The sequence below is a fragment of the Rhinolophus sinicus genome, linkage group LG14 (assembly GCF_036562045.2).
Source record: "Rhinolophus sinicus isolate RSC01 linkage group LG14, ASM3656204v1, whole genome shotgun sequence".
Classification (NCBI taxonomy): domain Eukaryota; kingdom Metazoa; phylum Chordata; class Mammalia; order Chiroptera; family Rhinolophidae; genus Rhinolophus; species Rhinolophus sinicus.
In genome coordinates this window covers 18275606-18347694 of record NC_133763.1, presented here as the reverse complement: position 1 = coordinate 18347694, position 72089 = coordinate 18275606, and positions in this window count along the sequence as shown.

Below are 72089 nucleotides of genomic sequence, written 5' to 3'. Positions count from 1 at the left end.
AATCTGAAAACATTCATACATAAAGACACGTGTGCTCCAATGTTCATTGCAGCTTTGTTTACGGTGGCCAAGACATGGAAACAACCAAAATGTCCTTCGATAGATGCATGGATAAAGAAGTTGTGGTATATATATACACAATGGAATACTATTCGGCGGTAAGAAAAGATGATATAGGAACATTTGTGACAACACGGATGGATCTCGAGAGTGTAATGCTGAGCGAAATAAGTCAGACAGAAAAAGCAGAGAACCATGTGATTTCACTGATATGTGGTATATAAACCAAAAACAACAAAGAACAAGACAAACAAATGAGAAACAGAAACTCATAGACACAGACAATAGTTTAGTGGTTACCAGAGGATAAGGGGGGTGGGGGGTTGGAGATGAGGGTAAGGGGGATCAAATATATGGTAATGGAAGGAGAACTGACTCTGGGTGGTGAACACACAATGGGATTTATAGATGATGTAATACAGAATTATACAGCTGAAATCTATGTAATTTTACTAACAATTGTCACCCCAATAAATTAAAAAAAAAAATCCTAAAAAAAAAAAAAAAAGAAGTAAGTTTTTCAAAGTGATTTGTAAGCTAAATACTTATTACACACTAGAATCACCACAGGATGGGTGTTCATATCATGAGAAGCCCATGGCCACATAAAATTACTAAGGAAACCACAGTCAGTGACTTTTTCATTGTCACTACATGCATTGTATGACAGAATATTTAAACTGCTGTTTTTCTTATTTTATGCATATGTGTCTATTTTTATGCTAATATCATACTATTTTGATTACTATAGTTTTGTAATATAGTTTGAAATCAGGAAGCATGCTACCTCCAGCTTTGTTCTTCTTTCTCAAGTTTGCTTTGGCTCTTCAACTGCTCTTTAATTAATACCAATTACTGCACTTAATAATGCTGCTGTTAGAATTCATACCATGAAGTCACCTTACCTTCTTCCTTTACTCAGGGTCCTCAGTAGGACACAGTGTAGTGTTGAGAACCAAGTACCTAAATATCACATCAATGCCAAACAATTACAAGCAACACTCATTAAAAATACAGATTCCTAAAGCCCCACCCTAGAGATTCTGATTCAGTCTGTCTTTGGTTGGGCCAAAGAATCTAATTAATAAGTCCCTCGGTGATTTTTAGGCAATAATGTGTACTTTTTTTATGTTTTTGTATTTATATAGGTAGGTCAGTAAGTTCATTTGCATTTATATATTTTTGCCAAGCAAATAGATTTGAATATAAGAGCTAAATATTAATATACATATGTAGACTCAACCACATTTCCTGGTTATGAACTTGGACTTTAGTCTTATTCTAGTTCTTTAGAGTAGTCTTAGTTTAGGGTTAAATCCTGGCTTCCTACTTCCAAGCTATGTGACATTGAGCCTAATCTTCTCTGCCTAATTTTCCCCTACATCTCATCATTAGAATGGAGATGATAACAATAGTGTTATCATCGACGGTCTTAATAGCAATGTCTACTCCAGAGGACTTTTATGATGATTCTATGGCATTTATGGGATAATTAACCTCATTTGTGTAGGTACCTGGCACACGTTTAATACTCAACAAATAGTTGTTAATATTATCATATGCTTGTTTACATTAAAAAAACATATTTCTAAAAACCATGTGATATCACTTAACCAAAGAAATTCAGCCTGAGGCTGTGTCCTCTTGATTCTTCTCACACCTGAAATGTGATGGCAAAGACAGAGATCAGTATCTATTATGGCAGAGTACCTTAGGAGTCACCAAACTCCAGGGTTACATACTGCAAATGTACGTTTGACCAATTCTGTGGCTATGCATTATATTTTCAGGAAACTAACACTGGTATATAAACTAGGATACTGACTCATTCATTTATCAGAACATACACACTGTTAGACTATTGATGTTGACCAACACTACTGCTCCTTCAAATTATTGGGGCATTAAAATTGTAAAGCCCAAAGTTACTTTATAGCCATTGTTATTAATTATTGGCTCTGGAAAAAATCGATCAACTCTTTCTGCTTTATGAAAGTGAATTTCTCTAAGGACGTCACGATTCATCTCTTCCAAATAGAGCCTCACCTTGAACACTGCATGATAAACACCAGCAATATTTGCTCTCTGGGTCCCTACATTGTAGACCTGTGGAGAACAGCTTTTACGGAATACTCAAACACAATTATCACCCTCACTGTCCAGCGGTTAATATGACACTTTTTCAGACACATTTTGATATAATTATCTTATCTGGAACATATTTTTTAAGACTAAAGGTAAAGTTTCAGTTACCCTCAGCTAAGAGCTTTTTAATATTTTTTCATAATTTTGTGTTTGTGGATATATATACATATATATATATATATATATATATATATATATATATATATATATATATATCACAAAATTTGCCCTTCTCTGAAAACTATGATGTGGTGTATCTTTTCATGTGTTTATATTCTTTAGAGAAATGTCTATTCTGATTTTTCACCCATTTAAAAAAATTGAATAGCCCTTATTTTTAGAGCAATTTTAGGTTCACAGCAAAACTGAGAGGCAGTTACAGAGATTTCCCACGTATACCCTACCCCCACATATACACACCCTCCCCTCTAGCACCAGAGTAGTACATTTGTTACAACCAATGAACCTACATTGACACATCATTATCACTGAAAGTCAAGAGATTTCCCTGTTTTTAAATTAGGTTATTTGTCTTTTCATTATTGAGTTATAAGAGTTCTTTATACACTCTAAATACAAGTCCCTCAGCAAATATATGATTTGCTAATAATTTATCCCATTCTGTTAGTTGTATATTCATTTTCTTGATGATCTCTGAAGCGCAAAAGTTTTACATTTTGATGAAGTCTAGATTATCTATTTTTTTTCTTGCTTATGCTTTTTCTGTAATATCTAAGAATCAGTCCTGTGCTATATCCAAGTCATGACGAGTTACTCCTATGTTTTGTTCTAAGACTTTTATAGTTTTCAGCCTACAATTAGGTCTTTAATTCATTGTTTTGCATGTGGCTCCTCAGTTGTTCCATAACCATTTGTTGAACAGACTTATCTTCTCCATTGAATGGTCTTGACACCCTTGTCAAAAATCAGCTGACCAGAGACACCTAGTTTTATTATTAGATTCTCAATCTATTTTATTGATCTATATGTCTATTTTATTTTCAGGTTGTTCATTGAAAGTGTAGACAAATATATTTGATTTTTTATATTGATATTGTATCCTGCAACCTCACTGAACTGTTTATTAGTTCTCATAGATTTTTTTAATTATAATTTTCATCTTTTTTACTTTTGTTCTCATAGTTTTTAGAGGATTCTTTAGGATTTTTTTGTATATAAGATCATGTTATCTATGAATGCAGATAGCTTTACTTCTTTCTTTCCAATCTATAGCTTTTCTTGTTCTTTCTATTTGCCCTGACTAGAATCTCCAGCACAATGTTGAAATAAAAGCAATCATCCTCCTCTTGTTCATGATTTTAGGGGAAAATTATTCAATGTTTCAGCATTAAGTATGATATTAACTGTCAATTTTTCATAGGTGCTCTTTACCAGGTTGAGGAAGTTCTCTTCTATTTTTAGTTTATTTAGTGTTTTTATCATGGAAAGGGTTGAATTTTGTTGACTGCTCTTTCTTTGTCTATTAAAATAATCATATGATTTTAAAATTTTTGCTCTATTGATAACATTACATTAATTTTTAGATGTGAAACAAACCTTGCATGCTTGGGATAAATCCCACACTTGATTACGGTGTAAAATTTTTTTATATATGCTGCTGAATTCCATTTAATAGTATCTTGTTGAGGATTTTGGCATCCATTTTCATGAGATATTGTTATTTTCTTTCCTTGTGATGACTTTGGTTTTGGTATCAGAGTAATACTGGCATATAAAATAAGTTGGGAAGTGGTCTTTGCTATTTTTTGGAGTTCAATAAGAATTGTCATTTCTTTGTGGAAATGTCTGTTAGGTTCCTTGCCCATTGTTAGTGGGGTTATTTGTTTTTTTGTTATTGCATTGTATGAGTACTTCTTATATTTTGTAATTAACCTCTTATCAGATATATGGTGTGCAAATATTTTTTCCCATCCCAACTCTAGTTGCTGAGTGCTTGGGGGATGGAGTCAGGCAGGACCTAAGGTCTTCTTGGCTTGCCTTTTCTAGTAGGGAACCACTGGTTCACAAGCCAGTGCAAAGGCAGTCATGGTCCAGGTAGTCTCAGTAGCTCCCCAACCCCCCAAAATAGAGTCTCCATTTAATGAGTAATGACTGGGAAGAGAAAGGGAGTCCCTCACCTCTCAACAGCACCTATCCAGAACTCAGCCTCTGGGACACACAGTTCGTGGCAAGATGAGAAATGCAGTTTTCATGCTCCTCTTACTAGGAACCCCTCCTACTAAGAACTGAAGGGAGAGGGAGCCCTGTGATCTTGACTGCTGGGAGAGGGGAAGGAGGGACTGGTTATGGTTGAAATATCAGACTCTCGCTTTTCCTACGGATCCTGTATAGCTTTTCTTGAGTAGATATTTCTTTATTTGTATGCCCTGAAGACCATTTCCAGAGGCTTTAAATGGTTGGTTTTAAAAAAAATAATTTTCACCAGTTTCAGCGGGAATCAGGTCCAAAGCATCTCACATTGCCATGCTAGGAGTCAACTCTTCATTATATTATATTTAACATTTCAAATTATTGGTATGGTTTCTGTATCCCAATTAAAACTGGTGATTTTATAGAAATTAGATGACATTTAACTCAGATGCCTATGTATGTTCTTCAGACGGAAATAATCATGCATGTATTTTTAATAAAAGATTACAGAGAATGCTGATAGTGATTTTTAAAAGTAATATAGCGTATATATTGTGTTTCCTTGAAAATATTCAGATTGCTTCTTTTCTACTCTGTTGTACAGATCAACACTGCTTCAGGTGCCAACAAAAGTTAATAAGTGAGACTAAGTAACACTAGAGAAACACTGTAAAACATGCCCCTTAAGGAGATTGACCTTATATTAAATTATATACTTGCTATGGGATACAAAGACGCTAGCAAGCAAGCAAAAAGAAAGTATTAGAACAAGTCAAAATGTGTCAGAAGATAAAATTAATTCAGTTTGAAGTCTTTTCATGTAAATTGTACATCATGGTAACACAGACCTTATAAATTAAATTAAAGCTATAGACATGTTTTAATGAGAGATCAAATGTAAGAATCTTATAAAAACTTCACATTGAAATTTGGCAAATGAAATACTCTAAATATTAAGAATTTAGTCCAATGATAAATTGTCTTTTGTATTCCTGCTTTCTGTTGAGTAATTAGTACAATTTTTAGCTTGAAATACCTACATACAATTGCATCTTAAACATAGTATAAAGTCTTCCATTATAGTGCCAATGAGTGAGAAATAAGACAAAAGGAGGCTAAGCAATTTTCCTATTTTTCTCACAGTAAGTTATTTTAAGGCACTTTTAAGGAAACGAAATCACAAAGAGATGAGAATATCTCAGGGTCAAGGTTAAAGGTTCTCAGAAAATTTGAAGGGAACAAAGAATAAGAATGTGAGAGGTGGGTCAAAAACTTTAGATGACCCTATGAATATTTTAAGGTCATAAGTAATTTTCAGGAGATCAGAATTTTTGTCTGAAAGACATTTAATTTATAGCTAAAATAATAAGTGGGATCTCTACTTTTCAGTTTTGCTATGCCTTATTCATCATTTGTGAAGCACTAGTGAGTAATTTTGCTCAGATGTTTTGCTAAAACTTTTGGCTGTCACTCAACTCTAAAACTGCAAGAATTGACATTTTTATGAAATGATCCCCTGAAACTGCTGAGTTTTAAACTGAGGTTTTAATATGAGGAGATACAAGCTTTAGTTTCATAATGAAACTCAAGCAGCTCAGTTTAGTCCAAGTTTCACATGAACATAAAACCCAAAGACTAATGAAAACAATCACTAAACTTGATACATTAAATCCAAAGTCATAACCCTGCTTTACTATCATGGCTATATCAATAGCACGCTTTTAATCTTATCATTGAAATCCAAATATGTGGAATGATGTGTTAAAAAATCACAACAGGTCAGAGCCAAACTGTCCATTATCAGAATCATGTTTCTCTTCATGTCCAAACCATAATTAAATCCCAGATATGAACTTGTGCGTTTATCCACTCAGCAAACATTGAGTGTCTACTATGTGTCGGGCTCTGTGATGTGTTCTGGGCATACAAAGTTGAGTAGGGAGTTACTTCTCTTCAAAGAGCTAAAGTGGGAGAAATGATCACACTATGTGATTAAGTGTTAGGCTTTTAGAATGAAATGAGAATAAAAGGGGAGCATATCAACCACACAGATCAACATAGGGTTGAGGAGGAGAAAATGTTTCCTAAGGGGGGTGGCACTGAACACAGTTTGAGGAAATAACAGTAGGGAAGTAGGCAGAGGGAAGACAAGGGATTCAGGCAGATATTTCAGGCAGAAATAGCAGGAAAAATGTAGTTAGGTATATATTACAGAAGCCTATGGCACGATGGTAGAAGATGCAGCTAGAAAAGTGGAGATAGGCCAGTTGGTGGAAGGCCTTGTATACTAAACTCAAGATTTAAATCCTGCTTTGATGTCTCAGAGAAAAATAATAAAGAAATTGGAGTGGAGTAGTGACATGATTATATTGGATTTTCAAAAGATGCCTCTGACAGCAACGTGGGAGGTAGAGGGAGGAGGGTGAGAATGGAGGCAAGCGACAGTTAGGATGCTATTGTAGCAACACGAGTGGGAAGGCACTTAGATAGGAACCAATATAGCGACAAGGAGCAGATGAATATGAAAATATTAAGAAACAGAGATCAGGACTTGGCAGCTAATTGGGTGGGAGGAGAAATAATCCAGGATGCTAAGACAACCATTTTGGGTCCAGGGAGCAGGTGAAAGGGAACATAAAAGGAGGAACAAATTTAGAAAATGAGGACATTCATTGAATCATGAAGGGTATGATTTACCTATGAAACTTTAAGTGGAAATATCCACTTGGCAAGTAGTTGTGCAGTTCTAGAGCCCTAGAGAAGGTTTGCAGATTTGTATTCAGGTGTCACGAGACTACCTGATACGTGAAACCATGCAACCATCCTTCTGGTGAGTTCCCTACTTAGGGAGTATAGACCTAGAAGAGAAGCAAACTGAAGTGTAAAGAACAAAGATATTTGGTGGGCAAGTGAACAAGGAGGAAACACAGGTGTGTCTGGGTGCATGGACACAGCAGAGAGAGAGAGAGAGAGAGAGAGAGAGAGAGAGAGAGAACTGAGAAGGAGCAGCCAGAGAGTAAGATGGAGAACCAGGAGTCAATGAAGCAGAAGAAAGTTTTACAAAGGGAACGGAGAAAGTGTTTCATTCATTCATTCATTCATTCATTCATTCATTCATTCATTCACTCATTCAGCAATGCACTCATTGTGGACCTGGTGTGAGCCAGCACATTCCAGCAGCAGGAGCACCGCGTGTACAGGACAGAAACTCCTTGTCCTCATGGTGCTCTCAAATCACACTTGGCATGAGCCTCCTGGAGCACTGCTAGTTCAGGGTAAATAAGGGATACTGTGTTTACCTGGCTCCTTTGACTGAAAAAGAACCTCCACAGCCTAGCATCAGAAAAGAATGTAAAAAGTTGTTTAACACTCACTCAATATAAAACTCTAAATTCATGGATGATGAGTTAAGTTGTATCCCTGAGCCCATTCAAGTTTCACTCACCATCTTGATGGATGAATGGATAAAGAAGTTGTGAATAGATAGATAGATAGATAGATAGATAGATATGTATACACATTTTAAGAAAGGAAAAAAACTGTTATTAAAATTGTAATGCTCAATATATACCTAAAAAACAAAAGAAGAATCCATGTGCATACATTTTTTTGGCACCCCAGCATGCACACACATACACAAACACACACACACACACACACACACACACACACACACACACAATGGAATATTATTCAGCCATAAAAACCAAGGAAATTCTACCATTTGCAACAACATGGATGGACCCTGAAAGCATTATGCTAAGTGAAATAAGTCAGACAGGAAGGCAAATTCTGTATGATCTCACTTATATGTGGAATTTAAAAGAAAGCAAAACAAAACACTAAACTCATAGAAAAAGAGGTGGAGGGTGGGGAGAGAGGGAATTGGAGGAATGTGGTCAAAAGGTACAACCTTCCAGTTGTAAGATAAAAGGTCCTAGGGATAATGTACAACATGATGTTCTATGATATACAGGAAAGTTGTTAAGAGAGTAAATCCTAAGAGTTGTCATCACAAGGAGAATTTTTTTTCCTTTTTCCTTTTTTATTGTATCTACATGAGAAGAAGGATGTTAGCTGAAACTATTGCAATCATTTCACAGTAAATATAGATCAAATCATCACACTGTGTGCCTTAAACTTATACAGTGATGTATGTCAATTATTTCTCAATAAAACTGGAGAAAAAATAAAAGAATTTAAATTCTTATCCAAGGTTCATTAATGTACAAATACATCATAAGAAATTATTATTGCACATGAGTTTCTGGTACTTTTGCCTGAAAAGAGAATATTGTGTTATACTTTTTTTTTTACCATTACTTTTAGCTTTAATGAAAAGCAAAAAATTTAAAGGAAATTAAAAACTCAAAAATGAAAGAGAAATCTAGATTAGACATTATTACCCTGATTTTTGCTTAGATATTTAATTCTCTGGAATTCATTTAACTTTGATATTAAGATAAAAAACTTACAATGAATTTGATTCAAAATCATCTACTTCTTTTTTAAAGTATATGAAGTACCAGATGGTGTAAAGATTAGAACTAACTTAGCCATGTATATACTCTGCCTTATGGGCCAATAACAAGACCTTTATGATATGTACTTCTTCATGCAATTATTGGAGTTTAGCTCTATTTTGTGTGTAATGTTTTGTTAATATAACATTAACATTGTCTTAAAAATTATATTCCTTTTATTTTAATATTTTGCCTTCTTCTTCTCCCTTTCCCCCTCTCAACCTTCAACCCAGAACTTAGGAGCCAAGTTGCTTTTTCCTCCTGAGATATATTTGCCCTACACATGAAAGTGATTGAGCAGAAGAGGGTCTGCATGACACATTCTGAAATAGTAGCATTTCAGAGCACCTTTCCAGTTGTCACTGTCTGTACCCTCCAGAAGTATGGTTTCAATTTTGTTCTTGAAATATGAGTCAAGCTATGTTACCAACACATATTTTTCCTTGTCAAAACATTTCACTTATTCTGTACTCTGTAGACACTTTACAGGTTGCATCTTTTCCCTAGTCTTATTGAAACAGTATCTTCTTGCTCTTTGAGTTCATTTTTCATTAGGGGAGGCAGTATCAGATTCTGTGCCCAATAAACAGAAGCATCTGGTCTAAGGATGTGTCATCAATGTGGAGTGTCACCCCCTGGTAATGAACAGCAGTCAAATACCACTTAGGAAAGGTGAAAATGTCAGCTACTTTGCCTTCCTGCCTATGCTTTTGTAGTCATTAGTGATCTGTCCCTCACCCCCCACCCAGGAATTAATCAAGCATGTAATATGCAGAGTAGAAACAACTTGAAGCAATAATTCAGTGAACTGTAACTTAATCATTCTTTCCTGTTTCATCAAAGTTTCATGAATTCACAGATCTGGGATTCAAAGTCCCACTAGACATTTTTCATGTCTCAAGTGGGACATCAAGGAGGTACCTACAGTGCCCTTAGCTTTAGTGTTCTGGATTTCACAAAATTTTACCAAAAATTTAAGCAATTCTCTAAAGTTAAATATTTTTCTTTCAGTTTTATATTCCACATATGAGTGAAATCATACAGTTCTTGACTTTTTCCATCTGACTTATTTCGCTTAGCATGATATTCTCAAGATCCAACTATGTGGTCCCAAATGGCAGTATTTCAACAAACAAGACAAACAAATAAAACTCATAGACACAGACAACACTATGGTGGTTACCAGACAGAAAGGGGGGCAGGGGGAGGGGAAAAGGGTAAAGGCTGTCAAATGTATGGTGATGGAAGGAGATTTGACTTTGGGTGGTGAACACAAAATGCATTGTACACATGGTGTGTTACAGAATTATACACTTGAAACCTATATAATTTTATTAACCAATGTCACCCCAATAAATTTAATACAACTTTTAAAAGTTTAGAGGTAGTGATGTGTTTTTTTTTTAAATCAAGCAAAATGATTACAGCAAAATGTCAAGACACCATACTGGCTTTATTAGCAAAACTACTGTTTTCTAGTGTTACTCTCACCAAAGTAAACCTTTCCTTTAAGACTGATCCCTTTAAGCAGAAAAGGTGCTAGGTCTCATTGCTTTTAAAAATGCCTACTATTTCCAGTAAAATAAAATTGTTCATCATTTACAAAATGTAAATATAACCAAGAAGGACACAAAGACAGTGAATGAATTTTGATATCAAGTATAAACTAAACAATAAATCTGACATAGTTTATAAGGAAATTTAGCCAGAGTAATATCAGAGGAAGAAAATAAAGTGTAATAAATAATAAAAGCACCATCTTACTTTTACATTTACATCGAATTTTGTAGCATAAAGATGATTATATCAGAAGTAAATCACCAAGCGTTGACCTAAGAGTAACAGCCACAGAGTGACCACTATGCCATTTAAAACAGGTGCTGAAAACATGTGAGTCAAAACTGTGTTTGACACAAAGAGCATACATAAAGAACGTGGAATTTGACTCAAACAGCTTTCACTTTTGGTAAATACCATTGGATCTCGGAGGCCAGAAGGTTGTTACTAAAGGTTTCCTGAGGTTTGTTATGGACTTTCTCAGCTTAAAATGTTAGTTTCCTTGAAAAGGCACTGTGTCAACTACTGAACAAACCACACGTTTATCAACATTGATGATGTGTATTTATGTATAGGTGAGGGAGAGAACTGAGACAGGAAAGAGGAGGGAAGAATGTGGTATCCATAACAAATTCCTTCCAGCTTTAAGCCCAAAATAATGTAAGAGGAGATCATCAGCAAAATATGAAGAGCAATAATCTTTTTTAAAAATGAAAAAGAAACCAAGGGAAAAATAAACGGAAAGAAAATGAAAATATCTTGGTATAGAAGAAAGTAGACACATTAAAATCAAGAGTGAAAATAATCAAATTGATGTCCCAGGTGCAAGGTAGGTAGAAAAATATTTTAGAGCTCTGAGAAACATTTGTGATCTAAATTAAACAGGCTAAATTAATCTTTGAGCAATTTTCTTACTGGGGAAATACGGAATTCATTTTTTTTTCACCTTAGTGAATTTATTGATCTCCCCATGGGCAAAAATGTCATTTACATTTTTTAAGTACAGAAAGATCTGTGGGTTTTCAAAGCAGCTTTATAAGATATGAGTCACCATTACAAGTGTGTGAACAATTGGGTTTTTAATGTCCTTTAGGTTTATACTTGTGGGTGATTTTAGAAATCTTTGACACAGATCTCAATATTCATAGCATTGCTTTCCCTGGCAAAGTAAACAGAGCAGAAAAGGAAGGTCGGGTAAATATTTCAAAGGTTCTTTACTCGTCATTAAAGAAAATATGAATAAATAATGCTTTGTATCAAATGCAGATTAGTTCATTTTATATAGAAATAGAAAGTATACTATATTGTTTCAAAATTATTAGCTGATTCCCATTGTTTCTGTTTTACTAAAAACTAACTATTCATTCAATATCCTACATGCACACACACACACACACACACACACACACACGTACATTGAGTATTTAAAGTGCTTTTCTGTTTTGCCACATAAAGAAATAATTGCACCATTTCCCTATTTGACAAATTAGACTGTTAGTTGAGCCATCAAATAAGGGACATCAAATATGCTTCAAAATTAGAAATTTTGACTCCATATAACTTCTGAAGTTAGCGGAAGATAATTTCCAAGTTCTCAACAGACATTAATCTTCACAATTTGGAAACAAGAAATCAGAATTCCTGGGAAGCATCAGGAATTCCTGAACTCTTAGGTCAGTAATAAAATACTTCCAGTGTCCTTCATTCTCTTTCCTCATTATTATAGATATCTTTCAACAATTGTTTAGTAAATAAAAAACTTGTTGTTTAATGGCATTAAGATCTGTCACCTATAACAAATCGTCAAATAATGGAAAATTCCTATGGATGTCATTAGGTAGTACACGAATAACGTAATATTTAGATTTCCTATCGAGGGCAGATATTAACATTGCAAATTGAAGGACACATTTTGGCTCCAAAACTTGTTATTTCTTGGGATACCATCAACAGGATTGGTGTACAGTATGTGCAGAACTTATTAACATTTAATTTGCCATAGTGACTCACCGGTAGCCAGATACGGCCATGCACATACTGATGTAAGATAGCACCAGTTTCAAGTAGGCTGATGTATGGACACCACCTCTCTCCTATCTGCCCCTGTGCTGCTTCCTGGAAATGTCAATTTTAACCTTCTACTCCACAGTGTCAGCATTCCCTGCTCTTGCTTTTGACTTGATAATGGTGGATTCCTTCCCACCAGAAACATCTCTCTGTAGGTGGATAAGCTTTAAGTCTCACATGAAAACTATAATACTTTTCACCATTTTCCTAGGTTCCTGACTAATTTTCCTCAAGATTCAAAATTCAAAAAACGTAAATTTCCAGAAACATGCTGAGAAATAATTCTTACATGGAAACACTAGTTGGAGGTGTGTGTATGTACTTGTATGTATGTATACGTGGTCTGACAATTAAGTTTGTGAACTCATCTTAGAAAAAGTGCTACATAACTCATTGCTGAATATCACCACAGTCACCTTGGAAGTACTCCCCTTGGGAAGCTATGCACTGACACCAGGGTCTAGTCCACCCTTCGAAGCAATTTTGGAACTCTTTTCTGGAATGGCCATCAGAGTTGTCATCGTATTACTCTTGATGTCCTGAATGTCATCGAAATGTCTTCCTATAAATATTTCCTTCATCTTCAGGTAAAGAAAGAAGTCGTTGGGGGCCAGATCACGTGAGTAGAGAGGATGTTCCAATAGTTATTTTTTTACTGGCTAAAAACTCCCTCACAGTCAGTATCATGTGAGCTGGTGCATTGTCGTGATGCAACAGCTCCTTCGAGACCATTTTTTGCACACACCTTTTTTTCACAGCAAGCTTTTCAGTTAAGATTTTCCTAACTGCTTCTCTATCAATGTTTGCTTGGTCTGCTATGCTTCTAACCATCAGCCAATGATTTTGACGCACAATTCAATGAATTTTTGCAATGTTTTCATGTTTTCATCAGTTCTGCTCGTTACTAGCCACCCTGACTGCTCTTCATCAGTGACGCGTTCTCTCCCCTCAGAAAAATGTTGAATCCATTTGTACACTACCGTTTTCTTCATTGTATTATCCCCATAAACTTGGACTAACATGTCTCTGATTTCACTTCCACTCTTGCCAAGTGTAACAAGAAATTTAATGTTTTTTTCGTTTTTCTAATTCAAGCTCAGGCATGCTCGTGATGGCACACAACAATAATAATGAAGGCTGCTCAGCAAGACGCCATCACAGGTTGACACAAGCACAGCTGTGAGACATTAATATACCAAAGTTATGACACCTTACTGAGCTGTTTGTACAGTGCTGCCGGTGTAAGGGCACGGTGGAAAGTTCGCAAACTTAATTGTCAGACCACGTATGTTTATTGAATGTGTCTAACACATGTGGTATTCCTTCAAAATAGCATTTTTTCTACTAATCATAGTTACATACATGACACCTCCATACATTCCACAACTATCCAAAGTCATTTCACACACACACACACACACACACACACACACAAAAGTTTGGATGCTCTTTCTCACTTAAAATAGAATCATTTCTTACTTATTGATTAGAGAAAAAGATTGAGTGAATGAATAAAAGGAAGGAAGGAAGGAAGGAAGGAAGGAAGGAAGGAAGGAAGGAAGGAAGGAAGGAAGGAAGGAAAGAAGGAAGGCTTCCAGAAATTTATGAAGTTATATCGTTAAATTTTTGAATTACCAAAGCTTTCAAAAACACATTGATAAAGCTAGTTGAACTTTAAGTGTTTCTTATACATTTTAGATAGTAGAACATAGCATTTCGTTTTTATTTTCAGTGATTTTATCCTTTACTACAAAATTCATCATCTTCCTACAGTAGTAATGTCACTGCCAACTTTATACAATTTTACTAAAGAACTTTAAGTGGATAGGTGTTTTATATACATATGTATGTTTTTAAAACAGGGCTCAATTTCCTGAAAATTTCCTGTAATTTAGAAAAACGGACACACATTTCTACGTTTTATGTGAAGTCTTCTGATTTTTATACAAGGTAAATTAAAGGATTAAGACTGCATGAGATAAACAAAACCCACCTATAGGCCAAGTTTGGCATATAAAATAGGAGTTTGAGATCTCTGGGAATGTGGTCACTAGTTCACACATCACACGAGATCTATAGTGCTGCAACAAAGAGTTAGAAGGAAAGTTCAGGAAAAGGTCGAGGGCAGTGCATTCCAAGCAAGGGGCTTGCCATTCACTTCCGCTATATGAGAAATGGTGCAGAACCATTTCCTTGGTGATTGTGGAATACTGTGTAAACTACCTTAGAAGATTTATGCCTATTTAATGTTTTGACATGACAAGGCTGCAATTACAGTGATAATGACAATTTCTTCTCAACTTCAACTTATGGTGATTAAATCAGTTACATCTAGAAATATTTTTCCCTTTTGATGGCGACATATAGTTTACAATGTAGGATTATGGAAGGACAAAAAAAGCACAATTTTGGTTTCTATTTTCATAAGTACCAGTTGATATTCTGTTCATTTTTGAAACAAGGACTCATCTGCTGATGAAAATGCAACCCTTCTCTTGCCTTTTGGTTGTCACTGTTTCCAGATAATAATACTTTTCCAGTGTGAACTCAGGAAATGCTCAATAAAATGTATCCATTCTTGTGGGCAGATGGATGAGAAAACCAACTCAAATGTAAACCACATGCTCGCAAAAATTTACACTGCAGAAGGTGAATTTTTTTTTTTTAAATATTTGGCATGTATTCTGGAGGCAGTTACAACAGAGATGGAATTCCCTTTGAAAGTTCAAGATGTGATGACTTTGACCAGACTATATTACAATATATGCTTAAATAAAATTGTGTTCAAGCTCTGTAATGAGTTTATGTAAAGTGATAATGATTTCCTCTCAGATGTTAGTCATACAGTTAGCAAAGTGCATCGAAGTTTGTATAACAAGATTTGCTCCTAAACTGTCAAAGTGAATAATCTCTGGCATCAATGTACACTTTGCATTCAAGCAAAAATTGACGAGGAGGAAGATGATTCACTCAGAGCACTGTCCACAGAGGGTCTACCAGAATATTCTGCCAAGTCAGTTTTTACTGTTGGGGTCTATCAATGTCTTATGGGGCTAGAGAACCATATGGAAGGGAATGATGTTGTTATGGGTTGAACTGGATAGCCCCCAAAATCCATATGTTGAAGCACTAACTCCCACTACCTCAGAATGTGACTGCATTTGGGAAAAGGACCTTTAAAGAAATAATTAAGCTAAAATGAGATCCACAGTGTGTGCCCTAATCCAATCTAACTGGTGTCATAAGGAGAGGAAATTTTGACACACCGGGAGGCACCAGGGATGTAAGCACACAGAGGAAAGAACAATGGTGTGAGGACACAGTGAGAAGGGGGATATCAGCAAACCAAGAGAAAGGAGAAATCAACCCTGTAAACTCCTTGATCTTGGACTTCGAGCCTCCAGAACTGCGGGAAAACAAATTCCTCTTGTTTAAACTATGAAGTTCATGGTATTGTGTTACGGTAGCCCTAACAAATTAGTATATATGTATTTGACAGATTACAAGGAAACAACCATGTGTATGCATCTATCTATTTTCACAGCTCTGACTCTGCAGAGGTGTGGATACAGACTCAGGACTACTGAACAAGGAGCATGAATCCTGTGAAAGAAACAGTCATTGAATATATCAACTGAAATTTGTTTTTCTTAAGATCTCCTCTGGTCAGATTTTAGAAGTTGGAAGCAGATGGTACAGTTGATGATGTTTTAAAACAAATCATTATTAAAATGGAATGATTTATACTTCCCCAAAAAAGTAAAATACAATAGGTCTGCAAAAATTCTGGAGTGAAGGAATTATTTAAAAATGAAATTTCATGACACTCTAATAGGTGAAACGTTTTTTGACATTTCAATTTTCTGACGTAGAAGACAGATGTCTGCCAACAGTTAGAAAAGCATAAAAAAGAAATAAAAGGAAGCATAGTCTAAAATAGGCACATTGTGACTAATACCTCAGTAACACATGCATGAAAATAATCATTGTAACAACACAAAGTAGATTTACAAAATGATCAGAGGAAATTGCCCTTGCACTATGGCTCATTTCCAAGGAACAAGTAGTCTTTATTTGATAAAATATTTAGGAAAGATAGATGATAAATATATGCATATAGATGATAGATAGGTAGATAGATAGATAGATAGATAGATAGATAGATAGATAGATATAAATTATTTTAATATTAAAGATAACAGGCTATTTCTGAACTTTATTTGTAGTAACAGTTTTAAAATACATTTTGCAAGGGGGTCTCACTAATTGAAAACATTATAATAGTATAATAGTCAATTTCCCATTCTTCAAAAGAATAAATAACAGAAAGACATGATTGAAAGATATATTTCCAACATTTTCATAATTTGTTATCAACTCCATTGTAGCATAACTAACATTTAAAAGATGAATTCATTTAAAGTGAACCGTGAGATGAGTTTGACAAATGTAAATATCACCAAAGTAACATACAGAATAATTGCATTATTCTAGAAAGTTCCTTTGTGCCCCTTCCCAGTCAATGCAGCCCACCTCTGGCCCTAGTCAATCATTGATATACTTTCCATCGCTATACATTATATTTGTCATTTCTAGATTTTCACATAAAGGAAATCATTCAATAAGTACTTTTGTGTCTGGCTCTTTCTCTTCTCTCTTTGCATAATGTTTTTGTGATCCACCCATGTTGTTGCATATATCAGTAATTTGTTCCTTTTTTATTATTGAGTAATATTCCAGTTTGTGGATACTACCACAGTTTGTTTATCCATTCACCAGCTTATGAGCATGGGTTGTTTACAATTTTTGACTTAGATTATTGATTTGAGACTTTTCCTTTTCTATGTAGGCATTTATTGCTATAAATCTCCATCTCAGCACTGTTTTGGCAGTGTCTCAGAATCTCTAAGTTTTGTTTTAATTTTCACTAAGTTCAATGTATTTGTTATTTGTCTCAAGACTTCCTCCTTGACCAATAGATTATTTAGAAATGTACTTTTTTAGTTTCCAAGTATTTGGAGATTTTCTTGATCTCTGTTCTGGATTTCTAGTTTTATTCCACTGTGGTTAGAGAACACTTTCTATAAGATTTCAACTCTTATAAATTTATTGAAGTTTGTTTTATGGCCCAGAATAATATTTATCTTAGTATATGTTCCATGGATGCATGAAAATAATGTATTTTTTGCTGCTGTTGAGTAAAGTGTTTTATAAATATTGATTTAGAACATGTTGGCTAATTATCTTGTTAAGTTCTTCCATCCTTGATGATTTTGTCTAGTTGTTTTATCAGTTATTAAGATAAGAGTATTAAAGTCTAAAATTATAATTATAGATTTGTCTTTCTCCTTTCTGTTCTACCAGTTTTTGCTTCACATGTTTTGTAACTCAGCTTTTTGGTGCATACTTGTACATATTTGTGATTCCTTTATCTTCTTAAGGAATGACTCTCTGTCTCTAGTAACTCTCTTTGCCCTGAAGTCTACTCAGTCTGATTTCAATATAGGCACTCACACTTTTTTTTTATTAGTGTTTGTATGATATATCTCATTTCATCCTTTCACTTTCAACCTACCCATATTATTATATTTGAAGCAAGTTTCCTGTGGACAGCCTACAGTTAAGTCATGATTTCTTTTTGTTTTGTTTTTGACTCCACTCTGTCAATTTCTGTCTTTTAACGGGTGCATTCAAACTATTTACATTTTATGTAAATGTTGAGATATATTATGTCATTTTATTTTTTTGTTTTCTGTTTGTTCTCTCAGTTTTTCATTTCTATTTCCTTTTTTCTGTTTTCTAACAGTTACTTGAACTTTTCTAGAATTCCATTTTGATTTATCTATATTTTAAGTGTATCTATATTTCCATAACTATATTAGTAGTCACTCTAAATATTATATGGTATATGCATAATTTAACAGTCTACTAGTGTCAACATTTTATCAGTTTGAGTTAAGTATAGAAACTTTACCTCCCTTTCTGTCCATTTACCCTTCCCTATACATAATGTAACTGTCTTTAATTTTTCTTGTACATAAACAGACAACCACATTAGACAGTGTTATAATTTTTACTTCAAACATTAAGTATAATTATAAAAATGCAAGAAAAATTTATTTTGTTTACTCATGTTTTTGCTAACTCTCTTCTTCTTTCTTCCCTCCTGGTGTTGCCAGATTCCTTCTTTTATTTTATTTACCTATTTTTTTAATTAAAGTTTATTGAGATGACAATGGTTAGTAACATTATATAGGTTTCAAGTGTACAATTCTGTAATACATCATGTGTATATCACATTGTGTGTTCACTACCCAGAGTCAGTTCTCTTTCCATCACCATATATTTGATCCCCTTTACCTTCATCTACCACCCTCCTCCCCCCTTACCTTCTGGTAACCACTAAACTATTGTCTATGTCTATGAGTTTTTTCTTTGTTTGTCTTGTTCCTTTGTTGCTTTCAGTTTTATATACCACGTATCAGTGAAATCATATGGTTCTCAACTTTTTCTATCTGACTTATTTCACTTAGCATAACAATCTCAAAATCCATCCATATTGTCACAAATGGCACTATTTCATCTTTTCTTATGGCAGAATAGTATTCCACTGTGTATGTATACCACATCTTCTTTTACTATTTCTTTTCTGTTTATAGGACTTCTTTTAGTCATTCTTTTGCAGTAGGTCTGCAAGCAGCAAAATTCTCTTAGTTTTCCTTTCCATCTGAGAATATCTTAATTTCCTCTTCATTCCTGAAAATGTTCCTCTGGATATAGGATTCTGTGTTGACAGTTCTTTCAGCACTTGCACAATGTTATGCTACTTCTTTCTGGCCTTCATGGTTTCTCTTTGGCTGCCTTCAAGAATTTTTTCTTTGTCTTTAATTTTCAGAAGTTTAGCTATGACATGTCTTTGCTTTTACCCTGTTTGGGGTTCACTCAGCTTCTTGAATCTGTAAGTTTATGTCCTCTGCCAGATTTGAAGAAATTTCACCCATTATTTCTTGCAATTCTTTTGTTTTTTTTAACCTCTGTCCTCTTTCTCCTCTCCCAAGACACTGATGACATGAATTGTTAAATCTTATGTTAAAGTCCCATAGGTCCCTGAGTCTCTGTTTACTTTTATTTTCAATCTGTTTTCTCTCTTTTGTCCAGATTGGGTAATTTCTATTGTTCTATCATCAAATACATTTATTTTTCTATTGAGACTATCCATTAGGTTTATTTTTTGACTATTGTATTTTTCAGTTCTAAAATTTCCATCTGGTACTTTATTATATTTTCTATGTGCAGAGAATGTCTACTTTTTCCCCATTTGTTTCTGGTGTGATCATAATTGCTGTTGATGTGTTTTAATGAAGGCAGCTTGAAAATCCTTGCTAGAGAATTCTAACATCTATGTTATCTCAGTACTGGCATCTAATGATGTCTTTCTTCACTCAAATTAAGATTTTCCAAGTTTTTATTTTTCATTTATTTATTTACTTAAAATTTTTTTATCATCACAAAGAAATTTAATAAATTCTTTAGTGAATACAATAAGATTTCATTTTGGTTAAAAGCCACCAAACAGGTAAAATGTATCTGTTCTTGGCTCCGAGGCACCAGTAATCACCAAATACACCTTTGTCTTTTTTTGTTTGTTTGTTTGTTTCAGGTGTACAAAACAATGTAATAGACATTTATCATTTATGTCCCTCACACAGTGGTAACCCCCCTCCTCCCATCTACTACGCCTCTGATATCGCATACAGCCATTACATTTCCACTGTCTCTATTCCTAATGCTGTACTCCACTTCTTGTAACTATATATACATATATAAAATTGTAGTTGACATTCATTGTTGTTCAGCTTTAGCTTCAGGTGTACAGTGCAGTGGTCAGGCATCTACATCATCTCTGAGGTGGTCTCCCTAATGGGACAAGTGTCCATCGGATACCCTACAAAATCTTTACAACATTATTGATTACATTCCCCAAGTTGACTTTCATATCCCTGTGGCAATCTTGTGGTTACCAATTGTGCTTTCTAATCCTCTCACCTTCCCCTTGTCCTCCACCCCCCATCTGGCAACCCTCAGTTTTTCCTCTATGTCTGTGAGACTGTTTCTGATTCCAGATTTTCAGTATAATAAATTATTTTTCTATTGAAATCTGGACATTTGGGGTAATATATTATGAGACTCTTATGAGGGTCTTACACAAATCTTGTGTTTTAGCAGGCTATCTCTGACACGACTCTAGTGAAGGAAGGAAAATACCACCTTATTTCTTCAAAGTGGTTTTAGAGGCCTCTGTTGACAACTGGAAGGTTGGGGCTCCTTACTACTGCTGAGAAGAGGTGGAAATTCAGGCTCTCGAAATGGCCTTCACTGACACCAGGAGTAGGGTTGGCCTGAGTGGTGGGGAAAGACCTGATTCTCCACTAGACCTTCTCTGACATCCTCTACCAGCTGTGGGTGAATTCCTGGCTCCCAATGTAATTTCCACCAAAACCATGGTTCCTCATTACCACCCAGCAGGGATAAAAATCTTATTTCCCCATTCAGCCTGTGACACAACCATGGCAAGCACTTAAGGGATACTTTTTATGTATCCAGACGCTCCACTCCAGCTTTGATGGTGGGGTGAGGGTCGGCCACAGCTTTTTCTGTGGTGTTTGGCTGAAGTAGACCAGTTATGACCTAAAGCTTCCTGTCTTTCTAGGTAAATCTTTTCCGGGCCATTTGGCTAGAGAAAGCAGGCTTTTCTTGGGTGGGATTTTTGTCTGTTCCTGTTGGCATTATTGGATTTCTGGATACTTCAGTCCCCACTATTGGATAGGTGAGTCAGAAAAAAAAAAGTCAGGGCCTTCAGCATTGTCATTCCCTGGATCCTGATCTCCCTATCCAGTCTGCCTCTTCTCTATATTTTTCAGAGTTCTCTTATGTCTTTGAATGTATAATATCCAGGAGTTTTAGCTCTACTCAGCAGGAGAAATATGGAAAGTATTTTACTCCATCTGTCGCTCTCAATGTCCTTAGCTCTTCAAGCAACTGTTCTCACTAAAAGGCTAATAGTCTTAATCAAGTTTATTTTCTCTAGACACATTTCTTCATCTGCTGCAATCAAACACAATTAAATTAACTCAACATTGGTAAATGGTTTTTCTTGCTTGGTTAACAAATGAGCTTCTCAGAAATCTACTCTGATTTCAGGCTAATTTCAATATTTTAAAATACTTTTGAAGAAATTTTTCTTTGATGAGATATTCCATCTTTACATTTCTAATTTGTCTGAAAGATGCTTTTCTGCAAGTGGGACCATTGTAATAAATGTTTAGTCTAATAATGTTGATGAATATAATATTATTTTATCACAGCTACATTTTCACTTCGTAGTAAACACAATGCTTTGACATCTAATTTAATAACAAAATAAATCACCCTCCACTCTTCCTTAAAAGTGTAACATTCAAAACCAACTTTTCTCTACTTTTCTTGTTTTGACTTGGTGAGTAGGCACTGATAAACAAACAAACAAACAAACAAACAAATAAATAAAGCATGTATGTTATGGCACAGTAATAGGCATGACATTCAAAATGCTGTTAAGTTATAACTGAGTTACAGTAATTTGTAGTACACCAAGCTGCAATGGAAAGCAGTGAGATCGTGACATACATCCTTGTCACAACTACTCAGTGCTGTTGTTATAGTGTGAAAGCAGCCATAGACAGTAAAGTCAAATGAACATGGCTATGGGCCAATAAAATTTTATTCACAAGCACTGGACTACAGGATCATAGAAAAAGAAACTAAACACAAAAGATTACACCCTGTACTCATATGATTACATGTATGTGACCTTCATGAACAAGCCAATGTAATCTATAGGGATTAGAATAGTGGTTTCCTCTAGAGAGTATAAAGGAAAGACGATTGACTAGATGTGAGTATGAAGGAAGTTTCTTGGGTTACAGAAACCCATATATCTTGATCATGGTGTTGGTTATGTGGGTGTATACATTTACCAAAACATTAAACTGTATACTTAAACTGTGCATTTTACTATATGTAATTATACTTTGATGAAACATTAAAAATACAACAATACAGCATATTATTAACACAAATGGGACAACTTGAATAGGCTGTTTATTAAATAATAGTATTGCATCAATGTTAAATTTCTTGAATTTCATAGTTGTATTGCAGTCATATAAGACAATATTCTTGTTCTGAGATCATACATCTGAAATACTGAGGAGTGTAATGTTATGATGCTTACAACTACCTCTCAAATAGCTCAGCTAAAAAAGTCATTGTGTGTGTGTGTGTGTGTGCGTGCGCGCGCGTGTGTGTGTGTGTGTGTGTGTGTGTGTGTGTGTGTGTGTAGGGGGGAGAGAGAGAGAGAGAGGAAACAAGCACGTTTCAAAAAGTTAATAACCACTGAACTGATAAATCTATATTTTTCAAATTAAATTTTGGAAAAAAAATACAAATGCCAAACAAAAATTCCTGGGTAGGAATATATTTAAGGCAATAATGAGTTGGGTAACTCTCTTGCAAACCAGTATTTGCTGGGCTTGGTGGGAGATGTGCACTAAACTCTTGAGAAATGGGATGAACTTACCTACAGTTTTATCATAAAAAGAAATTTAAAAGTAATACGAAGTTTACCACCAACGCTGGCCAAAATAAAAGCTCCTATAAATGTAGTAGCTGTATCAATAGTTGCTTAGATGTAGTTGTTATTTGTTTGGACTGAAAACATTTTTTTTTATTAAAATGTATTGGGGTGACAATGGTTAGTAAAATTACATAGGTTTCAAGTGTACAGTTCTATAGTACATCATCTATATATCACTATGGTCTGTATTGTGTGTTCACCACCCAGAGTCAGTTCTCCTTCCATCACCACATATTTGACCCCCTTTACCTTCTTCTACTATCAAACTACTATCACATTTTCTAAAACACTAGAGTCATACAGTCGACACAGAGATAGTTTCAATGAATATAGTATTATTTTATCACAGCTACATTTTCACTTCATAGTAAACACAATGCTTTGACATCTAATTTAATAATAAAATAAATCACCCTCCACTCTTCCTTAAAAGTGTAACATTCAAAACCAACTTTGCTCTACTTGTTTTGTCTCGGTGAGTAGGCACTGATAAATAAATAAATAAATAAATAAATAAATAAATAAATAAATAAATAAAGCATGTATGTTATGGCACAGTAATAGGCATGACATTCAAAATGCTATTAAGTTATAACTAAGTTGTGGTAATTTGTAGTACACCAAGCTGGTCATTTAGTAAAGATTTGGTGTTGAAAGGAAGACCACAGTTTAAAGCCTTTCTGTTACTAAATCTTAAAGAAAAATATCACAGCCTCTAAAACCAGATTTGTGTTACATCTCAACTCAGTAATGGCTTATATTCTTACTTTGAATTTTAGTAGTAACTTCTTTGGGATAGGTCAAATACTCAACAAGCAAATATACTCTTCTTGTTTTCATTTCCAAGAAATGATCATATTAGTTATGCAGCTCACTTTGAAATTAATCATGTCAATGCATTTCTTTATTGTTACTTTAAACTGTCATGGATTTCTTGGACCATGACAACATTTTTATTTTGTGTTGGTCCTTTATGTCTCTAGTATGCTCCTTAAGATCATGGACAACACGTCCTATATTTTTGTATCTCCGTTATTTCCATATGACAGGACTTTACAGACATTCTTGTTGATTGATCAGAAATTATAACTGCACATTTATGACTTTGTGGAATATTTGTCAAAGAAGTGTCACAGAACCTCTCCATTTTCATAAGGCTATCATGCTATATTTTAATAACAGGTTGTTATTAAAATATTTCATTACCAGGGTATGAGGCTCTAAAAATGAAACTTGAGAATTTGTGTTATATTTACTCTTATTGAAAAAATCATGCTGCAGGAGTGTAAGATGTCAAAATGATAACAATTAGGAAATAAAATATCCCAAGGTAGATAGTATATCATATTTTCTTTAAAACAAAAACAAGAAAGTTAATGAAAGAAGAAAATCCCTAGAGCAAAACTCTACAATACATTGTGATGAAACTTACCCTTTCTGTTTGAGATAAAAGTGACGGCAATGAAAAAAAAATTATTGCTAAAGTTAGGGAACAAAAACTCATGCCAACATTAGAGAAACATACCCTGTAAGGGAGGGAAGCCCTATGCAGACCATTTAAGCAAGTCACATAAAAATGACATGTGCTTCAGAGAAGGCTTTCATTCCACTGTCAGATATCCAGCCTTACGCTGACACTGTCCTACATTATTGGATAGTACTCAGTAGCTGGTTTTACAAGCTAGTAGTGATTATCTTTATTAGCCGTAGGGATATAAGCACCATGAGTGAAAACCGCCACGAAAATTAAAAGATCAGAAGCTGTTATACCAATTAGAGAAAACAACAACCCATTTATCAAGATTTTAAAAAATTTAGCTATCCTCCATTCCCCTCTTTTCCTAGTTTCATTTGACCAAATTAACAAATATTCAAAAGTATACTAAAATACAATGTTGGAAATTATATGTAAAGTTGAAATCTTTCATCAGTAGTACATAACTTCCTAATATAGTCTTCAGAAATATTTTCCTAGAGAACTCGAATTTAAAAAGAATTCCAACACCACAAATTTTTTGGGGCCTACACTTGGGGAAATAACCAACAGGTAGTGACATGTTATTTCTGCTGCCCTCACAACTTCCTGTTTCTTCCAGATTAGACCTTCACTGATGATGTACTGACTTCTGGCCTAATGTCCCCCAATAAGATTTCAAGGCCTCCCTCGGGGTCAAGCTAATCACGTACCTTTCTTTAATTCCATCCAGCCTCGACAACAGGCTCCTCCTGCCTTTATGTCATCACTTCTCAGTCAGGATGCTGGGGTATTTGGTTCCCAGTAAAGATTTATTTAGGGTGGTGTACCAGGGTCTAATTGCATGGAGAAGAGAGGGCATTTGCCTTAGGCAAACCAAAAAGTCTGGTCTGAATATCAGTAAAGAGAAAAAGTGTGCAAGATGATGCACAAAGTTTGCACCTCCTTCATCCAGAGCACTCAGATATCATGCTTGGGACCTTAAGAGGTGAGGGAACTCTCAATTGCTTGTGGGTGATGTCTGGACAGAAGTAATTCCTTATATACCAGTATAGCCCCACTATGAGATTGGTAGTTGGTTGTGACTCAGGAAATGATCCTGTGAAGAACAGCATCGTAAGACAGTCTGATGTAAATTGTATACCTGAACACCTCCATACATCAACCATCACTTTCCTAACAACTTAGCAAGCTCCTTGTACATGTCAGGCTAAAGTGAAATAGCACTTTAGTGAGCAGCCATGCTTTCCCTAACCCCACTGTCTCTCACCCAGGCCCAGGAGAGTGGGATAAGAGTGCCTCCCAGAGTAGTAGGGAGGAGAGAAGCTGGAGACTTCCCGGGTGGAAGTCAGGCAACTTCAGATGAAACGACATTACCCAACAGGGTGACAGGACTCAGTGCCTGGATGGCGCAGATTGTGGTGGTGAGAGTGGAGTCTGGACTCGGACTGAACACAGGCTCTACCACTTGTTAAGACCTTGGGCAAGTTTCTTAATCTCTCAGAGCCCCGGGTTCCTTGTCTGTAAAAGGGATTGAGCTCCACTAGGATGTTCCCTGAAGCACTCATCATAGTTTAAATGAGGTTCAATAACATCCATAGAACATACTTAGTACAGTGTCTGCCATGTGGTAAATGCCAGAAAAGCTAGCCATGATTATTAATGTATTATGATTAAGGAGATTGGAGTCAGCGGCAACTAAAGTCATAACCAAGAAGGTAACAACATGTACCTTCGCAACTAAAGTTTAGCGGCAACTAAAGTCATAACCAAGAAGGTAACAACCACAGTGGAGGGATGGAAAGGTGCACGTGGGGGAAAGGAGACAAAGTGATGTTTGGGAGATAGAACCAGATAACTTGTCAGGTACAGGAGAGTCTACAAGGCTGGGCATTTCCTCCCTCTAGTTTGAGGGTTGGGATGAGACTAGTGCCAGATGAAGAATTTAATAAATACTAAATAAATTACCCTATACCATCATGCTCAATAATCTAAAACCATACCACAGAACTGTCCAGCAGTATTCTTTCTTCATCGTATGGGAGAACCTATTTCCAATGTGATACAATGTACCAAGCTCTGAAATATGAATATAAGCCTTTTAAAAGAAGGTAAATCAATAATAAAAAAACAAGTTTAGCTTTTAAAATTATTTCAATAAATATTTCACATAGTGAATGATAAATAAAACCCTTCCAGTTTAAGACACTAGTATTTAATTATCATTTTTGAAAACTGAGTTTGGTCTAAACAGTAAAACTAACAAGATAATTAATTCTATACTTGGAAACCAATGGTAAATACAAACCACTGTAACTATACTACACAGTGTAACATAAAAATTATTCGATATCAGAATCTTACTATATGAAACACTTATCCATGTAACCTTTAGATTTTATTGGTTCTTAGCTTTCCCCAAGTCTTTGCTTAGTTTTAATTTATAATAGTATTACTGGATAGTGTTTTCTGTAAATCAAATGGTACTATTTTCCATCTATGTGTTTTAAATTCTCAATTAGGAAATATCTATGTATCAATTTTGGATATTCCCTGGACTTTGAAATTAGTAAGTGGTTTATATCTTTATATTATTATGAACTTGTAATTACTGGTAACATCAGTGGAATCTCATAGTCCTATTTTCTTATAGATAAAATTCTTTTTACTGGTTTATAGTTTTAGTCCTGTTTATTCAATATTAAAAGAAAACACTGATTATTTCAAACTGCATCTATAACAGTGTATTTAAATTGAATGAATAAAGGAATTTTGTAAACATATGCTAGAGTCTCTTCACTCCCCAACCCCCCAAAAAATTTCAAGCTTTCACTAAGGACTTTTTTCAGTCACCTCAAGAATATATCTATCATGTCACTACGTTGAAGACTTTCCTTTTCATCCTTTACACATTTGATAGTGCATTTCGCTATAGCTTGTGATTTGGACATAGATTACATTTTTAATGATACCACATTTAATCAGTAGTTCATACACAAATAAGTGGAAACCACTTACTCTGAGAACAATTGATACCACACCTCTTGCTGACAGTGGTAAGAATAACTGGTAAGAAAGCAGCCCTGGTCTAAAAAGTATGGATGATACATAGTGAAAAGAGGTCCAAAGTGGGGCTTTGGGGAATTAGAATAGAGTTGACAAAAAAGCACAATAAGAATCAAGTCGTAGTCCAAGGAGAGGTTTGTGAAATTTTGATAACTAAAAGAGGTTTTCCCCATTTTTGCAAAATTAACTCTATGAGGAATAATGAGTTATTCCTTATAGTGTTTCATAAATAACAGTAGTTTTCCGTTAAACCTATAAAGCCAATTATTATTGTCCTAGCACATTGATGTGAATGGAATCCTTTTGGAATATTTTAAACCTGAAATATATACTGCTTCATAATTTACCAATTTTACCTATCATATTTCATTAGTCGATTTTATGACTTTGGGAAGAGAAATCATACATTGCTGACTCAGCTCCACATTGAAGAGAAGGGTTCAGGGTCCAATAATCATTCTATTCTATACAAATGAAATTAAAATAGAATGCAGACGCCAAGCTTCAGGTGTCTAAAACTTATTTCCATAATGTCAGTCAATGTGAATCAGATGTCTTATATTGTCATTAAAATGGTCTGATGTACCTCAGGAGAAAACAAAAAGCAAAAAAGAGAAACACATTTTTGCTTAGCATGTTTGCTTTTTTCTTATACCAGAACAACAGCATTGTGCTGAGGGATGGATTATATCATACAAATTTTGGAGTTAAATAAATGTTTTCAGACTACTAAGATATGACTTGAAATAAATCAAGTCAACAAATGAGGCATAATGATCATAGCTTCCTGACTGAAGAGCTTAATAATAGCAAATAATGCTTATTGAGTGCCTATTATATTTTAGAGAAACACTATTCAATGGAAACATAATGTCAGCCACAAAAGCAAGCCACATACATAATTTTAAATTTTCTAGCATCCACCTTGGGAAAGAGTACACAGAGGGAAAAGGTAAGGTGAAAAAAAAATAAGCCTAGTATATATAAAATATCATTCCCATGTGTAATCAACATTAAAAATTAGTATGCGATACTTTATATTCTATTTTTCGTGCAGTCTTCTAAACGCAGTGTGCATTTACTGCCACAGCTCATCTCTATTTGGACTCGCCTCATTTCAAATATTCAGTTGCTGGGCCTATTGTATCAGACAGGGTGGTATTAGACACTTGGCTAGTAAGTCCTTTACAAGACTCACTTCATTTAGTCCTCACGACCACCCTAAGAGATGGGGATCCCTATTACCCTGAATTACAGATGAGAAAATGAAGACTGAGTTACTTTTCAAGGTCCCACAGCTCATAAGTCACAGAGCCAGAATATGACCCCAGGGAGATTGACTCAAAATCTTTATCAGTAGGTTATCACCCAAGTACATGAATGGGTGCTGGTGTGTTGGGAAAATGGATAAATGTATTATGTAGGATCAGAGACAAGAGAAACCCAGAAGCAGTTCCATGAGTTTCACTAAGAGGTATAACTGATCTTTTCATAAGGATTACAGCCTTTAAAAGATTCCAGACTCTTCTAGGAAGAAGGGTGGAAGTGGGTTCAGTTCTAATGCTGACAGTTCAACTTAAAATAAACCAGCTAACTGCACCCATTGGAACCTTGGAAATCCTCCCCACATCCTACATGGTGATTGGAGCTAATGATCCTGACATTTCTGGAAAGCAGAGAGCAAAGCAGAAAAAGCGTTGGTTTGAGACTCAGCAGCTTTCGAATCAAATCCCTGTTCTCACTTCCTGGCTGTATAACCTGAGACAAGTTTCATGTCTTTTCTAAGCCTCAGGATTTTTCAAGTCTGAAAAAAGGCTTTCAAAATACATGTTTCATGGATGGTAATATGGATTAAATGATATAAAGACTCTAATATAATTCCTAGTAGGTGGTAGACACTCAGTAGTATCATATTATATTATTATTCTTGGGTAAAATTAGTGTGTAAGTCTGACAAATTTGGTGTTTATAATTTATACTGTTTCAGATAGCGAGTGAGAGAACTGGATTTAAACCCAGGCATTCTGTCTCCAAAATTCATAAGCTGAAGCCATATGTTCTCCTGCCTCTTCAGGTATATATTCATGTGTACATGGAAAATCATATGTATTTCTATATGTGTGCATATTGATACATGTGGGATTTTTATTCTTATCTAAATATCTAAGAAGAAATCGGAGAATTATTAAAAACATACTGATTTAAATCCAACCTTCATTCTTAACCTTTTTACAAAAGCTTTAAAAGCTTTAAAATTCAGAATTATTTCAATCTGTTCTCTGCCCAATAAACTAAGGAAATGAGCAATATACTTAAAGCTTCTTGATTAATAATACTAATTCATACTTATTATGGAAAAGTAATTGTGCAGAATTGTACAAAGTAAAAAATAAAATTTCTGACTTCCGGTTTCTGGAACTAATTTGGAAGTCATCACTCTCATTGTTATCAGAAAAAGCTGGAGAAACTGAAAATCAGTGACGTTTATAATCACCCAAAAAATGTAAACCACTAAGATGTTTTTTTCAAGAGGGAAATGGATAAACATGCTGTGCTGCATCCATACAATGGAATATTGTTCAAGAATAACAAACAGCATAAGCTATCAAGCAAGGAAAAAGGATGGATGAATCTTAGACATATATTGCTAAGTGAAAGAAGCTACTATGAAAAGGCCACATACTGTATGATTCCAATTATATAACATTCTGGGAAAGGCAAAGCTACAGAGATGTTAAGTTGATCAATGGCTGCCAGGAGTTCAGGGTGGTGGTCAATAACGGAAACACAAGGGATTTATTTTAAGGCAGGAACTATTCTTATGATACAGTAATAGTGGACACAATAGTTTACAATTGCTTTCAAAACTGATAGAACTTCACCCCACAGAAAGTGAATCTCATGTACATAAATTGTTTAAAAATCATTTAGGAGTTTGAGGAATCCCAGAAATGAATGCAGGATATGATAAAAATCCATCTAACTGTACTAATAAACTATGAAAAAGCCTCACTATGGGTGGCAGGGAAAAAAGGACTGACCTAAATAATCCTGTAAATGAGTCGAGTCTATAAGACAAAAGAAACTATATAAGCCTCATACTCTAATTGATAAAGTGTTTTGCTTTTTACCAAGGGGGTACTTGTTGTCACTTCTGAAACAACTATACATGTATACTGAAACCAAAAAATTAAGTGAATGGATGGTGGGTAGCGGAAGTCGCAGATTTTACTGTTGCAGCGGGAGTTTACAGATAACAAGGAGAGGTCAGAATGTGGTAATGGATTAGAGTTGGAGATATCAGCATGTATTCACTTTTAGTTTAATATAAATGGCTATATGTTTATAGATATGGGTATAAACAGGGTTAGTATATACACATATATTTCCTTGCTCTCTCATTTGAGAAAACTGGGAAACAATACCCAGTAACAACAAACACACTTAGCACCCAGTTCTTGATTCCTAACACCGTTCTCTAATAAAAGAAACTAGGTCTCCTTGGCGAAGTGGCTGATTCTAGAACTAAAGCAGAAAATATACAAGATGATCCTGGAGCATTTTATACTGCCAGAAAGCAAGGAAGTGCTCAAAACACACACACACACACACACACACACACACACACACACACACACTGACAAGCATGCATAAATACACGCTCATACATACACCCTGATGGGCTACGTCAAAGGGACACACAATTAAACTGACTCTCAGTGGCCAAAGCTGGAAAAATTTGTACAACAAAGTAAATAAGTAAAGTAATATTGGGTTATAACTAAAGCATAAAATATCAGCATCCGTGCATCCAAGCTGATATAAATAAATAATAAACACATGGAGAGAATGGACAAACCTCCCCAGCAGAAGAATTCCTGATACTTTATGTAGATACTCTATCCATAAGGAGAGGAACCATAACTCCAAACTTCCAAGAAGTACAACATAAAAAGCAGGGGGTGGGGAGTAACTATACAGTAGGAAAACCTAACAAATACTACCTCAGCCGGGTGATTCAGACCAACATCAACAGTGATCAGTATGTACCATTGATATGATGTTATGAGAATGACACTTCACCTCTGTGATCTTCCTTCCCTAAATTGATAACCCCAATAAGAAAATGAGAAAAACATCAGGCAAATCTCAGTTGATGGGCATTCTGTAAAACACCTGACCAGGACTCCCCAGGTTGTCAAGGTCATCAAAAACAAGGAAAGCCTGGGTAATTGGCATAGGCAGAAGGAGCCTGAGACATGACAACTAAATGTAACATGATATTCTGGATAGGATCCTGGAACAGAAAAAGGACATTAGGAAAAATGAAGAAAAAGAAAATCTGAATAAATTATGGACTTTAGTTAATAAAAATGCATCAATATTGGTTATTTAATTGAGATACATGTACCACCCTAAGGTAGGATGTTAATAATGGTGGAAATGGAGTGGGATATATAGGATCCTTCTGTCCTAACCTCACAATTTTTCTGCAAATCTAAAAGTATTTGCAAAAGTTTGATAAAAAATAAAGTCCTCCTCCACACCTTACAGGTAGCTATTGTTACCTTTCCTCCCAGAAATAATTCCATACATTTTGTTGTGTAATTTGTCAAATATTATATTTAACACATACACAGTAAACTATTATCTTCAAGTTACAACTTTTAAAATAAATCCTGGTAATATAAAAATTATATGAGTTATTTAATTATCTTCAATCTTTTATTGTTAATCCTGTTTCTCATTATAGATATAACAAAACTAAATTCTAAAATCTGCATTTGCAAATTACTTTGACATATGTAACTTTTATATAACCCAGTGACATGGGCACAACAGACAATGACATCATTCTCAAAGCTGCAAATGAGAAAACAGAGGCTAACAAAGAGACCCCACGTCTTCATCAAGGTAATGTGATGTATGCATGGCAGTGCTGGGGTTGGGAATCCACGTGTTTTGGCTCCTAATGTAACACCTTAATTCCTATCCCACTTAGTTTGCCTCTTACTCTCCACTTGTAGTATTTAAAACTACCGTACTACAATAAGCAAATAAAATATTCAACTGTATAACATTCAGAGATATATTACCTTGGTGAAAGAATTTCATCAATAGAAAAATAACTTTAAATATCAAATATTCAAGTGCAAGATTGTATGACTAAACCCAGCCCCTGGAAACCGGCAAAGCAATCTTTTTAGTCATGCAACTTTTCCCTAGCGACAGGCCAGAAATCTAGACAAAATGTTTTTTAAGAAATCAAAGTTGAGATAAGGAATACTTAAAAGGGCCTAGTCATCAAATCTGGAGAGAATCTGAAACTCAGCTATGAGATTCTGATTGCCAGCTGCCATCTCTACTTTCACTGGGCTTGAGAGAAAAGTGGGGAGTTGTGTACTTTGTGTTTGTGTGTGTGTGTGTGTGTGTGTGTGTGTGTGTGTATATATATATATATATATATATATATATATACTGTGTTTTTCATCATTGTTTTTGTCAAAAGTTATAGAGACAGAGACTGGTCTTCATTTCAGAATATCTTAAATTGTGCCAAATGACTTCAGCTGTGAATGGATACAATAAAGAGAAGCAATAATAAATAAACTATTATATTTCTGGGTGGCAGAAGTGGTTCCAGCTGTTGGTCTAATTCTATCTATGTAGAAAACTGCTTTCAGCAAACTCATCCTAAATTGCTTGACTAGCTTGGATAATTGAGATTTCAGTTGAGAGCTTACAAAATGTGGTTCATAACAATTAGGTCAGAAGTGTAACAAAGTAAATGGGAAGACAGATAATTTCTTTAGAGAATTTACATTGGACTGAAGGGGGAAAGGATATTTATCAAAATTTAATTTCGTATTAACTAAAACTAAAAATTCACAGGTACTAAATTTGATTGGAAAAGCTTACTCAAAGAAACTTATTTTTATTAAATATTTCTAGACTGTGTAGTATAAAGTGGCTCATTCACTTATTATTTTTTTCTATTTACAGAAGAACCTCCACTCTTGGGGATTAAAAAGTATCAATGACATTCATATAATCACTAACGTCCCTCGATTTATGAAATCAACTTCATCCTTTCACATCAATCTCACTTTTATTAAATGTCTATGTCTTACATCATGCCCTAGAAAAACAATAGATAACAATTTTGTCAAATCTAGAGTCTGAGAATTACAAGCACAAAGTTAGAAGATTTTAGAGCTTTAAGGGACATAAAAGATGGCATAATCCATTCATTTTATTTTCAGATGAGGAAGTTGAATGATGAATGAAACAAACTGCCCCATTGATATAGGTAATTATTTAAAAGCTGGTCCTAATATGCATGTTCCCTTAAATAACGAGTAAGTTTCATTGCTACGACAACATGCTTCCTGTCCATGAACGTCTCTGCTCAGACGCCTAGTTCCACTTACCGAACATGACAATCAGTGTTTCTCACAGTCTGGTTTATAGAACAGCAGCATCAGAATCTGCTGAGTGTTTGTTCAAACGCTGGGCTCAACCTCAGATACCCTAAGGAGAACCTGGGGTTTGTAGTTTTAAAAAGCCACCAGGTGATTCTGCCTCATTCTGTTTGTGAGTAATTGTAGGAAATCAACATGCAAACACATTGTCTGATTATAACTCACCGGAAGGGCTTATGGAAAATGCAAAATTCCAAAACTGCATAGAACCACACATGTGTGTGGACGCGCACACAAATGAATGCAGGTTTTAAAATGTTGAAAACTGAATACAGTCCCTCGTCTAGTTAATAGTAGTAGACCAATGTCAACTTCCTGGTTTTAATATTGTTCTACAGCTAAGTAAGATTTCACTATTAAAGCCAGAGGAAGAGCACACAAAACTCTATGTACAAATCCCCAGGCCCTCACTAAGAGCTTATGATTCAGCAAATTGAGAGTAAAAACAGGAAGTGTGTGTGTGTGTGTGTGTGTGTGTGTGTGTGTGTGTGTGTGTGTGTTTTACAAGAACCCCAATGATCCTTCATCTTGGTTTCACTCCCTAGGATATATCATGACTCCCATATTTCCTATGAGAATCTTTTAAAGGAAAATGCCCAAATTTTGTAATGTGAAAGCTTTGTTTAAAATTCTTCCTGGACATTTGGAAGCATTTACAGATAAAAAGGATTTGCAATAAAGGTTTGTACTCTGTAACTAGGACAGACTTCAGATTCATTACCTGGTTTGATGGACATATGGAGAAATTCTTGGGGAAATATGCTGTAATCTGGCTCAAAGAAGGTAAAAATCAACACTGTATCTTTTAAAACAAAATAATTTAAATGAAAACCACATAAATAGTGTATATGTCTTCACCATTGGGACACTTTGAGATAAAAGAATGTTTGTTAGGAGTCCAAACAGGACAATTTAGAAATCATAATGAACCGCACACAATTCGTTAAAGTACAAAGACGTAATAGTGAGCTAATACCAGTGCTTGCTACTTTCTAGGAACATGTTTAAATCAGGCAATAAGACAATGAGATAATAGTGAAAAACTTTTATAATGAATGATAAACTAAGGTCTAAGATAAACACAAATCCATGGGAACAGCTCAGCACAGAATTAATAGAAAGATTAAAGAAAATGGAATTTTTATGTGAGATTATCTAGTCCTGTTATAGTTTTCCTTCATCCCAACTCTAACCTATTGTTTATTGCAAATTCTGTTCACAAACTACAGAGCATTTTGGATATTCGGTGGTGATCTAAAACACAAAATATAGCCACGAAGACCAATCAGTCTCCACTGAGGAAAGTCAAGGGCAATCTGATTTAAATCAGCATTTTAAAATTCTATGGCTTATTGTTCCAAACTGCTGTTTAGTTAGTTGAGTAAGAGATATAATTCCCCGAGACCACTGGGGCTGCCAAAAGCAGCAGTCACAGCACGAGGACTGCCGTTGTGTCTGCCCACCGGGAGCAGCTATGCAGCTGCTACGCAATGGGCAGGAGCCACAGAACATGCAAAAAGGCCAGAAACCTCCAGACTAGCTCGAAAACACTGTCAGGTGCACCTATGAACAGAACTTCTCATTTGTATCGAGTAAGAATTTGGACACTTCATCCACTGACATACGTTTAGGTCCAGAGCTTCCAGAGGTATGAAATTCAGGTTGTACTTTTCCTGACCATTCTCTGCATTCCTGACAAAGTGTGACCTAGCAAAACTTCTACTTTTCCTTAACTCACTATGTCTAACAGAGATCCACTCCCTAACGGTGCTCCTTCCAACAGCCTACCATGTAATCTACACATTTCATGAGACATTAACAGATGGTAGCTTCCTACATACATGTATTAACTCTCCTGCTATATGATACAGAAGCTCCTTGAGGGAAAATTTTTCATTCCTTCCTACCTCACAATGCCTAGAACATGCACATAAATTAATGTTGATTAGTTGAATTTATTTCCACTTATCGTTGGATTCTAGAACCAGTATCAAAATTATCACTGTCTCTAACAATAGCATGTGTAGTATGATATTTTTTCCAAAGTATTTTCAGTAACAATTTTAACTTTTAAATATCTCCTGTTATATATTTATATACATTTTATTATGTATATTTGTATATATTTATACAATATATATCATATATGTATGTTTTTATACATATATGAGTGTATATATATATATACATACATATATATTTATATATATATATAAATATATATGTACACAGTCTCTACTATTACATATGCATTCTTTTTGGATTGCTTCTAGTACACTCCCTTGTACATAAGACGGCAATCAATGATGATATTTTAATTAAAATGACAATAACAAGAACCAAAGGAAGACAAAAGTTTTCACCTACTCAGAATTCAACCAAATTTGAATTTTTAGATATTTTCTAAAAATGAAGAAAAGGGTGACATATCCTTTTTGTGATTAACTTCTATATCTCTTACTTCCCATGATATCAATGCATTCAGATGGTGACATTAAAAATTATTATATATATAAATAATAAGCCATTATTCACTTATTTTTCATTTGAACCACTTTACACTCTAAGGTATTGAGATGCCTTTGCAAAATCGAAGTAAACTAATTCTATCATTGAGAATATTTTCAGATAAAACTATATTCTTAATGATATTGAATTCTGTTTTCAATGCTAATAATTTTTCTCAATGAAAGTGACTATTTCCTTTGTGAAATCAACTTCCTGTTATAATTTCATTACCTTTGGCAATTATGTCTGTCAGTTTCCAAAGTTAAGCCTGCCAATGAGATCGTTTAAACACACCTTGTCTAAATATGAGCACTATTTCAGAATTACCTCTTAGGCTAAGATTTCATTGAATATAGCATTCCTGGCAACTTGGAGAGATGACCCAATTGACAGAGGAGTAAATGGAAATTTTGGTTTCCATTTCAAGTTTTAGATTCTGCTATCTGTCTATGTTTTCATTCACTCATATATTACTAAGCTTTTATCATGTGTACAACATGTTCTATATGTATAATATAAGATGCATAAATATTAATAAGTAAGACATACTCACTGTCCTTATGGTATTCACAATTTAGAACGGGAAAGAGATCCTCACAAACATCCATAGAACAATACATACATATCGCGTGTTGTTGTATTAGTAGCATTCTTCATCTTAGTAACTGGCAGAGTCAAAATTCAAAACTAGGGAACCTGTCTGGAGTCTGCAGGCTTAGACATTTTACTATACTACAGGTAGTAATGACTTCATTTCAATTCTGTGTCTGAGAGAAAGATGGTGTCATTAGGAAAAATAGGAAACTCAGGAAAAAAGTACTTTAGAAAGTAAAAAAAAAAGAAAAATTTGAATACACAGTATTCTGAACTATTGCCCCGATTACAAGCTGGACATGTATTGTAGACAATTTGCAGGACTAAAAAATAGAGAAAGTTAGAGCTGGAGATACAATCTTCAAAATAGGACCAAACCCAAGTGATATGATTTGCTAAGACAGCAAATCATTCCAGTGTCACCTAGAATTGTGTGTCCTCTCCAACTCTCATATTTTTAATGTTGAAAAACGTATACAATTGATATTATGGGAATGGTTGAATTTTCAATTAAGAAATGACCTAAAAGAAAATAAGATTTAATCAAACACAATTACGAGTTATACTTGCTTTGTAAAACAAATGGCAGTGCTTATTAGAAAAATGCTTAAACTCGCATAGCTCCATGATTAGAAGTTTTCATTGACCATTATAATAATCAACTAAAATGAATAATGTTGCCGTCCAACTTATAGTCAATAAAGTAAAAATGAAGGATGATTATTGAGGTCCAAGAAACTGCAGCAAAGAAAAAAGAATATCGCTAAAATACCGGGGCTACCAAAAAAAAAATGTACACACATGATTTGTATTCATCTTTCATTACCAGTATACTCGTATATTGAGTATTACAATTTTAATAGTTTTTTTCCTTTCTTAAAATGTGTATACTTTTTTTGGCACCCTCTGTATATCCTGCATTTCATTCTCTCACATCTATCACTTGGACATGAAGTTTCTTTTAGAGTAATGTATGTCTCTTTGGTTAGTGAGTTTACACTCTTACCCAATCCCTAGCTGATTTAATCTACTTAAGTGAACAAAATCTAGAAGCACAAAATAGATCAAATAGAGAGATTAGCAGATGCATTCTCAACTTGAAGTATTTGATGTATAGAAACTACAGTTTTGGGACCCTCCAAAGTACAATATGCCAAAGCTTCAAAAACAGTCTTTACTCAGTAGCATTACATGAATCACTCCCTTTAGTTTTTCCAGTGGCAAGTGAAAGAAGCATTAATTGTTTAAATGGGATGAAATGAAGAAATTAGTGTTCTGAAGAACAAAAAAGAAATTGAAATTGTCTGAAAGGATCTCAGACTGAATGGTTGGGGATTTTAGACTCTACTTTCTGGCAGGGAAATCTATACAGAAAGAACTTTGTGGAAATACTGGAAGGAATCACAGTCTCCAATTGCTTTAGAACAACAAGGAAATAAACATTTTATATGCTGTGTTACAGTAGACAGCAGGGTTAGAAACACATGCAAATTGATGAGATCAGGTGATGAATTTGAGTAAGACCCTCCTTCGCACTAACCCAGCCCTGTCATCACCTCCACTTAGTCTCAGCTCATCTGTCACGTGGGGACATTTGACTAGATGATCAGGAAGATCTCTTGGAATTCTATCTAATATTCCATTAAAATATAAGTTGTCAGCGAACATTTTATTCAGTCCTTCAAGAACTAACAAAAAGGGATTGAGGGAAGGAATTTTCCATTATCTTGGATACAGCTCAGAAAGGTTGAAAAAAAATATTAGGATGGTGCAAAAGTAATTGCGGTTTTTGCAATTTGTTTTTTAAACTTTTTAAACTGCAATTATTTTTGCACCAACCTAATAATTACTTGGCTTTTATTTTTTCCCCCAGTAAAGCCTGTACACATTCTTGAGGCTTCTTTTCTTGTGCAATACAATTTGGAAGCCATGAAGTAACATAGCCAGTAATCGCAAAGTGGAGACCCTGAGTGGTAGCCTCAGTCTGAGCTTTGATAGCACTGGGTATATGGAAACTAGTCCTACTTCTTTGAAGGTAAACCATTTTTCACAAAACATTATAATAGAGTCCCAACTGATAGTTGGAAAAATGCACAGAACTTGAAGACAGAGTTCCTTTCTATTAGGCTCCCTTTATAAATTATTTCAAGCTATTAGGGGGACAGCAAGCTCAGTAGTGCTTTGTACAGCAGTAGACAATGTGTCACCAAACTTCAGAAACACATAAAAAATGCTTCCTTCTAATGCTGCTCTTCTATGTGGTGAATGGAAACTGTAGAGGAAGATTCATCAGATTCCCACTAAAGGGAGCTCTGGCTATGCTGGGGTAAACAGCATGGGTTCGGGTCAAGTTTAAATCCAGTTGCTTTCAAAAAGCTGGTGAACCTTAGTGTAATATCCATCAGGGAAAAAGGAGGTAAATACAATAACATTTCTTGGTAATTTACCATGAACCAGGTACTGTGTAAGGAAGTTTCGTATATCTTATCATTAATCTTCAAACATCTCTAAAGAAGAAACTAACACTAGATCCTACTCTGTAAATTACACACAAAAAAAATCTGACATTTAGAGAAGTTAAATAATTTGCAAAAGTCCAGACCTTGGTAAGCAGCTATGAAGAACATGGATTGGAGCCGTGGGTTGTCTGACACCAAAGCACTTCTTTGTGACCGGTTCATCACACGACTGTGTATTCCCTTCTCTTCTTAAAGCAATGGGAGACTTTGATTCCTTCCACTATTTCCAAAAAGGTTCTTTTTGACACAGATTTTCTCTGCACACACACACACACACACACACACACACACACACACACACACAAATCACCCACAATTGAGTCTGATATCTTTTCAGAAAGGTTAAATTCTTTTTTGATTCTTCAGAATACTAATGTCATAATGTCCTCCCATTTTAAATGATTAATATTCATTTCAGTTACCATTGGGTAATCTGAAGAGAGTGATTTGTCTAAGGCTACCAAGTAAGGACAGTTCGTTGGGAAAAGTAGGAAGACAACAGGGGAAGTTGGGATGGGCAGATGGGAGTAGAGAGCAAAGAGGAGGAGGGCTGCCCTGCTGGGCTCCGACTCACCAGGCACCCAGCACAGATGTGTGAGTCACTGCTGGAGGCCCTGAGAGCTGAAGTCTTGGCGTCAATGAATGGTGACAAGCGCTGTGGCAGGTACAGTAGAGGGAAACATGGATTCCTCAAGTTTTGTGTGAATATTCTTGGCGGCGCCCAAGAAGGAGCTCATGTGGGACTTGACAGAAGACAGAGGTAGAGGAAAACCTGATGAAAAGGATGTCATTTCAGGGCTGATGACCCAGTGAGGGGGAGTCAGGCCTTGGAATACTTGTTTACGATCACTTTTCACCCTGCTTATTCCAGTAGGCCAGGGCAGTCAAGGAAACGCAGAAAATTTGCAATCCTAGAGCTCTCTTTTTAGGGGGTCCCTGAGACAATCCTTTTTAGGGCTGGGGCCCCCTGTAATAAACCTTTCTTTCCTTTACCACCTGATCATTCCCTAAAATTAGCTGAAGTCTGGAAGTCCTTGACCTAAAGTCAGTTGTGGAAGACAGTTGTAAAGCTGCAGTTTGAGTAAAGGTATAAATTGCATGATTGAAAGGTAAGCAGGTGACCTGTTTTAAGTTGCACATTTGAGAAAAGATTGGTGATTCGTTGGGAAAAGGGTATCCTGGGCCTGAATACCTGACTGCCCTCCATTGGTGTTCCCTAAACTGGCTGGCTCCCCAGGAAAGATACTTTGGCCATCTCTCCAGGGCAGCTCAGAGAATAAGGAAGGACCATTTTCTCTGAGAGCCTACTGGCTGCCCAAACTGCAATATCTTCTGGGGCATGAACCTGGAAGGTAGGGAACTGCAGCCGTACATGCTTCCTATGCTGGTCTGTCCTCCTCTCTCTCCCTTCTTCTCTCTGGTCTTAGGAGGACAGGAGCTGACATTAGACTTGGATTTTCTTCTACTCATACTATGGGTGTTTGTGATCTTGGTGTAAAGGCCCATTCATTTAGAGAGAAAGGAACGTTCTCCTAGTTCACCTTCTAGTACTAGAAACCTAGTGATTAATTGGCACAGCCCAAGAGATAATGCGTACAAGACGCCTTGCACAGTAACCCCAAGTTATTCTCAGGTTGCTGCAAAAGTATTTGCAGTTTAAAAGGTTAAAAATAATTGCCAAAACTGCAATTACTTTGCACCAACCTAATACAATGTTTTTATTTTTATATATTGCTTATTATGCTATTTATTATTATAAGATGTGTACATAAATATGTATACTCTGTAGGTCCAATATTACACAACTTTGATAAGAGAACTCCAAGTCCATGTGGGAAGTGAAAGAAGAGAGGAGTCAGGGAACAATCTTATGAAACTATAATGGGAGCAGGGGCAAAGCAGAAAGGGTAGGGCACATCCAGTTCCAGCATGTTCTGCTCACCAGATATCCTGAGAGGTATGGGATAGAGAGTTACTATAAGAATGCAGTCTATGCACAGCTAGTGCCCTGAGAATCTGATGGAAGCTTAGACTACTATGGCTGCTACATAGGAGCATTCTATACAATAAATAAGGACATACAGTTACTTCAGTTTTTGTTTTCGCACATTATCAGTCAGTAAGTTAACCTCTCTGGTACCCCCATAATTTGCTTATTCAGCAAGTTTTATGTGCAATTTCACTCACATCAGCCCAAGATCTGCCAGATATGTATTGAAGCTTCCAACGTGTATAATAGCCTAAGGAAGTGCCACAATGGGCTTCTTCGTTGGTGACAAATGCACCAGCACTTTTGCGGGATCCTATTCATTTTGATTGCTGCATTGAGCTGCAGTGGCAAAAAATGGGTTAAAATCATTTCTTTTCCTGCTTAGCCATTTTTCTTCATATGTTCAGCAGTGCAGCAAAAGTTAATTCATTTTAAAGCACATGGTTTTCCAGCAACATTGTCAATATTATAATGTTCTTTTGCAGCTCTGGCCTAGCCAGTTTATTAGATGAAGGGAAATATAGATGGGCTGACAAGCAGGGCTGTACTTTGTTGTAGTGGAAAAAACTATCAAAGAGCTCCTCTGAATCATTTTCTTTATTCCAATGTATAAGCTTCTGCTAAAGTTCAGAAGTTGGTGCTTTTATTATTTTTTCGCCCACCCCCTTCCTATTAGCTGAGCTGTTTATAGATCTTTAAAATAGGATAGAGCATTTTCCCCCTTAAGACAGGCTAAAAGAAAGCCTACCAATTATTCCTCTTTTGACTTCAATGAAATCTCTTTAAACGAAAGAAAAAGAGTTCAATATGATTTCTTTAGAAAACGCCCTCCCACCAATATAGTTACATGCAAGGCAGAGGAAATGTCTGCTGTTTCCTACAATAGGAAATGAAACAGCCTGATAGTTTCCAAATGATTGATGGGAAAATACAAAAAGGGCCTATATTGTAGTCTATGATGTCTGCATTAAAACAAGCTCAGCCATTATCTCCTTAGGTAAAGGACAGCCTGCCTACATACTGGTGTTGGGGAACTTGTGGTGGGTGGCTGCCATCTTCGTCCTCCCAGGGGGCAGTGGGAGACAACCCACAGGACCTTAGGCAGAGGAGGGGACTCAAAATCAGATCACCCAGATAAACTTCCAGAAGCTTCCAGCTGATCAGGATAGCTATTCTTTATTAATATCTCCACAATGAAGGTCCCCATCCTTTGCTCTGTACAGCATTAAATAATGTAATAGTAACTCCAACTTAAGGTACTTTATCTACCCACTTATTTTGCATTGCATTTCGTGCCCTAGCCAACACCTTCTTTAGCTGAGATCCCAATGGAGTAGCAAGTTGGTGCCCTTTCTGTCTCCAAATTAGGTCAGATATCAGAGCCTTTCAAATGGAAAACTCCTCCTTTTGTTTTCTTGAGGGGCCAAGCCTACTAGAAGTCATCCACTGAGAGATTCTTTTGTCTCTTTATAAAAATGTTTAGATCTTCTCCAATTTGCTATACAGAGAAAGAATATAAGATACTTGGCTTGTAGAAAGTGCCTATATTGGATGGGATGAAATATAGGTAAACGAATCAATGTTGATAGATATCCATTACAAGTTACAGAGAGTTGGATTGTAGAATCCGTACGTTTCATCCTTTTCACACATGTAGCACAGTGGGAAACCATGAGCATTTAGAGCAGAGCGCCACACAAGGGAGAACAGTGCGCCATACGTATGCGTGCTTCTTGCTTTCAGTATGCTTATGATCTAGAACAGGTGAAATCATCACAGCTCCCATTAATTAGAAATAGCTGCGCTAAGCAGAGTGCATAGTCATTTCAGACATTATTTTATCATGTTTCATGTTTTTCCAAGTGAGAAAATGGCTTTGTAACTTGCCTGAATTTCAATCCTCGCTTCAGGATTCCGGTTGGCTCTAGGCCTGAGGAGCATTTGCTAACTTAATGAACCAAATTTAACCAGAACACAAATTTAAAGGAAACTGATTGGCCATTATTAATATGATGCATATTTAGAATTATTTTTTCCAAAACAATCTTATAGTCATGAAAATTGGTGTGTCCTGGCCCATTGGAACATCCCCCTGGGCCCCAGTTTATACTTAAGATAAGAATAAGAGAAGATAGTTGGCTGGGTTAGATAAACAGTTTGGGCTATGGAACAGTGATTCTCAGAGTGAAGCTAAACACGTCCATAGATTGAATCTTGATTTTGTCTTTACTCACACTAAATGACCATAGCATAGATGTACTTTGTTTGTTGTTACCAATGATCATGCTTTCCTAACACCAGAAGTAGAGGCCAAGAAGCTATAATACTATCTTTGGATAATTTGAGAAATGGGGCTGCCTCTTGAAAAAGGAAATGCAAAGAGGCCCCAGATAAGAAAAAAATATATAATTTTGTTGTTGTTGATGGCAAATTGCAAGATAGGTGTGCTTTTTGTTGTTGTTGTTGTTGTTTTTGGGGGGGTTGTTTTGTTTTGTTTTGTTTTGTTTTGTTTTGTTTTGTTTTGTTTTGTTTTGTTTTGTTTTGTTTTGTTTTGTTTTGTTTTGTTTTGTTTTGTTTTGTTTTGTTTTGTTTTGTTTTGTTTTGTTTTGTTTTGTTTTGTTTTGTTTTGTTTTGTTTTGTTTTGTTTTGTTTTGTTTTGTTTTGTTTTGTTTTGTTTTGTTTTGTTTTGTTTTGTTATGTTTTAGAGAAGCGTTCTGTTGTTGACCTAAATCAAGTAGTTGGGAGGCAGGACGTGGTGTAAGGTGCATAGGCTTCGGAGAAGGAGAGACCCAGCTTGAAATTCCAGCTCTGTCATTTACTGTTCTTGTGACCTCAGATAAGATACTCAATCTCTTTGAGCTTCTCTTCTAATATTTAAATGGATCTTTTAGAATTACCTTATAAGGTTTTAAAAATATTAAATGACCTAGTAAACTGAAATGGCATCTTATGTATAATAATAAGAAGAAGAAAGGCCCCTTCTTTCCTACTGTAATACAGGCTCAAACTGCCCCTTTCACTCAAGACAGAGAATACTAGGTTTTTAAACAGTGGAAGACAGTTTTATATTCTGGACAAAGGCTCAAATAGATGAAAGAAAGAGAAAATAGCATGCAAACGTAAAGGAGAAGTGCAGGAAATATAAAAAGTGAAAATGAAAAAGAAAAGGAGGTTACTTCTAAGCGCCAATGAAACCTGACTCAATTCTGAGATATTTACAATAATGATGACTAAGCCTTTAATATATGCCGCTGTGGAGCCAAGACTCACATACAGCAACATTTAATTTAGAAAGTAGAGAAATGCTACAATCTGGATAGGCACACACCAAGTTATCTCAGGAAAATTTATTTTCACAAATGAAATTGGAATAAATCTATTTTAATGAAGGCTTCAATTGTCCTTTTCTAGATTAAAACATATGTAATTTAAAGAATTTAGATATACTTCGTTTTAAAACATCTTAAAAATCTCAGTAAGGCAACTCCCTAAGGTATCACATGCTTTCTGAGCCCCCACAAGTGAAGTGTGATTCAAATTAGCCCTCAATCTGTTCAAATAAGGAGCTGGGGCTGAAAGTAAAGCTGTCTGAGGAGGAGGTGCACATATTTTAAAAAGTTACTTGTATCTTAGAGATAAACCTGACAAAATGGATTAGAAAGTGAAATCTGAATGAGTAGGTTTAGATTAACCAGAGAACTCCTCTAATCCTGAAGGAAAGTCAAGATCACGGGGGAGATAAATATTTCTTGTTCAAATCTGGTGGTTGCTGCAATCAACCTTCCTGAAAGTGATCCTCAAGGAAATGGTATTATTCTTAAACACACTACCCTTTGAATCCCAGATGTGCTGCTTGATTTGAATTAACTTTGAAGTGGCCCCATAACCACTGACATCTCCCTTATTCCTTCTAGAGTCTGCTTTAATTCCATAATCAGAATATTTAAATGATAGTATCCTCAACTTGCAATTATTTTCCCCAAAGCTCTGACACCTAAGAAATAGTTGCCACTACATCCATTTAACTAACAGAGGAATTGTTACGGTGGAGCGAACCTTCTGACTGGGGCAGCAGGACACTTAGTTTTAGTAGTCTAGCTAACTTTCAGAGGTAAGTCACTTAACCTCGCTGGCCCTCATCTCAGAGTGAAGGGGTTGACTAGCCCATCTCCAAGGTCCTTTCCTGCTCAATCATCCTGTGATTCTGTAATGTACTTGCTAAGTGCTTTGCCTAATCACACAATTACCCAGTGGTCCTCCTGAACTGGAAGTGGGTGATCACTTGTCAGGGGCATTGTAAAGGGCATTCATAAATTAGTGGGAGGTCAGATTATAACCTCCCAAATCACTTCTAACTCATTCTGTCCCGGCGCCTGGGTCTGCTGACTCCTAGCTCAATGCACTATCCATCAGAAGGACATTACCTCTTCTTGGAAGCAGCCAATTTTTAGTTCATTAATAGAGAGATTGCAAACATTAAAAGCAGGCTGTGTGAGTGAATGATAAATATAAACCATTACCAACTTGTCCTCATACAAAAATAATTGCATACGGAATTCTTTTCATCTCATTGTAAAATAATTCTTGCCATGAGAAATAAAGAAAACAGAGGCATCATTTTGGTGCCCCCAAGTGGGGAACTCTGATGGATGCAGTTAAATTGCACCTTTCTAAGGCATTTAGGGGCATCTGTAGCCACTTGAGGGGCTCTATTGGCCGTCTTGTACTGTCCATGCCTATTTTTGTTCTATAAGGGATTCTAGAAACTTCCAGTCTCAGCCTAGAGAGCCTGAAGTTATCTAGGAAGTCAAAAGTCATTCTGAATATCCTCAGAAGTCTATCGTCTTCTCAGGGATTCCAGTTGACTTAGATGTGTTCCAAAGGGTCCAAGCTGATCTGAGCTGTCCCCAGATATCTATCTGAGCCTATATGTATTAAGAGTCCAGGAGCTAATTAGTCCTACTCACACTCAGAATAATAGACAGATGGAATATTTGTCTCTTGGAATAGTGAGGTTCCAATCCATCTCCTGGTTGCCATATCTTGCATTCTAGAGTTGAAGATTCTTGACTAGCGCTATATGACAAAACCATGGCTTTATTTTGCTAGCAGATTTATTAGCATTTGAGAATGTTGATTTTACATGCTGAAACCTGGTGTCATTTTTTTCACAATAGCCAATGACCAAAAATAGCACTATGAGATATGTAGCTCCTCTGCGTAATAGGGTTTGTTTAAGAATGAGGCATGCTTTTCCATTTATTTTTCCAGTGACCATCTTAGTACTCCTGGCTTTCACTTGGACCAAGTCTCCAGCAATTACGATCTGCATAACTTACCTTGCATTTTAACTTTAATTTGACATATTTGTAGAGATAAGATTGACAGGACCTGCTGAAGGATTTGATGTAACAAGTGAGAGAAAGATTTCTGACCTACAAGAGTGGGAAGGGGTGTCACATGCTGTGATATGGAAGGCTGGCCAAGGAAGAGGACTAGGCACAGCTGAGGACACGTTAAGTTTGAGAAGTCTGTGAGATAGACAAATAGAGATAGCAAGCATGCATCTTAGTACAAAAAGAGAAACTCAGAGGCTAAGTCTAAACAGAAGATATAAATCAGGGAGGAATACGCATGAAGGTGTTTTTAAAATCGATGGACATAATTGAGATCCCAGAGTATGTAGGAAGAAGAGAAAGGCCCAAGACTTCTCAACACGTGGTTGGGACGTTGGTTGGAGAGACTAATGTTTAAGTAGGTTGAGTCAGATTTCAGACTAGATTCTGAGTAGATAAAATCCAGATTTCACCACTCATCATTTTATGATGAAGACATTGAGTAATAAAACCACAAAGGAAATTGAACATCCTTAAAACTGCTTAAGGAATGGCTGAAGTCAGAGTAAATCAGCTGGCCATGGCAGTAGCTGTTATCCTAGGTACCTAGACGTTGCGGTGATATTCCTCGTGATTGCAGAATGGACAGTTTTATCCTAACTCAGTCTCACGAAATGTAAATACTGAATTTTTCAAGTGCAGAGGAAAATCACTTTATTTATCACACATTGACTGAGCATCTGCTGTGCGTCAGTCACTTGATTAGAACCCGAGAATAGGGGAGTCAGAAGGAAAGTCCCTACCTTGGGTGAGTTCACAACCTAATGATGCAGGCAGGGCAGAGATGGGTCTTTGGAGTCTTTTCTTATAGCTAGGTAAAAATTAATATCAAGGCTGGGATAGGAACACCTAATTTGCCATTGTATAAAATGAAGAACTACCAGAATAATAGAAGTAAATATGACAAAAGGCTAAGTAAAGGTAGAGGCCTTTGGAAATTTACTGCAGAAATAGAGCAGCTCTTTTAACAAGAACTAATAAAAGCAAACCTCCAACATTAAAAAAAAAAAAAAAAATTTTCCATACCCCATGGTTTCAAATTTTTATTTAAGATTTTACTCCTACTATATATCCAACTGTAATGGCTTTGATCTAGCTATTATGTCCAATCCCAATACCCCAAGGTGTTTCTCACACTATAAAGCATCTTCCTGTGTTATTACAGTAAATTAGTTAGCAAAAGAATGAGATATTAATCCTGTAAAGGTCACATCATCTTGATTACAAGAAGCCAATAAAGTGGAATTCTTGCCTTTAACAGATGAATGTCACAAGAGGGAAAATAGAGAACTTTGCACTTCCCTCTCTAATGGAGAGATTTTTTTTTTCCCCTCAAAATTATATTCCTCAAAGTGTCACTGGTGTTTGTTTCCCAAGACAACTGAAGTCACATGGTCTTTGGAGAGGTTGCATTATCGGGGGGGGAAAATCACATGGCCAGCCCTGAGGAAAACACTACTGTCTCTCCCTCATCATAAAATGCTTAATATTTATATGAATTTTTTCTTTAAGCTTTTGATAAACTTCCTTTCTTCATTTTCTTTCTTCATGCAGACAAGGCAACTAGGCAGAGAGAAGTAAACCATTTGTCCGGTACAACAAACTAATGGGGACCTGAGGCCAGAGGTACGGTCATTGGATTCCCAATCCATTGCTTGAGCTTGGGTCTTGCTGCTTTTCCCAGCTCACTTTAAAAGGGTCCTCATACAAGAGAATCTTGCAATATATTTAGATTTCTTGATCGAGAATAAAAACTGAAGACAATTGCCTTTTCTGTTCTCAGAATCAGTTCATGATCACAACTAAAATAGAACCCTATAGACTGCGTTCTAGGTGTTTAAATATATTCTTTCATTAAACCCTTACAACAATCCTCTGAGGTCCATACTAATTTTACTCCCGTTTTAGAGATCTGCCAATTGAGGTAGTTTCACATAAAGTCCCACAGCTAGTAAGTGCTAGAGCCAGGATTTGAACTCAGTAAGTCTGGCAGGGGAGAGCTGATGTTCTCTGCCACTTACTTCACCACACTGTTTCTCTGTGGGCTACATATATTTTATCCCTCTACAGGTATGTCTACCCATGCACTAAGCTCACACAAAAAGAAGTAAATGTCACCAAAAGTCCCCAAAGAATAACAGGAGATTCATGGTGGTGGTTATGGCACAGAATGTGCTGCAGTGTAAATGCAAGAGGATTGTGGGAGGTTGTTCAGAGTCAGCAAAGACTGCAACCAGGTTATGAGTCTCAGGATGAAAGCGGTCTGGTGACTGAGAGGTGGCCTTTTCTGTGATGACTAAGGGTGCGGGCTCTGAAGTCAGACCACCAGGGTTCAAATCATGGTTCCACCACTTGCTGCCTGAACTTGGGCTGGTTATCTACCCTCTCTGCACCTCAGTTTCCCCATTTGTAAAAGGGAAGGTTAGTGTCACCTATAATACCTACTGTATTGTTGTCTTGTAAGAATTCAGTTACATAATTCATTTCAAAAATCTAGACATGTCTCAGGCATACACAAAAACATTGAAGTATGTCAGTTATTCTAATTGTTGTTAGTAGGAGTAAAAATAGTAGTAGTTAAAATAATGTTGGCCATTCTATTCAGCATAAAAGCCTCTGACTACCCCTCATCCATCACCTCCAATGAGTGGGGGAGAGGTGCTGGGTACTGTCCCATCATCCCCCAGGGCCCCCACCTGTGCTTAGCTATTTGCATCTACTGTACTGAAGATGTAAGAGGGTAGAGAGAAGTAAGTTTTGTTTTAGGCATCTTCTCAGCTCAGCCTCAACATTTCCATTTTCCCTCATTTTGTTTTAGTTTGACGCAATAATGTGAATTTATATCTGATGCCCACAAAAAACTTTTTAGAACATTCATTCCACTAACAGTCATCACATTCTCATCGTGTGTGTGTGTGTGTGTGTGTGTGTGTGTGTGTGTGTGTATGTTAAGGGATGAAGAAAAATGTAAAAAAAAAAAAAAAAAATCAAACCTGGATCTTGCCTCTTTGAGGCCTCAGTCGAAACTGGTTTACACTTGGGGTTGGAAGACGGGAGTTCTACTTCTTACAGGAAGTCAGATGGGTTGGAAATGGATGGAGACAGACAGAACTGCCACGTGACTGCTAAGCATCCTCCAACATTAGAGATGATTCTACACATCAAAGAGTAGTCCCACCCATAATGCCAGCAGCGCTCCCTTTGAGAAATACTGAAATAAACTAGGGAACACAAGTTTCCAAAATGATTCACCATTAGAAATATACCAATGAAATACTAAGAAGTTCAGAGGTAGAGGGTAACTTTTTGCTATGCAATCATGGAAAAACTTGTGCAACAACCTGGATTTAAACAAGGTCTTGAAGAATGGGTAAAACTTAAACATACAAAGAGGGGAGGGAGACACAAAGGACTTTTGAATCCCTGACAGTGCCTCATAACTAGGGTAGCCGTACAATTTATTTCCCAAACCACGTCACTTCTAAGAAGAATCAGGACCATTAATAATTAGCAACCAAGAAAACAAGTACAAATTGAAACTGCCCTGGCAAACTGAGAGGCATCGTTATCTACTTATAACATAAGCTGATGACAAGGAAAGAAACTCTTGCTTTACCCACAAGGAAACTAAAGCATTAGCGTGATGCAAGGCTCTTTCAGAAGATGTGGATAGCACCAAGATGAGACTCAGTGTCCATGAGTGAGACACGCTGAGACAGGTGTCCCAACACAGGGGAACTGATTTCAATTTGTTGATACCAAGTATAAGATCTTTGGCAATTCACTTACACCTTCTGGGTAATGTTCTCTCATCTACATAGGAATGGGTAAGAATATCTTATCTCCAAAATCCTCTAGAGCTCTGATACCATAAGATTTTTCCTGCCAAGATACTCAAAGATTTATGAAATCACTTTTCCTACCTCAATATACGAGTAGGTTAACTCTTTTCCTCAGCTCTCTCATGTCTTTGTTTGGCCATTATAGGTTTTTTTGCTAGAATGAAAGACATGCATTCTTAAAGGAAAAAAAATTCATGCTCTGAAAAATTGCACACTAAAGATAAGTAGTTGGGGGCAAGAGATAAGGTCACAGGCAAACCCTCAAACCTGTGCAATCTTATAACCAGAGCACTAACAAAACCAAAATAACCCTAATTAAACTCTAACTCAGAAAAAAATACATGTTGAATTCCCAAATTAAATAATACAGTGGATATAAGACTTCACCTTTAAATAAAGGTGATGATATAAATAAATAAACAAACAAACAAACAAATAAATAAATAAATAAATTTTAAAAAGGTAATGCTAGCTTTTGATTGATGGGGGTGTACGGAGAACTTGATGCTTTCAGTTTGGAGACACAGGCAAAACATCCCTGGAGCAGAAAAATCATGCAATATGTATTTCCAGACTGAGCATGTGGCCAGAGTGAGCTAAGAGGAAATGCTGGGGCTGAGGGTGCAGGTGGTGAGGGTGGTGAGGGATGGCTGGAGGGGGGATGGTCTATGTTATGCTTTGGCCCCGGGTACTGAGTTCTGCTGTGCTGGTGTACTTGGAGGTGAGCTGGTATTGCTTGGTGACACAAATCATTAAAATGCTCTGAAAAATTGCTTATGAACCAACACAATTTCCGCATTATAATAACATGATTCTTCTATTTACTAACCGAATATGGGTTAATTTGCATTGGAGAAACATACATTGGAGTAGAAACATGTATCTGTGCAGTCCCATTTACCTTAGGATATTACTGCTGAATTTGGTCGTTCATTCATTTGTTCATTCCACATGTACTATAAACCTGCAATATACAAGGCACTACGCTAGGACATACGGGAAGCAAAAACATAAATCTCAATGATAATAAATTGTTATTTGTTCCAAAGCTTGATCACCGTTTTTAGTAATGAATTCTCAGGTCAGAATGTGTATCAACCAGAAAGACTGTGATCATTTTGAGTTGGACACAGGAGCTGTTATCTGGACTCTTACGGCCACATATGTAATATTCTGAAGTGGGCTGTGGTACCTTTTCTCCTTTTCTTGTTAAAGTCGTTCTCAGAAACTGATTTGTTTTGTGCTGCTTTCCATTCACATCACGATCCAATCAAACCACAGAATATAGGAAAGATCAAAGTAGTGCAGTCTAGCCATCTACAGTAATTCATAGAATATATGAGGCATTAAAATTTTCATTCCTCATTCTGGTAAGAAAGACTATAAAGGTAACCGAAAATGATGCAGAATATAAATTCATTCCTGAGACAATGATTGTAGCAAGAATGGGGAAAAACATAAACCAACAGACCCTTTTTTTTTTGTCTCAGTCTTAAGCCCTTTTTGAAAAACAGTTCTTGCCTGTGTCATTCACACTTTTACTTTTATCTTTGATCTCTTCAGCTCTTCTCCTATCTAAATGGTATATGAAAAAAAGCCCAGAAAAGTGTTCAAGTATTGGCTTCTGCATTTTCATCCAAAGCAATTTTACAAACATTCCCATAAACACAAGAAAAAAGTTCCAAGGTGATGCCTAACAGATGCAGAAACAATTGATTGAAAAATGAAAACTTCAGTCAAACAGCAAGCAGGAGGGGTGGTCTGTGGTCTCCGCCTTGTGAATTTTACTCTCCTTGATATATATTTTTAATGTGTATTAACAATTTTTCTAGAATATATTTTTGATTCCCTATATTTTTGTTTCATAAAATAAGTCTGATTCTAATTATTTACAGCAGACAAAATGGAAGTTTCAACCATTTTCAGAATTTTAGCTGGGAGACTCTGAAACACAAACATTATAGGAAGAGACAAGTGTACAAAATAGTATATCTGAACTAGTGATCGAAGGAATGTGATCAAGAAATTTAAATATGAAAATTTTTTAAAATATGTTTTTCTTTGTATTAATATACTCTTGCCTCTGAATAGGAAAGTTGGGGAGAAAAACGTTGTGGCCACCTCACAACATTCACCAAGTGTATAATAAAGACAAGTAATGTTCTAAAAGAAAAGAAACTTAGTTTGTGAGTTTTTATTTTTAATCAAAAATGTTCAAAATGAAGGAGGGCTGATAATCTACATGACATTCTCTATGCCACCTACAGTGCCATGAGCCTCCCAACCATGTTGGCTGTCCTCCACAGGGCAGGTGCTGACAGGCAAAGGAGAGGGACAGACGCAGAGACATGGGACAATGACAGTACCAAGGAACCCAGAGACTCCTGTGGGTCCCAAGTTACCATTAGGAAGTGGAGGAACTTAGTTATTTGGTTGCCTATCCTTATTTAGTGGTTGCTCCCCTGCAATGGCAACTTCTCATGTAATTCATGGGCCTCCCAGGGCCCTCTGTAGACACAACCAATCATGCTACAGAACTTGATATTGAAAGAGTGCTATCTGTGACAACATGGATGGATTTTGAGATTATTATGAATTCGGGCAATTGAGTTCCCAAACTCATCCTAGAAAAAGTGCTACATACCCCATTGTTGAATATCACTATGGTCACCTTTGAAGTACTCCCCTTGGGAAGCTATGCACTGATGCCAGCACCTAGTCCGCCCTTCAAAGCAATTTTGGAGCTCTTTTTCTGGAGTGGTCATCAGAGCTGTCATTGTATTACCCTTGATGTCCTAAATGTCATCCAAATGTCTTCCTTTCAATATTTCCTTCTTTCTTTTTGTAAAGAAAGAATTCACTGGGGGCCAGATCAGGTGAGTAGGGAGAGTGTTCCAATACAGTTATTTGTTTACTGGCTAAAAACTCCTTCACAGACAGTGCCGTGTGAGCTGGTGCATTGTTGTGATGCAAGAGCCATGAATTGTTGGCAAAAAGTCTAGGTTGTTTTCAACTAACTTTTTTATGCAGCTTTTTCAGCACTTCCAAACAGTGAACTTGATTAACTGTTTGTCCATTGGTACAAATTCATAATGAATAATCCCTCTGATATCAAAAAAAGGTTAGCAACATCATTGCAACAAGTTCGTGAACTTAATTGTCAGACCTCGTATGCTAAGCGAAATAAGTCAGACAGAAAAAGCTGAGAACCATATGACTTCACTCATATGTATGTGGGTTATAAAACTGAAATCAATAAAGGAACAAGGTAAACAAATAAAGAAACAAAAACTCATAGATACAAACAATAGTTCAGGTGTTACCAAAGGGTAAGGGGGAAGGGGGGATAGTACAAGAGGGTAAACTGACTTTGGATGGTGCACACACAAGGTGATATATCGATGATGTATTACAGAATTGTACACTTGAAACCTATGTAATTTTACTAACAATTGTCACCCCAATAAATTTTAATAAAAAAGGAAAAAAAGAAAGAGATGCCATGAAAAGGGCATGGATTCATGGCAGTGATCCTGGGTTCACATGAAAACTCCACCACTGACCAACCATGTGAGTTTGGAGATATTACTTTGTCTGTCTAAGCTTTAATTTCTTCATGTGTAAAATGGGAATAATAAAATTTACTGCATGGATTATTTTGACCATGACATCAGATAACATACATAAAATGCCAGGCACAGACTTGTTCCCATCACAGACTCTGAAATGACTGTGGCTCCACCATTTAACTATTGTTAGACTTGGCCAGTAGTCAATTCACTTCTCAGGGCTTAATCTGTGAAGATAATAATAAAACACCTACATCATAGGGTTTAGTGAAAAATGTTCCTTATTTGTTTGTCTGTAAAGTGCTTAAAAGAGTGCCTAGCACATAATAAAAATTTGGTCTTATTTATCAATATCCTAAAGGTCTGATGCTCAGGCGCTATGCATAATGGGCGATTCTAAGGTAAAAGTTCTTGCCAATAAATAGGCCAGACATTAGTAACAAAAGAAAAAAATTCCCCTGGGGCAGAGGTTTGGTACAGATATGAGGGAGGAGAAAGTGGCCGTGAAGTTTTGAAGCAAGGTGTGTTACTGTTGGAGAAGATGACAAAAGTAGAGTAGGGGAGGGGGAATCATATATGAGATTGACTTGGGTTGGTGACATTCAGTAGAGGTGCTGGGGGAGAAAAAGGGAAATTTCAGAGAAATTGGGTACTAAAAGAAAGGAAACTTAATAAAATGCTGCTCTCGATCAGGTACTCAGTGAAATTTCAATGTAATCCACAAAGGTTTACAGAAAAATCGCTCTGCACTGAATAACAAGAGTCATGTGCTAGGAGACAGGCATTCCAAACAGTGGCACCCCAAAGGGCTGAGTGTGCTCCAGCAAGGAAAAGTGCATCATTACGGACATGGTGTGTGATGCACGTGATGCTAACGAAAAGCTGACCAGCTTTCACTCACTGTTATTATTGGTCACAGATTTCCTACAGACAATTACCTAGCACCCAGGACAAACTACATTCAGTATCCCTCCCTGGGTCCCCCACTGACATCAGGTGAGATAAACCTGTCTGCAAGGGCATGCAGGTAATAAAAAACTATTTAGGTGAAATAGTCATAAACATTAAAAGGGAGCCATGCCTTGTATTAATTATCAAAACAAATTCCAGTTAGGATAGGTATTTAAATGCACAAAGCAAAATTACTCTAAAATCACAAACCAAAATCAAAAATAGAGGGTACAGGTAAGCTTTTATCTTACCTGAATGTTAGGCAGATCTTTTTAAAACTTAATAGTAGAATTGCCAGATTTAGCAAATAAAAATTAAATGCTATGCAGTTAAATTTGAATTTTAGATAAACAAGGAAAAATGTTTTGGTGTAATAATATCCCAAATATTGCATGGATATACTTAAACTAAAAATTATTCATTGTTTATCTTAAATTCAGATTTAACTGGTGTCTTATATTTTACCTGGCAATCCCAACGATATGGCAAAATCTATGTAACAAACATTTTATTTCATGAATCCTCATTGGGTTCCTACTGTGTGTCCAGCAAGGTTCTAAGCATTGGGTACAGGCAGATTCACCATGAAGCTAATGAAGCTTGAGCTTCTGTGCCCCTCATTTGCATAGGTCCCTCCCAGGACAATTGTAAAATCTATATAAGTAACATGGTAGCAATTGGTTCAGACCACTGTTGCTCGTCACCCTGATTTCCTTTCCAGGACAAAGCCCTCTCATACGGTGGTGGTACAAGAACTGTAGGTAATTTTGCAATTCCTCCAAGGGAAACTTAGTTGGGGATGCATTTGGTTTGTGTTTAGTGGGGTATATTTTGGTGGTGTTCAGTCACTTCCAGGTATAGTTACATTATTATTAGCCATTTGAATGTGGCTATTTCTTTCAGGAATACTCATATAATTCACCGTGTTAGCTCATGATCTGAAAATGTCTGCAGCCTCTCTACAGTGGAAATATGTGTATAGAAGAAGAAAAATAGGGATTTAAACAGACAGGGCCAGAGACTAGCATGAAAAAAACTCTTCGAAATCAGAAAGCTTCTATATGAATGAAACTTGAATGGGTTTCCATAAATTTGATAACAATTCTAAAAATTGATACGACTTTACAAAATATGTATATGACATATATACTTGATACATATATACCAAATTTCACAAAGACAATAAAAAGTTTCTGACCAATGGGGTCATGAGTTTAGAAAGCAGAAAGTAAAGACTAAATACTGAACATTAAGAAGAAAACAACCATATGAATACTTTAGGAAGCTCTTTAAAGAAATATAACCTTCACAAAAGGTCCTTATGTGTACATCTACATTTCACAAAATTGATAGCAAAAGTACCACTTGGCAGAGCATTGACTAATAAAAATACATATACAACTCAGAAAAGATACAAACTCAAATGCCAAAAATTAAAAAAATAATAATAATGAAAGCAAATTTGCACAACTCACCATATAAAAATACCTGAAACACAGTACATGGTTCATTAACATTGTTCTGACCACTGACCACAATGATCAGTATTCATTTATAGATTCTTCATAACAAGGAAATCATCAAATTTATTCATGCTACTAACAGCTAATTTCCACTAGTCATGTGAAATATGCAAGTGGTATCTGCAAGCAAATAAGGCAAATGAAACCAGGTTTTCTAAACTATCAAAAGCATAACACTAATTTTAACTGACCATGCTAAAGATTTTCACTTTGTTTTCTATTTTTTCCCTATTGAAATTATATTACTTTTTTTTTTAATGAATATTGATTAAAGAGCATACAGCAGAAAAGTTGGGGATTAATTTTTTTAATATTTATTTTGTGGTGTTTGCATTTACAAGCTGTTTAAAAGTGTAATTTGGTTGTAATATTTCTTCTCATTCCAAGTAGTTACCAATTTTCATACCCGATTTTATGTTTTTAAGAGACATTCCCAACTTGTATGAGCTCCAAGCCTCACAAAACCTGGATCTAACTCTGGAAACAGTAACAAACAAAATTGATTTAAATTTAAGAAAACAAAAAGAAATTTGTTGCATGAAGCTTAAATTCTAGTATGGGAAACAGCCAATAAACAAGTCCCAAGAGTAAAGCAAATAATATATATATGGTGGTAAGTATTATAGATAAAAATACAGTAAGAAAGAAGAACGGGCCGTGCTGGGGTGGAATAAAGGTTCAATTTTAAATAGAGTAGTCTGGATGAAGCCCTCAGGAGAAAACATTTGAGCAAAGACGTGGAGAAGGTGAGGAGGGAGTGAGCCCTATGGATGTCTGCGAGAAGAGGAAACCATAGGTAGAAAATCCCAGAACTTGGAGTGTGCCTGTCTGAGGAACAGCAAAGAGGCCACTGTGGCAGAAGCAGAGAAGACAAAGAGAGAAGAGAAGCCTTGCAGGGCTAGCTGGTGGGCTATTTTGAGTATTAAGGCTTTTACTGAAAGTGACATGACAGATAATTGGAGGATTTTGACCAAGGGTCTGACGAGCTGACAAGGATTTCAAAGGACTACTCTAGCTGGCAGGTTGGATAGAGGCAATGACAAGAAGACTAGTTAGGAGGCAACTGACTCATTCAAGAGATGTTAATGGTTTGCCAAGGGTGGTGAGAAGTGGTAGGACCTAGGATCTTTTTTTAAGGCAGTGACACTAGATTTGATAAATAAGGAAATACAGTAGTACCTCAGTTTTCGAACGTCTCTGTTGGTGAACATTTCGGTTTACGAATGCAGTAAACCCGGAAGTAAATGATTCGGTTTTCGAACACGCCTCGGAAGTTGAACAGGTCACACGGCTTCCGCTGAGTGCAAGATCCTGAGGCCTAGCTGTCCGCTGTTTTTGAACGTTTCAGAACTCAAACTGTCTTCCAGAATGGATTACGTTTGAAAACCGAGGTAACGCTGTATATAATATGGGAAGAAAACGAGAATGTAGGGTGATAGTGTGGCCATTGATGCAAACAATGGGAAAGATGGAGTTGCCACTCACTATGATCAGAAAAACAACAAGCGAGGCAAGCTTTGAGGAAAGATCAAAAACATTTATTTCAAGATGTCAGTTGGACATCCAACTAAAGAGAGCAAGTAGTTAACTAAGCCAGTTTGGAACTCAGGGGAGAGGTCTAGGTTGAAGATATAAGTCATTGACATAAAAAGCTATGAAACCAGAAGAGCTCTCCAGGAGAGTGACGTAGAGGAATGAAAACAACCCAAGGACTGAGCATGGGTACTCTAAGTCCAAGAGTTTGAGGAGATAATGAGGAATACACAAAGAAAATGGAGAAGAAACCCCTGGTGAAGCCTAGGAAAGACAATGTTTCAAAGAGGAAGGAGACATCAATTTAGTTAGTTAGATGATGCTGAGAATCAATTAAGGTAAGGATTGATTACTGACCTAAGATTTGCAAAACAGAAGCCATCAGTGACCTTCCTAAAGCATTCTTGGTGGAGAGGGTCTGATGGGATTGCTTTCAAAAGAGAATGGGAGAAGAGGCATTGAAGAGAATCAGTATATACAACTCATAGAGTTTTGTTGTAAAGAGACGAGAAAGGGGCTCCGAGTGGATAGAAAAGTGATAAGAAATTTTTTAAAAATAAATCAAACATCAAAATGTTCGTATATTAGTGAGAATGATCCAGTAGGCACGAGAAACTGATGATAAAAGAAAAGGAGAAATTATTCTTTACCAAGTAAGAACTTAGTCACAACTATGTCTCTGTCATTCATTGAGTACTTATTACAAGTGCTATGTCCTTTGTTCACAAAGCAAGTATTTATTTCTCACATCAACTCTAGGAGCTACATACATTATCATCATTTTATAAAGAAGAGACTATTCTCATCTCCTAAGGTTACACAGAGACCAAGCAGCAAAATAAACATTTTAATTCAGGTTTATCTGATTCAAACATGATATGATTTCAATTATTCCTCTGCTTGGTACTCCTAGCAGTAAGACAACACCACATAATAAATATTTCATCAATATTCTGTGAAGGTATGACTCTATGAATAAATAAATGGTAAAAATGTATATACCTACATCATATCTGCATACAGACATACACACATATACGTATACGTACACATACACACAGGACTGCAGAGGACACTGGGCTAAGTGAAAAGCAGAAAGGTTTAGGGATTCTTTACTGGCTTAGAAATTCCTCTCCTATTTCCTGCAGAAGGTGCTGGCAGAAGCACCTGAAAAAGGCAGTGGAAGGCAGGTATTTGCCTCTAAAAAAAAAACAGCATTTTCAATCAGTTAAGATAAGACTCCAGGTAAAGACCTTTAACTAAAGATGGTACTTCTGAAAATCTCAAATAAACAACGGAGATTCTTTGGTTGGGGGCACATTTGCTCCCCCTTTAGACCCATGGGCTAGGCAGTGGTCAGTACAGACTGTGTTGAAAACGGGAAATGTGTTAAGTGATACTTTAGGAACAAACAAAAACAAAAACTCAGCAACAAGAAAAAGCATCTTCTCCAATAATTAGAATCTTATTTTCTTCCTCTGCACCCTATCTTTTCAAATAGTGTAATATCTAAATTCATAGGCATTATATTCAAACAAATAAACAGGGATATAGTATAATTTTCCAGACATTTCCCAGCAGAATATCAGATGGATTTAAGTCTTGGTGAAATCCTGACTTTCGGTTAGCTGTTCATTATATTCTGTAAATACAAATACTTGTAAGCTATCAAGAATGTACATAACTTATAACATTCCAATATGTGTGAAATTCACCCTCAAAATAAACACTAGTTCTTTGTGACGAAACACCGTTGACCTTCTCACGTTTTGCGAGAGGATCATTATTTTTCAGCAGTAGTAATGAATTTTTTCTGGTAATCCACTAACATTTTAGTGCTGTAGAATCCAGAGCATATCCATTTCCATACATTTTTAGATAATATATTTAGCTCCAAGTTGAACAAATTACACAGGCTTGAAGAGTCATTCCATTTTCTTTCCTCATTAAAATTTAGTTTCATTTATGACATCTCTGATATTAGCAATCATATTTTCAATAGAATTTTGAGCAGCATTATTTCAATTTCAGTGCACAAATAAGTGATATAACCAGTCTTTGCTGCATTATAATCTCCTTAGCTTTAATTACTGTTCCTTAGAATATTGTCTCTTCCTACTTTATGGGTTTTAAAATGTATTTCCATTTTCTATTCTAAAACAGCTCCTTCTAGTTGAGAAAGAAAAAGGCAAGTACATATATGCCACGTTCTTTTGAAATCGTACTTGATCATTTCAATGGTCATTGTATCTAACCCATTAGGTATTGGAATATGATATTGTGCAATCATAAAAGAAACAGAACTTTAGAAAACCACAGAGCTTAACATAAATCAGCCAGCAGGATAAATTAGGGATAAAACATTAGGAAGTGTAGGGACTCTGAAATAGAGCTCCCATTTAGTTCAGTTTTAGATATTATAGAAATACTCAGTTCTAGCTGGGGCTCCTTTATATAAAAGAGGTACAAATCACCTATGAAGAACGCATTTTGAGTTATTAAAAGAAGATTCTGATTTTCTAATGATTTTCAGCTTTCTGTGGTTAATATAAAAGCTAAATGAATGTTGTTTTAATTCCAAATATCGAATCAATGTTAGTTGAATATGAGTTTCTCGCTACAAGTAAAAAGGGAAGGGATGATGAGACTGACGTATATACATACACAAAGTATGGAATTAACTAAGAAAGAGTGATCTTAAACCTGAATGTCCTGTAAGAGATGTTGAGTTTTCTCTAGAAGTGTGATGCCTCCTCCAGCTTTGTTCTTCTTTCTCAAGATTGATTTGGATATTCCAGGTCTTTTGTGGTTCCATACGAATTTTAAGATTTTCTTTCTAATTTTGTGAAAGATGTCATTGGAATTGTGATGAGCATTTCATTAAATCTGTAGATAGCGTTGGGCAGTACAGACATTTTAATAATATTAATACAATCCATGAGCACCGAATCTCTTTTCATTTATTTGTGTCTTCAGTTTCTTTCATCAATGTCTCAGTTTTCAGTGTACAGATTTTTCACCTCTTTGGTTAAATTTATTCCTATGCATTTTGTTGTTTTTGATGCCATTGTAAATGGGATTGTATTCTTAATTTCTCTTTCCAATAGTTTGTTGTTAGTGTACAGAAATGCAATTGATTTTTCTATATTGATTTGTGTCCTGCAACTTTACTGAATTCATTTCTTAGTTCTGTTTTTTGGTGACGTTTTCAGGATATTCTATGTACAGTATCATGTCATTTGAAAAGAGACAATTTTACTCCCTCCTTTCTTACTTAGATGCCTTTTGTTTCTTTTTCTTGCCTAATTGCTCTAGACTAGGACTTCCAATACTATATTGAATAAAAGTGGCAAGAAGAGTCATACTTGTCTTATTCCTGATCTTAGAAGAAAAGCTTTCAGCTTTTCACCAGTGAGTATGATGTTACTTGTGGGCTTGTCATACTCGTGTATGGCCTTTACTATGTTGAGATACATGTCTTCTACTCCCAGTTTGTTGAGGGTCCTAACCATGGAAGATGTTGACTTTTTTTTTTTTAATTTATTGGGGTGACAATTGTTAGTAAAATTACATAGATTTCAGGTGTACAATTCTGTATTACATCATCTATAAATCCCATTGTGTGTTCACCACCCAGAGTCAATTCTCCTTCTGTCACCATATATTTGAGCCCCCTTACCCTCGTCTCCCACCCCCCACCCCCCTTACCCTCTGGTAACCACTAAACTATTGTCTGTGTCTATAAGTTTTTGTTTCTCATTTGTTTCTCTTGTTCTTTTGTTGTTTTTGGTTTATATACCACATATCAGTGAAATCATATGGTTCTCTGCTTTTTCTGTCTGACTTATTTCGCTTAGCATCATACTCTCAAGATCCATCCTAGTTGTCACAAATGTTCCAATATCATCTTTTCTTACCGCCGAATAGTATTCCGTGGTGTATATATACCACAACTTCTTTATCCATTCATCTATCGAAGGACATTTTGGTTGTTTCCATGTCTTGGCCACCGTAAACAAAGCTGCAATGAACATTGGAGCACACGTGTCTTTATGTATAAATGTTTTCAGATTTTTTTGGGTAGATACCCAGGAGAGGGATTGCTGGGTCATACGGTAATTCTATTCATAATTTTTTGAGGAACCTCCACACTGCCTTCCATAACGGCTGCACCAGTCTGCATTCCCACCAACAGTGTATGAGGGTTCCTTTTTCTCCACAGCCTCTCCAACACTTGTTACTATTTGTCTTGTTGATGATAGCCATTCTGACTGGGGTGAGGTGATATCTCATTGTGGTTTTTATTTGCATTTCTCTGATGATTAGTGATGTTGCGCATTTTTCATATGTCTATTTGCCATTTGTATGTCTTCTTTGGAGAAATGTCTCTTCAGGTCCTCTGCCCATTTTTCAATTGGGTTGTTTGTTTTTTTTGTTGTTGAGTTGCATGAGTTCCTTGTATATTTTGGATATTAGCCCCTTATCAGAAGACTGTTTGCAAAAATCTTCTCCCATTCAGTTGGTTGCCTCTTTATTTTGTCGATGGCTTCTTTTGCTTTGCAAAAGCTTTCAAGTTTCATATAGTCCCTTTCGTTTATTTTAGTTTTTACTTCCATTGCCTTTGAAGTCAAAGTCATAAAATGCTCTTTAAACCCAAGGTCCATAAGTTTAGTACCTATGTTTTCTTCTATGCAGTTGATTGTTTCAGGTCTTATGCTTAAGTGTTTGATCCATTTTGAATTCATTTTGGTACATGGTGACAGATAGCAGTCCAGTTTCATTCTTTTGCACATGGCTATGCAATTCTCCCAGCACCATTTATTGAAGAGGCTGTCTTTTCTCCATTGTATGTTTTAGCTTCTTTGTCAAAAATTATCTGTCCATATTTATGTGGTTTTATTTCTGGGTTCTCAATTCTATTCCATTGGTCTATGTGTCTGTTTTTCTGCCAATACCATGCTGTTTTGATTATTGTAGCCCTGTAGTACAAGCTAAAGTCGGAAAGTGTGATACCTCCAGTATTGTTCTTTTTCTTAAGATTGCTTTGGCTATTGGGGTCTTTTGTGGTTCCAAACAAATCTGATGATTTTTGTTCTATTTCTTTAAAAATGCCATTGGGATTTTGATGGGGATTGCATTGAATCTGTATATTGCTTTGGGTAATATGTCCATTTTAACTATGTTGATTCTTCCAATCCATGAGCACGGAATGTCTTTCCATTTCTTTGTGTCTTCTTCAATTCCTTTCAAAAATGTCTTATAGTTTTGAGCATATAGGTCCTTCACATCCTTGGTTAAGTTTATTCCTAGGTATTTTTTTTTTGTTGTTGTTGCAATTGAAAAAGGAATTTTTTTTGTGTGTTTTCTTTTCTGAGACTTCATTGTTAATATACAGGAAAGCAGTGGATATTTGTACGTTGATTTTGTAGCCAGCAACTTTACTGTATTCGTTGATTGATTCTAATAGCTTTTTGGTGGAGTCTTTAGGGTTTTCTATATATAGTATCATGTCATCTGCAAAGAGTGACAATTTAACTTCTTCATTCCCAATTTGGATGCCTTTTATTTCTTTCTCTTGTCTGATTGCTCTGGCGAGGACTTCCAACACCATGTTGAAAAGCAGAGGTGATAGGGGACAGCCCTGTCGTGTTCCTGAATGCAGAGCTAAGGGCTTCAGTTTTTCACCATTAATTATGAGATTAGCTGAGGGTTTGTCATATATGGCCTTTATTATGTTAAGGTATTTTCCTTCTATACCTATTTTATTAAGTGTTTTAATCATAAATGGATGTTGTATATTGTCAAATGCTTTTTCTGCATCAATTGATATAATCATATGATTTTTGTCCTTTATTTTGTTTATGTGATGTATCACATTGATGGATTTGTGGATGTTGAACCATCCTTATGCCCCTGGGATGAACCCGACTTGGTCGTGATGAATAATCTTTTTAATGCATCGTTGTATTTGATTTGCTAGAATTTTGTTTAGGGTTTTTGCATCTGTATTCGTCAGAGATATTGGTCTGTAGCTTTCTTTTTTATGTTGTCCCTACCAGGTTTTGGTATCAGGGTAATGTTGGCCTTATAAAATGAGTTAGGGAGTACTGTCTCTTCTTCAATTTTTTGGAAGAGTTTGAGCAGGATTGGTATTAGATCCTCTTTGAAGGTTTGGTAGAATTCACTAGTGAAGCCATCTGGTCCCGGACTTTTGCTTTTGGGAAGGTTTTGGATGACTGATTCAATTTCATTACTGGTGATCGGTCTGTTTAGATTTTCCAGTTCTTCATGGTTCAGCCTTGGAAGGCTATATGTTTCTAAGAACTTGTCCATTTCTTCTAGGTTATTGAATTTGGTGGCATATAGTCCTTCATAGTATTCTTGGATGATCCTTTGTATTTCTGTGGTGTCCGTGATAACATCCCCTTTTGTTGACTTTTGTTGACTTTTGTCAAATGCTTTTTCTGCTTCTATTGAGGTGAACATAGGATTTTTATTCAGCATTTTGTTAATTTGGTATATCACATTTACTAATTTGCATATGTTAAACCACCCTTGCCTCCCTGGAACAAGTCCCACTTGATCGCGGTATATGATCCTGTTAATGTATTGTTGAATTCAGTTTGCTAGTATTTTGTTGAGGATTTTTGTAGTTTGGCTCACCAGGAGCTCCTGCTACTTATTCATCCATGTCTCTAGTTTTCAGAACTTGATTGCTGGGGTTATGCTCTTTATGATTAATTAAATATTACTTCTAGTTCCAAGCTACTTCTCTCATGTGACCCAGATATATCCAAATACATTTTGTTTGTGATGACTCAAAACATCACATTACCTTGACCCCAGAGCTTGTGAACTTGTTCTTAGCCTAGGAAAACCAAGTTTCTCTCCCCAACATGGAATAGTCACTCTATATTTAATACAATTCTCTACTTTCTCATGGGCCATATTCTTTTTCTTTTTTCTTTTTTACAAAATCATCTTTTCTTTCTGAGTATGTAAATTATGCATACTTAAACATTATATGATGACTATTCTTCCTGAATGTCTGTCTGCGAATTTAATTAAGATAGAGTTACTGGGTGGAGCAACAAGAACTTAAAGGCTTTTGAAACCTGATGCCAAATTACTTTCTAGAAATGTATTCATTTATTTTGCGAGAGCAGTGCCTAAGAGTACACCCACATCAACATTGATTATTAAATTTTAAAACATATGTTTTGTAATTTAATGAATAAAAATACCATATCTCTTTTATATTTGCATTCATTTGAATAATCATGTGAGGTTGAACATTTTTGCCTATTTATCTTCACACTTATGTTTCTTATTTTGTAAATTGTTCATGGCTATTTTTAAAAATCAGGATTTAAAATTTGCCCTGATTATTCATAGATCTTTACATTTAAGGTACTTAAAAGTAAGCATAATTTACAAACTACATTTGTAATATAAAATAAAATACAATAAATATATTCAATAAATATAAATAGAATATTACACATTATATATGCAATAAATGTAATACTCAGTTTGTCATTTATTAGATTTTTATGTTGAATTACAATACCCAGATCACCTCGAGTTTCTGGAGAACAATTCTATCAGTATTTTTAAGTGTAATTTCTTCATTGTTTTGAAGGCATACAAAGTCCTTTCCCAGGCAGGGAGTAAATATTCATGCATACTTTCTTCTAGGTTTTTTTCTTTTCCTTTTGGTTTCTTTTTAAAATTGAATTGGGTATAGGTTGTGAGGCAAAGATCTCATTTGACTTCTTCCCCATATTGTCCATTTTACAGAAAATATTATGTAACCTTAGTGCATTGATTCCTCATTAATTTGGTGTTGTAACTTTATCATAAACTTAATATATATATATATATATATATATATATATATATATATATATATATATATATTCCTTATCAGTACTTTGTTATTTTAATTTTTGTAGCTTTTAGTGCACTTTAGTATCTTGAGGGCATATTCACTTGAAAGAAAGGTATATACTTATATATCCCTCTTTACATACATAAAATTTTATCTTTAATTCAATCTCATTAAGTCCCTTGATATCTTTACTTTTCTGTATTTACACATTATCTGTCAAAGCTGAAAGAAAGTGTAATGATCTCAAATAAAATTTCTAAGAGATTTTGTCTTTTACTTGGTAAGATTATCACATTTACATTCATTTAAGGATGGTATGTGCAGTCTTCATTTGTTGCACACCAGATAACTTGAGTTCTTATTAGGTATCAGGCACACTTCTGGTAAATGAGGGCAAATACGACAAACAAGATTCCTGCTTTTGGGAATTTCTATTGCAATCAGGGAAACAACACGGGCACCATACTTTCTTTTTTTTAAATGCTCTTTTATGTTTCCTTTATCTTCTGCTTTTTATACGTGGACATACTCATTTACTTTTATTTTTTCCAGGATTTGGAAGTTGTATATTCTATTACAAGTTTTGAAAGATAACAGAGATAGAATTTCATGTTTTTATTCATTTTATTTAAGACTAGAACTCAGTTTTATTCATTCCCTAAATTTCAGTATTTAATACAATCTGAGAGATTCAACAGTTATATTCATTTAGTCGTTTTTACATTATATCTTTTTCTTTTAATAATAAACTTGAATCTTTTCATCCAATATTGTAACTCGATTGCATAAAGCAATTACAACTTAATTTAAAATAATTATCTGTACAACTATATTTTGAATGGTTTCATATCACCACTGTTTTTTTTGTTTTTGTTTTTGTTTTTATGTTATCCCTTTACAAATCTTTTCTTAATTTTCATCCACCTCTCCCTTAACTGGAATATTCTTTTCTCTCATTTTTTATGACAATTTATTTTTGGAATCCTTGTATACCTGAAAATACTTTTTGTGGTCTTAATATTAATATACAATTTAGCTACATATAAAATTCTTCAGCAATAAAAAACACTATCAGTTGGTACCAAATATTTCAGAGAAAGTTGTGAAACCAAACCATTTGTTTCTTTGTAGATCAACCAATTGTCTCTCTTTAGTAGACATTGTTTTTTAAATTAGGAGTGTCTACTTTGTGAACCAGTATGTCTCTCCTTAGCACATTATTTTTTTCATTTGAAATGACTGTAAAGCATGTCAAAGTGCATATACTATTCTCTGCCATTGGCTTTGAAAAGTCATGTTCAATTAATTTCAAATTTTGTTGTATTTTTAACGGGCCTCGTTTTGTTGTCCTCTCCTGTTTCAAATTTTTAAATGGTCTAACCAGAGACACTGTTTGACAACAAGAGATATGTGTGTCATCTCAGTGTGGGTTTCCCCAAAAGTCCTTAAAAGAATTCAAGGGAAAGTGCTGTATATGACGGGTGAAAGAACCACACTAAATTCTATCCTGTCCAAAGAATACAGGAGTTTCTCCCCCAGCATAAAACAATCATTCTCTATGAACTGTGCCCTGGCTTTGACTATATTAAATTGCCTCAAAGATATGGTTTCCTTGGTCAAATGTTTTCTATTCTCAAATCAAAATCACTCATATGTTGGAGTGTTCACTGTGTGCTAGGCAGTTGAATAGCTTACGTGATTGTTTAATTAATTTTCACAGTAATTCTCATGATGTAATTCTCTATTACTATCTCTATTTTCCAGATGAGGAAATTGAGACTTAGAGATTAAATAAGTTGTAGAACTGCCATTAACTCAACGATCTACTGTTGAGCCCACACTCTTAACCAGAGCTCCAGACTAATTTGCTGGGTGGTGGTGGTATCCACTCCAACCTTCACCCTCGTTTCTGTGACATTCTGAAATGATGGCATTCAGTAACACTTTAGATCTCCTGTATACGTGCCTATGTGGACTCTTGCTGTCTTCCTCCCACACTCCTCTGTCTTTCTCCCTTGTTACTCTCCAGCTTCCAGCATACTGAACCACTGTCAATCTCTTCCTTCCCTGTTGTTTTATGAGAATTGTAAGTTCCAAAATAACCATTGAAAAGAGACACCTCTTTGATACAGAAGTCATATCAAAAGGAAGTGAAATGCAAACAATTGCATGCACATGGCAGAGACTTAGCTAAAGATTAATGAGCCAGTAGACAGACACAGAGAGGCAGCTGTGGTATAGTCCTACTTTGGGAAGGGGTGCGGTATATTCCTCCTTTCTCTCCAGTGAGGCCAGTGCTCCACTGTAGGTGTGGCTTCATACTTTGTCTCTTTTGATTCTGTCTTATCCTATGTCTTCTCAGACTCTGGCAACAGTCAACCTTATATTTGACATTGTGAATTGCCATGTCTTGATCCTATGTCTTCATTTCTTCATAAGCATGTTATTGAGAAGCTGGGAGAGTTTATAACACAGAGGTGAACCGGATACCATTTCAAAAGACCAGCCTCATGCTTTAAGGAATGCCTCTCACCTTTACACATCTCTTTTTCCCTGTGTTTCACTTATACATGAGGCCCAATTCTAAGGTCTCTTTCCGTGTGAGCCTTGAGAGTATTCCTTTTTTATTATTGTCATCCTAGAATTCAAAATACCTATTTATATGTAAAGGCAATTTTTTAAATCACCAACAATTTTTAAATACTTAAATCCAGTTAACTCATTTGGTAATGGAACTAGTTTTATCATCACTTTGAGAGGGGATTATTTTTTAACCTTTTGACTGAATTAATCAGTTGTTTTCTTTCAAGTGGTTAGAGTCTTAACTGAATATAAGCTACCTCAAAAATCTTTGTGGTAAATAAATAAACGAATAATTTAAGGTTATTTTACTTAGTCTTAACTTCTAAACCTACTTGGAAGTAAATCACTGTAATGCCTCAATACTCTATTTGGTGCTTTAGTTAATGAGACATTTAAAACAAAATATTTCAAACATGTCATTTTCAAGTTCTATGGTTTATTTTTTCCATTAAGTTCAAAAAGTCATTGTCAGTTGATTTTCACATATTTTTACATATTCTTAAAGTAAAACCCATGTATTATAAAATAAAATACATGGGCCCATATCTAAACATTTTATAATTCAATATATTTTTATCATACATTTTAAACTTTATTAAGATGGCATTGGTATCTATCAGTGTTTAATTCACACCCAACATCCTTTCTAACTTAAATTAAATCCTTATTGGAGACATTTATTCCAACTGTAACTGTGTTCTCTAATGAACTACCAATTCATTTCCCCCACACAGCATGCTCTAATTTGTGCTTGTGGTGGTTCCTAGAAACATATGGGGACCAACTGTGGTTACGTTTTGGGATCTTCTGTACAAAAACATGGTAATTGCTTTTGTTTTGCTGATTATTCTCAGACAGTCTCCAACCTCTTCAACTTTTTCTTTATCCACAAGGTTTTTAATTGCAAATCCCCTTCTGTTTTATCAGATGAATTTCACATGATGAGCATATTGGATGGACTGGTTAATCTGTCCAGAGGTTCTATGATCTTTAGAAAATATCAACCCCTTGCATATAATTCACAAATTGTTCCCAGATAGCAGACATCATTAGGCGTGCTATTTCCATAGTGGCATAAACACAAAAGCAGAAGAGACATGAAAGGTAAGAGGCCTTTTGCAACATAAAAGAGAAAGCAAGATTGGCATATCCTTTGCTTATGTTTTATTTGGGGGTGGGGTGGGGAGGAAGGATGGGTCGTGGCAACAGATACAATAATACAAGCATCTTCCTGATTGATTAAAGTAGTGAAGTGCATTCTTTGGTTCATAAATAATGCTCTATTACTTTTCTTCAAAGACAAGTAAACCTTGGCAGAGTGACCTTTTCCAGGGCAGGAGTTGTTTCAGTGCCATAAATTATACTGTAAAACGAGTGGAAATGCTACTGAGAAGTGTGTGACAAAATAAGATTAAAGATTACGATACACAAAAGATTGTTGTTTTATTAATGGATTCCTGTCAATAGGATGAAAAATCCTCAGCTTTATCCTGGATGCTGAGATCACGTCAAGCTGAAAATTAGGAGGGCATTTTCTAAAAGGTAACTAAATGTGTCAAAATAACAATGTCCTGATTAGTTTTGTTCTCTTGTATTACACTTGCTATTAAAGCAAATTTAGTCATTGTCCAATAAGCTTGTACATCCACAGTCATTTGCTTGCAATGAGAAGGATGGTGCCGTCGGCTGGCTTTGGTGTTAGGTATGCAGCTGCAGTGAGATTAGAGGGAGACGCTGCTGAACAGAAGCTTGGGCGGGGGTATCCTCCTCAGTGTGCTGTGCAGTGCCAAGAGGAGAAAGCATATGGTCATTCTCAAACCATTCATTTATCTGGTGAACGCTCAATCTGACAGAACCATCTATGTCACTTTGGAGAAAAGAAAAATAATCACAGAGCGACTTAAGCTGTAAGTGGCTCTGCATTTTTTTTACAGTACACTTGTTTCCAATTTTATCAATTAGTAACAACATGAAATTATAGAAACGAAAATAGGACAATTTGAAATACAATGAAGGATTTAAGACTACTTAAATTAAATGAGATCATGAGAGTTCAAGGGCTTTTTGTAAGCGTCCACATCCCTCGCAAATACTGTGTTTTCTTTTAATGTGATTACCACACTTTTGCTGTTGTAATTATCCCTGCCCAGGCTTTCCTTAAAAATCAAACCTATGTGTTTGAAACATTTCTCCATAGATTCTTCAGAATGTGATTGTGCTCTAAAGTAAACAAATAAACCAATCAAAATGTAGAAACAATGGTAGCAAAAGGCATTTTTTTGAAAAAATTACAAAGTATCAGATAAATATTTTGAACCATAAACTTCAGTTGGAAAATTCATCAAAGTGATATGGCCCTTTATGGTGTGGCACTTGCAGACATGCAATCAAGTAAAACAGGAAAAGAGACAAAAATCATCCTGTAGAATTTAATTAAAGTTTTCAAAACTTTCCTTGGAATTTGATCTAGCATGGTTCACTTAAATAATAACCACCCTTGTTAGATAGAGCATATGCTCAGCATGGCATGTTGCTATAAATCACTCCTTGTCACAAAGAAGAATAGATACACTGACTCCGTGCTGCTTTGTTATTCTTTATAACTAGACACAGGGTATCAGTGTTACCTTCATTATTGAAAGAGCAGAAATGTGTGCCTAATCCACACGCACTATTTTAAAGATAGGTGTCAGGAAGCCAAATGACAAAACAATGAGATTAGTGATACAATGAGCATCCATCTACTTCTCAGACAAACATAAAATTCTAGTTAGTGCACATGAAGCGAACATGATGAGTTGGGTAGATATTCTGCACGTGCTTTCATTGTGTAAAGCAGAAAGCCATTTCCTATTCTTGCATAGCAGGTATCCACTCTCTCCAGGACATACTCTGTTTACTTAGTTTATGAACTATTTGAGGAGAGAGCCAACTATTCAAATTTTACATTGGTCTTTGCACAAATCAGAATATAGTAAACCGTACTAGTT